Here is a 72,089-nt window from a genome sequence, read left to right on the forward strand (position 1 = left end):
TCGGGACTGGTTCAGGGTATTTCTATGACTTTGACACTCGAGGCCTAGGGAAGGCTCTTTCTCTTCCCTCCAAAGGTGAACCTTTTGTTACCACTCGTCAGCTTTTCTCTAATGAAGAGATTTTGAAGCTGTTACAAAAACAGACAAGGGAAATGCTGGATGTTAAGAAGGTGATCAACTCTTCAGGAGTTTCCTTTTCCATAATCACTGATCCTGTGTGGAAGATGGTCTGTCAGATTCTCCAGGACAGGTTTATGCTTGCCAAAACGCCATTCCAGTACTTGTCCAAAGAGCTTTTTACAGCTTCAAGGATGGTGTTGAAAGGAGTCGCTATTGATTGGAGCACTTACCTCCTCACTAAAATGGATCAACATTTCATCAAAGTCACCAGGGTAATGTTACCAATGTCACATATGGATCGTACTTGTCTGACTTCTTGACCTATTCAGGTTTACAGAAGAGTGTGCCTCCACCTCCTCCACATCAGATCTAGTACCTCCTCCTCCACCTTTAGATGAGTCAGAACCCATTGATATAGAGGATGATGATTCTCCGCCTCCCCTGGTCATCCAGTGCAAACACTTGAAGTAGGTAGCAGATAAAGCTCCTTCAGTTCTTCCTTCAGTGCCCATTCCTGCTACCTCTGGCAGTGATCTCCCTGGGTATCTCACTTGTAATAACCTGTTCAGAGCACATCGAGAAGGTTCATTGGACATATCAGTACCCTCACTGAACAGTCTAGTCTCGGGAGATGTAATTCCTTTCCTTTGTAAAGACATTCAGAGTTCCATTGAATTGTCAGTGAGGGACAGCCTGTGTTCAACAGTTGTACGCTTCCTTTTATAAAGAGCTGATGTAGTCTAAGGATCAGTTGCATAAGGCAACATCCGAGTTAGCCTCTGCTAAGGATACCCTAGCAGATTTGTTTAAGCAGATGGAACAACAAACCCAACTAGTTGCAACCCAACGAGATGAGATCTCTTCTTTGAAGATCCAGTTACTAGAGGCTCAATCAGAGGTTACTAGTCTTTCAGAGGAGAAGGAGAGGATGTCCAGAGAAGCGCAAGAGTTCCAAACTCTCTTAGATGACAAACTTTTAGCCTTACAGACTACTAATGACACAATGGAATCACAAGCTTCCCAAATCAAGCAGTTGCAAGATCAACTGGCAAAGTCACGGTCTGTTCCTCCAAGCCCTAATGTTCCCTTCTCTTTCACAGCAGAACTTGGCTACTCTTCAGAGACAGGCTACCTTGTGTCCTCTATTCCAAGATAAAGTGGAAAGATTGCAATCTAGAATGGATTTGTTATGGTCTACATTTGAGAAGTTTCAGGAATATGTTCCACCAAACCATTCTTTCTTTGTCCACTACCAATTACAGAAGTTGGCCTTCTACATGAAGCTTTCCACGATGGATTTACCTCTTCCAGAGGATGGATGGAGTGGGGCTTGGTCTGCTGAGTTGCTGACAGAGGTGGTAAGGATGGTGTTTGAAGATTCTGTCACGACAGATACCATGTTGATGTCCTACATGTATCTACGAGGCAACTTGTTAATTCCAGATGAGGTGGATATGGCATGGTATGTGGGAGACGTGGTTCTACAAGCTGTTTTGTATGTCAACCATTTGGAGTTGCGCATAGATGACATGTTCGAGAGTTACTCCTCCAAAGTGGTTAATTGTCCTGATAATTTCTAGCATACCATGATTGATTCTGTGGTCCTGAATCAAAGACAGAACACAGCCCCTACCTATGCCCAGAGTACTAATCAACTAAGGGTGGATCTCTTAGCTTATCTTTCAAAACATAATCCATTTGATTCTACCTTTTTTTATGCCTATCATAGACGATCTCTCTTAGGACCTTCTGTTCCTACCCTCCTGTATTACCAACAAATGGCTCACCGATATCATATATATCTTTCCCTTTGTCAAACTAATTCCACAACTATTTTACCCCTTCTTTTCCAACCTTCCTCTTTCCCTCAAATTCCCATTTTTACATATTGCTCCTTTATTGAGGATCGAGTATTTTTCCCTTCTCCACCATGTCCTTATCCATCCATTCATGTACCTTCCACCTTTCCTATTTATCAGTTAACACCCTTTTTAAGTGATTCCATACAAATTTCAGCCACTCCTTCTTTAAATCATTCTTCCTTTAATGATTTTGCCTACCCCTCACTTCATCCACTTTTCCTTATTCCACTTCCCTCTCCTAATACTTCTATATCTCAACCACCTCAGTTGGTTAGTGACTATGACGGGTTTGATCATCAGATTCCTAGAAGAAGGGGATGGAGCTCGAATGATTCCCTTACAGGACCTCAGATAAATTGGCCGGTAATTCCAGGAGAATGGACAGCTGCCAGTCAAGCATATCAGAACTATATTCATTTTGCTCAGCAGTATTCACAGTCTGCAGATATCCAGATTAACTACTCACTTTGCTTGGTATTTGGCGTATATGCATAGGCACTCTCATAATGATTCCAAGCCTATTCCAAAGTTGTGCATGAATGTCAATGTGAGTATTGATTCCCAACAGCTGGATATATTGTATTTTCATGCCCTTTGTTTGCCTAGCAGATACCTTGTCCTGTTGGAAAGGATGTGCTGTCTTTAGTTTTTTCAAAATCCTCCCAAAACATTTGTAGATGAATCCTTGTCTATGGATCGTTTCTGAAATTATCAATCTTTCAAGAGGGATCATCTTTATTGATACCTTTCCAATGTATGGTGGACGCTTTTTAATGAAAATCTCTCTTTTTGGAGGAGTCATTCATATGGTTGTGTTGTGTGTAGTGTTTGTGTTGTGAGTTACTTTATGTAAAACGAACGTGGTGGTTTCCTATTGGATTGGCTTTCTGCGAGCTACATTTTGGAGAATTGTGGTAATGGGGTCGTGGTTGGAGAGTTGAAGATGCTGATGAAGAAGAAGAAGAAGACAACCTCTTATATCCTTTACAAGTTTGTTGTGATTTCTACTTTGATAAGAAGTATTAATATATAAAGGGTTTTCCTTTCATTGTATTTTTATATCAGATACACGTGATAAGTTGGGGTCGTGGTTAGCTGGATTGTTTTTGAAGAGATATTGAAGATCAAAGTTGAGCTTTTACAAGAACTTGTATTCCCTTTTTCCTAGGTCGCGAGGACGCTTCCTTATTAAGTGTGGGGATATGTTGAGTGTTGAAATGACTTGTTTTTTGACTGACTTTTGTTGTTTTTGAGAGCTAAATGGTTGATTTTATGAGATGATTGATTGGTTTGGAAGTGGTTTGAGAGTGTTTTGGATTATATTGATTGTGTTTTGGAAGTTCATGATGTTTATCAATGGTTCTGTGATGTTCTGATAGGTTCTGATTAGTTCTGATTGGTTCTGTATAGCTTCTGTTTTGTTCTGTTTTGTTCTGATTGTCTTCTGTCAGGAGGGATGGAGTATTGATTGATGAAGATTGAGATATTGAAAAAGCTTATTGAATGGTTTTTGAGAGTTTGGAATGATTTGAGTATGAGTTACGAGGTTTTGATGACCTTCTATAACCTTCTTTAGGTCTTCTGTAGAGCTTTTGTCTCTATTCTGTTCTGTACTGTAGCTGTTCTGGTACTGTTCTGTAGACTGTTTTGTATGCTTCTGTATGTGTTCTGTTGGATGAGAGTGTAGCTTGGGAAAGTTTTCTAGCCTTGGAAAGAGGTGAATACAAGTGCAAAAGAGCTAAAAGAAGAGGAAGAAGTAGCTGCTGAAGACTCAAGTGAAGACTGAAGTGAAGTGATAGTAGTGAGCTATGAAAAGACACTGTAGTGGCTCTGGTGACTCTTCATATCAGACATACCTCTTGGGAGGGGTATCCACGACCTAAGAAGGATTATTGAGAGTGATTATGAGAGATTGTAGTGAGGATATGATGTATTATTGATAGAGAGAGAGAGAGAGAGAGTCAGAGATAGCCAATTCTACTCAAACAGAGTGATTGTATATGAGAGATTGAGAGAGAAGCCCAAGCACACCTAAAGGATGCGGAACCCATTATCAAAGACAAGATTGATGAGCTCTCTAGCATGAGCAAACCAGTCTCACCTACTCAGTTAAGATCAAGAGACAAATCTATAACCCATGTAGCACTACATAGACAAAGCCTAGACGCCACATGTAGTCAGCAAACAGCCCAAGATCATTGGAAAAAGAGTATAGAGCCTAACAAAAAGAAGTTGATTGGAAACTTGTTCACGATGTTGATAATAGCCCCTATGACCCTACCTTTGGGAAAGCTGCTTAGGCAAAACCCAATGCTATGGCAAGGGTTGAAGCAGTCGGTAGAAAGACATGACAAGCTTGGAGTGATTGACTTACTCTAGGACTTCTTTCAAGATGTAGCAAAGAATGTAGTATGAGCCAACTTAGGCACAAAGATTGAGCAAGTTAAGAAAGTCCATGTTTAAGCTCATTAAGCTTTGGTACTTCCATGACTTTTCAAGTACTAACCTTTGAGGGCTATCCATGTGCACTACAAAAAATCAAGGAAAGAAATCAATTCACTTCATACCCAAAGAGCATGAATATATCTTTGAGGTAGTGGTTTTGAGGTAGTGGGTAAGATATACACGAATACAAAAAGCAAAGATGGAGTAACATCAATGGTGCCAATCATCATTGTTAAAGAGGAGACACCCATCAAATGTTGCATAATGTAAGTTTACATAGATCTAACGTCCTGTAGATTACATCATTTTTTACTTTCCATCATGTAGAGGAAATGTACATAGTAGAAGAGATAAAAAGTTAAAAGATGATTTCTATTTATGCAAGTGGAATGCGAAGGATGACACTGTTATTAGGCTTTTTGGAAGTAAGGAAACCATTGCCACTACTCTTTAAATGACACAATTGTTGTGGGAGAAGGATCATAAGTTTATGACAAGATATTGGATGCCTTCTAGAACCATGTGGTGGATAATTATGTAAATTTTTTAATAAATCCTCTTCATGAGATTCTTCTACAACTAGCTTTGGTGTTGCAAGTCACATTTAATCACTTTAATAGTGTTTTGATGTAGAGAGTGTTTTGCTTACTCATGAGGAAGCAAATAGGAAGAATATTGATGCAGCCCATACTTCTCAAGCACTGATAGTGAGAGGTAGACAAGGTGGTAATGGGAATAATAACTATGGTAGAGACTCACAACCCAATAGAGGCAAGTCTAAGTCTCATGGGCAATTACACAATAAGTCACATGGCCCTAAGTCCTCTCTTACTTGTCATTATTATGGGTAGTAGGGTCACATAAGGCTATAGTGCCATAAGATGCACAATGACATGTGCAAAAAAGCAAAGGGAAAGCACATATAATGCCTAATATTTTGATGATTGCAGCATTATTTCTAAGTTCAGTATTAAGATAGAAGATATTAATGACTTGGAATGTAGCTCCCATGATTGCATACTTACTACTTCATTGTTTGGTGCTAGTTAGTTCATCGATACTCTATCTTCATACTTACTCTCATTACAACAACACATAGCACATGAGTATAGGCATGTCACCATTTGAGGCTTTATATGGCTACAAGGTCCAAGTACCTTCAACATTATTTCATGATGAAGTAAATCCCCGTGCTAAGGAAGAACTACGAAACATGGAGGCTTTAATGAAGCAATGCAAGGAAAATATTAGAAAGACTCAAGAGACTATGAAATCTTATACTAATGACAAACTAAATCATGTGGATTTTGAAGAGGAAGAATGGGTATTCATGAGGGTACCTTAGTCTTTTTATGCTTATCTTAAAGGTGGACATAATAAGCTTGCTCATCGCTATTGCATAGGATTATTTTGATCATAAAACTTCTTCATCCATCGTGGCAATGGCTATTTCAATGGCATTATTGAAGATTGGTGAACCTTAGCTTCAATAGCAGTCTTATCAAAGACAATATAACTTCACCATCTAACCTTTCCATTCATATATTAGCACTCTATGTTTGTGGTGCACATTGTTCTACACCACCTTTGATTGAAGTATTAAGGGATTGTCACTTATATTGGAAGAAAGAAAATGTTAACAAGTTTCAAAAATGGTGAAAATGGTAATTACTAAAAATAAAAATTGTTAAAAGTGGTAGCTTTCAAGAAGATTTTAAAAAAAGTTAAAATTTTTGAGGAACCTTTAGAGTAAGAAAATGCAAATATAAAGTTCTGGTTCCAAAATAATAGTTAATAAAAATAGTAATTACTAAAAGTGGAAACTCTCAAAAATGGCAAGATGAATGTCTAACTATTTTAAATAGCAAGAGGGGTAGGAGATTCAAAATTTTAGAATAACTTTTGAAAATGTTGAAGGCTTCAATACAAGTTAAAGTTATATTATTTGTATTGTAATTGTCTGAGAACATTTTATAGTTCATTTTGATAGACTTGTAACATGTGGAGATTATTTATTGAAATTTTTGAGTGCTATGCACATTATATAGATCCCTAGATAATTGAAGGCAAAAATGCTAACCAATGGATAAGAGAAGGGACCAAAGGGCTTAAGATGCATACACAAAAAAAAACCCATGTGTATATAAAGTCTAAAAATGAATAGATATCTCATTCTTCTGTGTGTGTGTGTGTGTGTGTGTGTGTGTGTGTGTGTGTGTGTGTGTGTGTGTGTGTGTGTGTGTGTGTGTGTGTGTGTGTGTGTGTGTGTGTGTGTGTGTGTGTGTGTGTGTGTGTGTGTGTGTGTGTGTGTGTGTGTGTGTGTGTGTGTGTGTGTGTGTGTGTGTGTGTGTGTGTGTGTGTGTGTGTGTGTGTGTGTGTGTGTGTGTGTGTGTGTGTGTGTGTGTGTGTGTGTGTGTGTGTGTGTGGGAGAGGCTTCCACATAGCTTCACTTGTTCCCCTTCTTTTTCTTATTTCCCCTTTCTCTTTCTTGCCACAATTGAAGAGAATAAGTGACAATTTGGAGCACTCTAAAGCACATGGAAGGATCATGATGCTATTTGAGTGTCTTCTTGGCATCCTATGCATAGATAGAATTTCTCAAAAGTTAAATAAATAGTGAAATTTGGTTGCAATGGGACCCTCCTCAGATGCACCAAGGAGGATTATGCTAGGGGGGACCTATGCAAGGAAATGCACTCCTTGACTAGTTCTCCCTTATATGCATTATTGAAGCAATAAGTGAATTAAATGGTTCTCCTTCATTGCAAGGCATGTTCTCAAGGAGACATGGTTCTTTTCTTGGGCAAAGAGTTGATGGTGATGACTCTCATTGTTAAGGTTTGTTGATGTGCACATGGATAAAACCACAAGTGAGTGATCCTACAAAATAGATAATCAATTTATTGAGATATTTATGTGATTTGAGTATAGATGCACCCCGTCAAAGTGCTTTTTAGTACTCTTGATTATTAGTTTTTGTGGCTAAGTTGTTTATTTCAAGTTTATAATGTAAAGAGTGGAATTAGGGGCATATAAAAGGGCAAAGGACATATGTACAGGATATCAATTTTGTACACAAGAATACAACTTTGTCATTCTTCTTCTCTCTAACTCCTCCTATCCTTTCATGGCTTCCAACCATCTCTCTTCTTCTTCCCTGTCTTTCTCTCACATTTCTAGTATTTCTCTCTCCTTGCTTAGAATTTCTCTCTCCTTCGCTCTTCTTCTCTCTTTCTTGCAATCTTCTCTCTCCTCTTTCTCTCTCCTCTCAAGTTTCTTCATGAGAAGTGGTACCAAAGCATTGTTCTTTGATCCATTTTTCTCCTCTTTTTCTTCATATTCAGTCTCAATTTTCATCATAAAAACCAATTTCAAACAAGTAGTACAGGTACAAGACATGGATATGGACTAGCAGTGACTTGCACGACACCTATAATTGGAAGTAGACAAATCTATATATCTTTGAAGATAGAAGTGACAATATGGCAGTGGATGGACAAAATAGCATGTCATCATCAAATTTCTACCATTTTTGGAGGTGTCTTGAGGTAAAGTAGGGTTGCAGGCTTTAATGAAGACTAAAGGCCTAGTTACTTTTTCAAACAGTTGGGTTTTTTCTTTTCTTCTCAAGCTTCTCTTCAAGTTTTCATAGAGCTCTTTTCAAAAATCCCTTCATTCCTCTTTTTCCTATGAGGATCTTGCATTTAAGGTTTCACCATGGGAGCTTATATGCATCAAGAGCTTGAAGATGAACACCATATTGGAGGGAAGAATGGCCATGTGAGCTACTGGATAGCCAACACAATATGTGTTAGACCTTCAAGACTGATTTCTCCATCACAACTTCATTGATTCTATATTCAAAGCTTTGAGATGTTACATATCGCTTGCTATTACCTCTTGCTTCAATATGGAAGTTGAATAAGCCATGATAGCAAGGTAGAGATGGCCATTTTAAAGGAGAGTTCTAATTGACCTCTTCCATACTCACCTTGATTGGTCAAGTGAACTACATATGGAGAGTGTGCATTGTGTTGGTGACTACAGTGGTGAAAATGCCTTACCTACTCTCTAGGAGGCTCTTCCTTCAATCATTGTTGTAAAAGGACAAAGTTTAGGCAAGAGTTCTAGCAAATCCTTAGTGTTGGAAAGCATAGTTGGATGGGAATTTTGCACAAAATAGACAAAGGAACAAAATATGTAGAATTTATTTATCTTCCTAAGAGAATACTATCTAAATTTGGTCTTGTGAGAAAAGAGACCTAGAATGGCACTATCATTTGGGCTATAAAGATGACCTTGATCAAGCATAAAGCAGCTCATTATTAATCATCATATTTAAAGCTCTAGAAAGCTCACCAATTGATTCATTCCTCACAAAATAGGATTCACCTTGCATATGGTAAGCCAAGCAAGGAGGGTGAACACTTCATGGAGTCTATCAGTCACATACCCGACATATAAACATGCCACTGTACCAAGTGCATACGCATGAATGGAGCAATCATTGTCAACAATATTGTGACCAATAGGAAGAAGGAGAAGAGTACTAGCTGCAAGAGTCGATGACCATTCGAATTGAAATCAAGAAATATTGAAACAGTTGGAGATCTACCATTTTGAAGAAGATGATGGACGGGAATGAATGAATTTTTCTAGTCTTATGATCAACCTATGATCTTTATTAAATAGTGCAATTTCTGAGCCTTCAATTGTGCAATTACACCTTGGAGATTGGAAGCAGAATATCCAAGAGACACAAAGAAAGGATCAATCCTCTTCCTTGGCTTGGCCAAAAGCAAGTAGGAAACTCGACCAACAGTGTCAAACCTACTCCAAATCAGTTGTTGTGGATTTTCCATCCCAAAAGGACTCCAAGGAACATCTAAGCCAATAGAAGATGTATAAGAATACCTAGACATGTGTATAAACCAAGCTTTAGAGAATCATAAAAAATTGATACGCTAAGTTGAGCACCCATTAAATGGAGCAATGGTGACTATGGATCTTTGGAAATCTACAAATCTGAACTTCCACAAGAGAAATGGCATGCTGTTGAGAATTGGGTAGAATCTCTAAGCTTTTATTGTAGCAGAGACTATGGCAGTTCTATAGCAAACTGTTTTATCACTTTGTTATGAATCATCGTCATTCACAAGAACACGTAGGCCACTGAGGTCCATTCAGGTTTGAATGGTTTGTGGAAGTCAATTTCACTTTGTAGATTGTAATTGAAAGCAATTTTATGAGAAAATGGTGTTGTTTGTTGACTCAAATTTCAGACATGGAGGCCTTGCTATCCATCTTAGAAATCTAGTAGACATTTGACATAATTTTATCTTACATCTTTGGGAAGGCCAACAAGCTACTAAGTAATAATTGATTGATTAACTTCAATTTCCCTAAACATGTTATGAAGGATTGAACTCAAGTTTCTATTGTGGCTTATCATTATATCACAAGGAACAGAACCTAGTTCATCATTCAAAATTGCTAGACAACCACCTGTATTGTCAAGAAATTGAGGACAGCTTCCTGAATTACAGGACAACCACCTGTATTGTCAAGAATTTGAGGACAATTTCCTGAATTGCAGGACAACAACCTATCTTGTCAAGTTTTTTAGGACTGTACTCCTGAATTGCAAGACAACCACCTATATTGTCAGGAATTTCAAGACTGCACTCTATTTTTGTCAAGAAATTGGTATGTTTACTATCATTGAATGCTTTTGAGGCATTTTGGGCAATGAACTTATGTATATTCTTACTCTACATACTTGGGGATATTCCTAGCATACTACTGAGTGGATTTTGGAGCTTTCATTGTTTGGCATTAGCTGTCATTTATTGTCATATAGTTATTTGGCTATGAATCATGGCGAGTAACAATGACAATCATCCAATCTTGTGTATTGACAGTGACATGACACTTTACTGGAAAGAAAAGAGTACTATCATTGCATTGGAAAAAGAGTGCAAGTACAATGCTTTATAGGAATTGAGTGGTGGTACTTTCTCCTACTGTGCATATGGGATTCTGGTCCTGAGCCCTCACTGCTTCTCACAAAGGAACTGAAGTAGATGTGATTGCAAATATCTCAACAGAATGGGATGTCACTTAACGTGTTGCCTTTTTAAAAAAAAGAAAAGAAGTAAAAGCAAGCGAAAAATAAAAGAAAAGAAAAATGAAATCCCTCCATTTATACTCTATGTGCAAAAACTTTTGTCATTATGGATTCTTAACTCAGGTTAGAGAATGCATTGTTTTCAATGAATTGACATCTCAAAATATTGTCTTTCATGATTTAGTGAAGGCCATGTTCTTGTTAGTCACCTTACATAAGAGTTCAAATACTTTCAGGACTACCAATGGTAACTACACCTACAAGTGGTCTTATGAGTGCTAATGTTGAGAGTGGTTTCCTCATTGAGGAGGTAAATAGAAACAACAATACATGGTCAAAGATTTAGTGGGCTTATGGTGAAATCAAGGCCAAATGTCAAAGGAAACTCTCATAACATAGGCAAGTCAAGAAGCAAGTCGTGTAGTAAAAGAGTGTAGAATGCTTCTTTTATAACAAGAAGTGACACATAAAAAAAGGGTTGCTATGAGTGGAAGAACAAGCAAAAGGGAAAAAAGGAAAATGAGAATGAGGGAAAAAAAGGAAGAGAAAAGAAAGGCAAAGATAAATTAGGTAAATGCATGCAGCATTGATGATGGTGATGCTTGAAACATATCCTCTTTGGTTGATGTATTTTTGCTTGCCATGGATAATGGCATGTCTCATAACTAGATATTGGATTTAGGAGCCTATTTTGATGTTATCCCACATAGGGAGTGGTTCTCTATTTATGTTGTTGGAAAGAGAAGATGTGTTCGTCGTCTTAGAAATAACTATGCATGCAACATTGTTGGTATTGGAAATATACACTTGTCATTGCCAAATGGTTCTTCTTTTGTCTTGCAGAATGTATAGCATGTCCTAGACTTAATTTAAAAAATTATCAATACAAGATAGCTTGATGAGTATGATTATAGAGTGATCTTTGGTGACATATACGAAAGATTTACAAGGGATCTCTTGTTATGGCCAAAGGTCCAAAATCTAGAACTTTGTATCCTTTGCATGTTTCTAGTGTTAAAAACCATGTTGTAGCTACTATCGAACATCCATTTTGTTTCTTTTATGGCATCACAATTTGGTGCATATGTCAATCATTGGAACAAAAGCTTTGCACCGTTTGAATTATATTCCTTGTCTAAATTTCTCTTATCTTGGTTTTGTGAGCATTGTCTCTTTGGAAAGTAGACTAAAATGTCACAATAGAGAGGTAGTAGTAGGAGTAGTAGATCAAAATGTCTTTATTTTGTTCATAGTGATTTGTATGAGCTAATGCCCATAGTCTCATTATTGGGAGCATTTTACTTTGTCACTTTTATAGATGATGCCACAACAAAGTTTCGTGATTATCCTCTTCGCAAGAAGAGTGATATGTTGGATGCATTTCAATAGTCCTTAGCATTTACAAAGAATCAATTAGATAAGAAGCTTAAGTACTTGAGGTCCGATATACTGGTAGAGAGTACATCTCGCATGCCTTTAAAAACTTTTGTGCAAGTTGTGGTATCAAGAGAGAGTTGATAGCTCTTGAGAATGCTACTCAAAATGGTGTGGTTGAGAAGATGAGTAGGACTATTTAAGAAAGGGTCCATGGTATGTTCTCTAATGCTAGTTTGACTAATGGATTTAGAACTGAAGCTATAGAAATTGTAGTGCATTTGATCAACATGTCTCTTACCAAGCCATTGGATTGCAAGATACCACACACACAAATGCACATGTGTAGGCGTGCATGCATGCAACATTAATCGTCGATATATTATTCATATTGATACAGCTATAGCAACCCCAACGCTTATAGCCATTATATATTATCATCTCACTCTTGCTTCATCGTTGAGTTATATGCGCAATCAACTAAACTTTCTTTATTTAAGGTAGATTCACACACACACACACACACACACACACACACACACACACACACACACATGGTTAAGATGATGCAATATAAAACACAACTAACATTACTATTAAAGGATAGATCTAGAGCATGGTAGCTATGGAGGTTGGAATATGTAAACTAGATTCATAGTGACATGAACTAACTATTACACAAGTGAATTAGGTTCGAAGATGGAATCTTGGACTCATAAACACAATCTTGTGTAAGATATTGACAATGACAATGACACTAACTGAAAGTACAAAGCATCATAATATTGCATTACTCATCTTAAAAGTGATAGTCAAGTACAATGTTTTATAGTAGTTAGGTTGTTCCATTCTCCTCACTATGCATATGGGATTCAGGGCATCTCTTCTTGGAGCATACATCATTTTTCATATCTTTCAACACCCCCCTCAAATGATGAGTTCCTACACTTGCTGGCTTTTTCCTCCCCTACATGATGATATGGCCCAAGAGACTAGCTCATAGGCAACCTAGTCAAGTTAAAGCTTGAAACTTTACATCTTTGGCAAGGGTTTTGTTTTACAAAGAAAATCCACTAAGGGAAACAAAATCCACTATGGGAAAACATAAGATCCACTATGGGAAAGATAATTTCTTCAAAACAATCTATCAGAGTTGTTGTTGATAGCAGAAGCATCTTCTTCTTCTTCTTCTTCTTTGTGCAGCCTTTGTTTTTCTTGATCTTCTTGGTTTTCTTTGTCTTCATGCTCTTTTCCTTTGTTGTGCTCTTTATCCTGTTTGTTGATGTGTGGTACGTGCCTTTTGCTCCAGACTTCTTGACATAGTCTTTTTGCTCAATGCTTTTGTGATGCATATAAACATGTACATTGCTTTGACTTGATAGGACTTGTTGAACACTACATAGATCTTGGGATACATAGATTTTGGAGTTCCATTTTGCTTTGTGAGGTCATCACATTTCTTTGGGCATACAAGATGGATACATTTTTCTTTTGGCTTCATGACTTGATAGCATGTCACTACATTAGCTTTGGATACATAGAATTTCGGGATTTCATATGGCTCTAACTCATGGCTTGAAATTGCATTGGATTTTCTCCTGAGATCATATAACATCTTGTCCTTCATTTTGCTTACTTTGTTGCTCTTCACTTTTCTTGCAGCTTTTTTGACTTTGACTTTGCTTTTCTTGTCCCCCTCAAGCAAAGGTACCACTAACTTTGAGTTTTGTATGATGACCAAGGTAGCTGGAATGTCTTCAAAATTCTTCATGAAAGGTATCCACATAAAAATCTTCTTGTTTGTCATTGACATAACCAAGAATCAATATCCAAAAATTAGGAATTACTAGTAATGAGTTAATTCTTGAATGTGCTAAAAACCACAGGTGATGGCAATGTCCAATCCCACTATGCAGTATCAAAAAATACTAGCTTGATTCTTGATGTTGTTGTTCCTTGATGTTTGATTCCTCTTGCTGATTTGGAGTGATGCTTTGTTGTGAACTGAGTGACTTAGTGAATCAAAGTAGCATGGACTTCTTTGAGCTAAGAGAGGTGAGAAAGTGAATAGATTTTTAAGCTTAACATGAGGAAGCTATGGCTTCCCAATTAGGGTTTATAGGTAGCATGGTTTTCCTTCTAGAGCATCTTGTAGGAAAAGAATTTCTTTGAGATATTTTATGGGGAGAGAGCTTGGATATGGAGATTTAAAAGCCCTATGGTTGAAGGAAGGATTACATCACGTGCAAGGAGAATAGCTATATAGACTAAAAACGGCACAGAACAAACAACAATCTCCAATTTTTGTAATGCTGGTGCATAGAGTAGCCATGTTGGACTCTGACATGCCAAGTAGTTGCGCCCTAAGCAAGAGAAAAATTTTCTAGAAGAGAGCTACCTGAGATCGGCTCTAGTTGAGGAGATCCAAGATCTCCAAGTGCTATAGGTCCAATCTAGCTATGGCTGCCAAACAGTGAGTGTGAGTTCAAGTGAGATTCAAGTGAGAAACTGAGGTCATGCATACAAACTGAGATGACTTGAGGATGAGCAAAACTGAGAGGAGTGAGAGGAAAGCTGAGCCATGCTCGGCTGAGCTCTGATACCATGTTAGAATATGGATCTAGAGCGTGGCAACTATGGAGGTTGGAATATGTAAACTAGATTCATAATGACATGAACTAACTATTACACAAGTGAATTAGGTTCCAAGATGGAAGCTTGGACTTGCAAACACAATCTTGTGTAAAATACTGACAATGACAATGACACTAACTGAAAGTACAAAGTATCACGATATTGCATTACTCATCTTGAAAGTGATAGTTAAGTACACTGCTTTATAGTAGTTGGGTTGTTCAATTCTCCTCACTGTGCATATGGGATTCAGGACATCTCTTCCTGGACCATACATCATTTTTCATATCTTTCAACAATTACTGCATCGCATGCTAACATAGCAAGGATCAGTTCACATATATCTTTCTTTTTCTCCATGTCATAATGTACTATCAAAGTCTATTGGTTTGAGAAAAAAATGCATCCTTTAAGTAAATCCACATCATCCTCATATGAGTCCTCTAGTGGCTATCCCTCTTTCAAACCATTATTCAATTAGGATGATACATTTTTCCTAAACTAATGGTTGCAAGAGCTTATTCGCACTAGCTTTTAATTTAACATTTTGACCGTGATTGCTAATGCATCAACTTTGACCTATGAACTATCTCATTAGCATTAAATTATTAGTTTTTAAGGTGCTTCAAGATTTTATTATACTAATAAAATATAGAGTAATGAATACACCAAGCTTGCTATTGTTGGGGTAAAGGCCAATGGCCTATAGTCTATTGAACACCCCTTGTAAGATAGGCATTGTACAATCATATATAAGTGAAGATAACAAAGAATAAGGGTACCATTCATTTTGAGCCCATGTAACTCTCTTGTGTTCCTTTCTCACAACCCTATTGCACTCCATAGCTTCTACCTCTCTCTCTTGTGTTCCTCTCTCTCTCTCTCTCAACTCTATTGCACTTCATAGCTTCTACCTCACATCCCACCATTCCTTCCCTCTCATTGTGTATCAGAGCAGCATTCATTATTCGTAGAAGCTTGTGTTTGGAGCAAAGATCATGATGAGTGAAGCTTTGTCGCGAATGTTGAGGATTCAAGGTTTTGCTTCAACATTGATACTTGTTTCTCATACATTGATAGAGGTACCACTCTCATCATTGGGATGTAGATCTAATTCAAGCAATGCTTGTGCCAATCAGGCTCAATATGGAGTTGTAATTGCACATTTAAGTATCAACTTGGGCAGCCATTAGTGGTTGGGATTGAAGCAAAAAATGACTTGTCTTTGGATGCTCTAGAAGAGATATTGGTACAAAGTTTTGATGCATACAAGCACAAGGCTTGCTTAAGGACAAGTGTGGCTTACTTTCAAGAAGCAGGGGGGTCAACTTAAGTGGAAAAGTAGGGAGCCTGCTTGTTGGAAGATCATAGCTTAAGCGGGGGGGTTTATGTTTGTTCAATAGCGAAAGAGAGATATTGACATCTTGGTGTTGGTGGCTTCTTATGAGCCTTTTATGTCTCAGAATCCCATCCAACTAAAGAAGACCGTGTCCTAGAGCAAAAAGACCTAAAAAATAGCTTATTCAAGAGCAAAACAATCTAATTGAGACCTTCACATTAAAAATTTACACCTCACTAATCTGTCGGATTTTTTTCTTAATAAAAACTTTATGTAAGGTTCAAATATTAATGGGCAATGACTAGCTTACACTTGGTAGCTCTAAGACTACTCCCACATTCAAATTTCACATAGATCTTGATATAGTTTTTAATTTGAAGGATTTTTCACATTGATCTAAGCTCATTTTGCAAATATTATGTAGATTGAAATTGATTTGTGAAGGCAATTCGCATGCAATTGGCCTCCATGGTTATTTTATGCTTAAAAGATAGTCGCAATACTTAGAAAAGCTTGCAAAAAAAAATCATATTCTATAGGAGTATTAAATTATTATTATTGCATCATTTTTATACCAGTTTGGTTATTGGATAATTGTTTCTTAGCTTTGGGGGGCACTCCATTTGCAGCCCATTGGTCTATTTTGAGCTTGCAGTTGGGTATGTCTTGTCCTTTTTGGTGTGCAAACATGTTTTTGTCATTATGTCTTATACATTGAGTTCAGAGAATGCCTTGTTCAATATTGAAAAGCTTGATGAAACAAACTTTTCATATTGAAAAGTAAAAATATACAATGTATTTGTCCAAAAGAAGCAGGTGAAATTGATTAGATGTAGTGAAATTAAGCTTGAGGACATGGATCCAAAGGCATGTAAGGAATTGGATAGCTGGCACAATGCACTATTATGCTAACTCTCAAAGTTTGTGTATTTAAACATGAAAAACATTAAAGATACATATAGTATATGAAAAAAAGCTTGGTGACCTATATGAAAAGGAAAGTGCAACTTTACAAGTTTATTAGCTTAAAAAATTCATTGATCTCCACATGGAGAAGGTGGACTTCAATTTTAATCATCTCAATTAGTTGGACACTATTTTAGCCTACTAAAATCTCAAAATATGGTATTGCATGATTTAGTGAGGGCCATTAGTAATTATATACTTGTAGATTGTCTTATGAGTAATAATATTGAGAGCAATTTGCTCACAAAGAATGTAAATAGAAAGAATAATACAAGATTAAAGAGTTACTATACACTTATAGTGAGATGAATATCAAATGCCAAGGAGAACTCTCATGAGAGAGACAAGTTAAGAAGCAACTCATGCAACAAAAAGGATTTCGAATGATTCTTTCATAAGAAAAAGGGACGCATAAAGAAGGACTACTAAAAGTGTAAGAAAAAGTAAAAGAGTAAAAAGGTAAATCAAAATGTTAGCAAAAAGGAAGACAAAAGAAAGGCTAAGATTAAAAAAAACAATGCGTACAGGAGTGATGATGGTGATGTTCTGTATGTATCCTCATTGGGTGATGTGTTTTTGTTTTTACCGTGGATAATATCATATCTCAATAATTGGCCTCTGGATTTTGGAGCATCCTTTCATGTTACCCCATATAGAAAGTGGTTCTCTACTTATGATGTTGGAATGAGGGGCCATATAACTATGCATGCAAGATTATTATCATTGGGAATATACATTTGTCACTACCAAATGGTTCTTCTTTTGTCTTGTGAAATGTATCGCATGTTTGAGATTTGACAAAAAGTTTGATCGATATAGGATAGCTAGGTGATTGTCGTTATAAAGTAATATTTGGTGTGGAAGATTTACAAGGGATGTCTTATTATGGCCGAAGAACTAAAATCCAATACTTTGTGAGCTTTGTATATTTCCAATGTTAAAGACCATGTTATGGCTATCACTGAATAGGTACTTGTTTATTTATGGCATCGCCATTTGGGACATATCTCAATCACTAGAATGAAAGATTTGTTCCATTTGAACTATTTTCCTTATCTAATTTTTTTTTATATTGTTTTTTTTAGCATTGTCTCTTTGGAAAGCAAACTAAAATGACACATAAGATAGGTAGTGGGAATAGAGGATTGGATTATCTAGATTTGGCTCAAGTGATTTATGTGGGCCAATGCCCACGACTTCTTTGGGTGGAGCATCATACTTTGTCACTTTTATAGATTATGCCACAATAAAGATTTAGGATTATTCTCTTTGTAGAAGGGCAAGATACCAGAGGAGTTACGGTCTAGTAGGAGACCTTGTTATGATTACTTGCATGTCTTTGGCTATAATACATTTATGGATATACTTAAGGACAAGCAGTGTAAGCTTCATCCTAAGTCCAAGAAATGTATATATCTTAGCTATAGAGAAGTGAAATGGGCTATCACTAGTCGAATTCTAAATCAAAAAAGGTAGTACATGGACATTATGTAATTTTCAATGAGAATAAAATACACAAGTAACCCATTAAAACATATGAGACCCATAGAGTAACATTTCAAGAGGATGGGCAACCAACATATGAGCATAATGTGCAGCATGTTCCACATGATGCAAGGCTTGGATTGATAGCGAATATTGATGTGAAAGCACCATGCAATGGTAGATAACCTCATGTCTTATAGGATAAACAAGCGGGATAGCCAAAGACTCTTATTGAGCCAATTTTACATAGGTCTACGAGGATTTCTAGACCACTAAATAGATATACTTTGTCTCTAGACTATGTCATCAACCTTATTATTATATAGATGCTACGACTAGGAATGAGAGTCATAAGTAGAAGAGGGCTATGTAGTTAGAGATAGATTTTTTGGAAAAGAATACAACTTGGAAGTTAGTTCCTTTTCTTAAGGACAAACATGCATTGCCATGTAAGTCGGTCTACAAGTTGTAAAGATATCTCCATCTAATGCATTGCCTAAGTATAAGGCAAGGTTTGTGGCCAAAGGATTTTAAGCAGGAAAGGGAGATTGACTTTGATGAGATCTTCTCACTAGTAGTCAAGATAACTACCCTTTGTACAGTCCTTGCTTTGGTTGCTAGAGAGAATATAGAGTTGGCTCAAATAAATGTGTAAAGATTGCTTTTTTGCATGAGGATATTTACATGCAATGCCCTGAGTGATTTGTTGTGGTGGAAGGCAAGGAGCATTTGGTGTGTAAGTTGCATAGGAGTTTATACGGTTTAAAATAGACTCCCAACAAATGGTATCATAAGTTGCCTTTATACGGTCTCAAGGGTACACTAGAAGCGAAACCAATTACTACCTATATACTAGAAAGTCTAAGAATGGTAGCCTTATGATCTTAATTCTTTATGAGTGACATATTGATTGCTAGAAAGTCCATTATATATATGGACGCTTTAAAGAAAAGTTTGCATGAAATATTTAGCATATAAGGACTTTTGAAATAATGGTCACATTCTTGGTATGCACATTGTGGGAGATAGAGACAAAAAGATATTCTATTAGTCTTAAAAGGAATACATTGAAAATATATTGGAGCATTTCAATATGGAGAGAAGGAACACTATTAGTGTTCCATTGTCTCCATGTTTAGAACTTGGCCAAGACAATAGCTCCAAGACAAATGTGCAAAAGGCTGAAATAGCTAAGATTCCCTATGCATCTATAGTTGATAGCTTGATGTATGCCATGGTTGTTACACATCCAAACATTGCCTATGCAATGGAAGTAGTTAGTAGGTACATAACAAACCCTACAAGAAGCATTGGAAGTCAATAAACAATATCATGCAATACTTAAAACAACACTAAAGTACATGCATATACTTGGGAAGAAATGATGATTCTATTTTTGGTTATGTAGATATTGATTTTACAGGGAGTGTAGACTTTAGGAGATTTATAAAGGTTTGTCTTCACCTTTATATGTGGTGCAATCTCTTGGGTCTCTCAATTACAACCATAAATGACTTTATCTACTATTGAGCTAGAATATATTACAACCCCTAAGGTATACAAGGAAGTTATATATTATACTCATCTAATGGGAGACTTGGACATTATAGAAAATATACCTACCTTGCACTTTGATAGTCAAAGTGCCATCAGTTGGCACAAAACCCTGACTTTCGTGCAAAGACAAAGCATATTAAGATGAAGTATTACTTCAAGGACGTGCTTGAGAACAAGCTCATTGATCTTGTCAAGATCCATATAAATAATAACCCTACAAATCTTCCCGCAAAGGGTTTACCTTCTGAGCACTTTACACACTATAGAGTGCTAATGGGCATTAGATAGTGTCTTCACTTTCTTCTTGTACTCCTAGGAAGCTGCATTGACATTTAAGTGAGTGGTTATTAGGGTAGAGACAAAGGGCCTAACCCCTTGTATAAGTACACATTATACACTAGTTTTTTACCAACAATGAAGATGACCTTGACTTCCACCATATATTGACAAACCATTCCAAATCAACAACAATATCAATAAGCAATTAACACATTAGGCAAGCCAAGAATACTTAGGTTATTTGCTTGGGTCACTTTGTTGCCCATTAAATCATGTCAACTTGTTAGATACAAAAAATGCTTCCAATTGTGCAAGTTTCTTGAGAAGTTGATACTCTATTGTTTTCTTTGGAAACCCTATTAAAGTTGTACATAGCTTAGATGAGAATCTTGCATGGAGGAGGTTCTAAGGAGTGCATGCAACAACATGAACACCACATGTATATTAAACAAGTAATAGAATTCTCCCTAAGATTTTGTAAAGCTAGACGATTGGCTTATCTCAAGGCTTCTTTCCACATGACATACTAGTGTACAAAGCTAACTATTTGTATGGCAATGCTTACAAGTAACCCTCGATACATATATGCATAAAATTCCAAACCATTCCAAATCAACAATGATATAAAAAAGCAATATAAACATTAGGCAAGCCAAGAATGCTTACCTAAAGTTAGGATATTTGCTCGGGTCACTTTGTTACACATTAAATCATGTCAACTTGTTAGATACAAGAAATACTTTCAAATTGTGCAAGTTTACATCAAAAGATAATACACTATTTAGTTCGGTCACCCTACAGAAGTTGTGTATTGCTTAGATGAAATAATATTAGATGGAGGTTAGAGTGAATGCAATATAAGTACCATACATGTATAATAAAGAGGTAATACAAAGGTGACTGCTTATCTTAAGGATATTGGTGTACAAAGCTAACCGTGTGTGGTGACAATGCTTACAAGCAGCCCTCGATCCATTTATACATAAAATTATGCTTGATCTTGTATAAATATTCAATATGGTTAGTGAGAGTATATGTGGAACAATTCTTTGAGAAAAAAAAAGCATGTGCAAGCACAAACTATAACTATAAAATTGAAGTTTGTCTAACCACACACAATACTTAATATATGACTGAGAGGTGGCATAATTCTCTCCGATTAATAGGCACGAGACATGCCTACCTTGATATCTTAAGTATGTAATTGTCTTAAATTAATAAACACAAGAGACGTGCCTTAAATTAATAAATGTACTTAATGCATTGAAATACGCAGCTAACCCTTTGTGCCCCTCGTTGAATACATGTTGCATTGGTTGCCCATAGGTCAAGGAGTAGTCATAGATGGGCTATGAAGGGGGCATTGTGGTGGCTACAAGCCCTTACGATGCTGCAATGAATGCTAATATTGACCCTTGAAGTTTGTGAATTCTTTTAATATCGTGTCTTCAGCAAGGTCACTACTCCGTGGAAAATGAGTGAAGCCTTGTATGGAACATCCTAGTCTATGCTGTCTTCAAGGTCCACCTAAGTGAGTCTTAACCAGTTTGCATTATTGTTACAACAAATATACTGTCTTCCCAACTGATGTCCACACATGCCTCGAGTGTGAACTAACTGAACAAGACTTGGAGACATGCCGCTCTGATCATGTCTTTTGGCTTGTCTCTGGCAATCCCACATATTCAGTTGCAAAAAAAATTGACTTCATCTTAAATTGTTAAAAAATGTTGTATTTCCTTTCTGGATTTCCACAACTGGAGCATGTTAAGGGAAGTCTCTATTAGGTTCTTTCCTCTACACTTAATATTCAAACTAGATGTGTGAGTACTAAAGGTGAGCCACAGTTTGTCAAATAAATGTTGGGCTAGAAAGAAAGAAAGAAAGAACATAATTGTGAGGCTTAAAATCATCAACACATGCAACAAAGCACTTATGAAATTTTCAAAGGAGCAGCAGCTTGACTTCAACAGGAATCATCCTCCACATCTCTTTCTACTCTTTTCTCCTATTGTTCATAGAGCAAAACAAAGGACAGACCTTTGTCAATTCAACTAGACTTTAAGATTTCGTCTTTAAAGCAACCCCATCGATGTCTTAGGTCACTTGGACTATGATAGTCACATGAGCATGTGACATAATAGGCTCAGTCACTTCAACAGCACATGGGTAGATTTTTAGACCAATCTTTTCACTGTTTTCATTCAAGAGTCTTAATAAATAAATGGCCAGAGGCAATTCGTCAACAAGTAAGAGTCTCAGTAAGTAAATGGCCAAAAAGTATGTGTTAAGGAGGAAGCTTCCATACAGCCTTCTGTAGTTTTGGCAAGCCTGTATTGATACGAGTGAGACCTTGCATACACATTGGCTTCTAACAATGAAGCCTTTAATATTTGCCTCACTCTAGGACATAGATTGTTGAAATTAATAAAGCATATGAAATCTTTGATGCAGATAATATATTCCATATGTACTTTTTTGAATCCCTTGCTCTAAAGAAAGAGTGCAAAGTCATAAGGGAGGTCAAACCTGTAAAACCATTTGAATGCCTCCTATACCAAGCAGCTCACAGCATTATTTGATCTCATGGTGAGGGTTATTGCATGAAAGAGCATGTCATTTTCTATGCTTGATCATATGGGTGAGTGGGCAAAGTATACATACTATCTCAAAGCTGATTCAGTACTGCATGCTAAGAGTAACCAAATCTTCCTATTCTCCATCTAGTATACTCACAGCCAGCTCAGGTAGTGCCTGGTGCTTCCAAATCATCATTATATTGATGTACCAGTTGGAGCTGCTTCGTCTGGTATGTTTCTACCAGAGGTTTCCACAGTTTCTAGTTCAAGTCCTGCAGGTGGCCCAATACTGCCCCTTTCAGTGCTATGAACAGATATAGCATCCTTCAACTTTTGCAGCTGTTTTCAACATCCAACATCACAATTGTGTAAACACTCTCTCTCTCTCTCTCTCTCTCTCTCTCTCTCTCTCTCTCTCTCTTTTTTTGGTTTTTTGCGTGTCTTATGATGTGTATGTGTTTTCACTCGCTTTTTTTAGTGCATCCCGTTTTCTTGCTTGCCATTTTGACTGCCTTGCTTTACAGGCTACAAACTTAGTTAAAAAGTCAACTAGGTCATCACATGTGTTTAAAACAAAATGCGCATGTTCACACACACATATATATATACATATGTGTGCACATATATGTACATATAGGTATATGACAATGAGGTCGGAGATGTGAAGTTTATACACATATATTTAGTGGGGTTCAGTGACACCAAGTCTAGCATATGCTGAAGAGATAGATACCATGGATAGGTTGTAAACTAACTAAATAGCTAGACCCAACCCCCAAAAACGTTTTCTTAGTTTGCATGGGCATTTTTACGAAGTTGCAGCTTTTTAAACTCATTTTTCAGCATTATAATTTTCAAAATTAAATAGTCCTGAAAATTCATTTCAGCCCTTGTGCCCCTACCTAAACTTAAATGTATCCATCCATGGCCATTTGTAACCTAGAGTGGTCCCCAACCTCTGTTGACCCTTAGACTGACATTAATTAATTAATCAATGCTAGTCCCTAGTGTCACCACTGACACTCATTGACCAAACAACAATCCTAGGGTCAAAACTAACACCAACTGACCACCAAGACCCAGTGGTTATACCTTATCACAACTTTTACCTTTGACATCTATTGCATCCTTGAGGTCTTTGGCCTATTATCATGAAATAACTACCATGTGCATCACATGTGCTAAGCAACCTTGCACATTTGATTTATATCTTAATCAAATGTTATTGGCAAGATTAGAGCATCTCAAAATTTCACATCCCCGTGGCAAGCCTCCCCCTTAAAATCCTTGCAGCCATCCTCAATTGCATTGCATTGTGCCAAAGGAAAAGCACACTATACTGGAATTTCTACAAGGCATCACAATCACAACATTGGCCATTGTTGTCTAACCATACCACATGCCCCAAACTTGCTAAAAATTTCTAGCAAGCATAAACATGATATAAATCTGAAAAACAATCCAAAATTGTCACTAGAAACCCATTGGATGCATTCAGAACTCATGTTTCTCAATTGTTCTAACTTCACAACCATAGTAAAGTATATTCTCAGCATAAATCATGGCTGAAACTATTAATGGCATTCACTAACATGCTGCTGCCCATGGAACCAATTGTAAACCATTGAAAACTAAGCATAATCTGATCATAAACCGATCCCGTTATTATCTAAGAACTGATCACAAACTGCTACAAATGTGACCCTAAACTGATCACAAACTAATTGCAAAACTGATCAACAATCGATGCAAAAACTTATGCGTAAAACTTATCCCAATGTGACCATAAACGATTCTCAAACTAATCAAAAACTAAGCTGAAACTGGTCAGAATTGAATCTCAAAACTAAGGTAAAAGCTCATGCCCACCAACTAATGATGAACTAATCCCAAACTGATGCAAAAGCATAGTCTCAAAGCTGCCGTAACAACCATACTCATCTGCATACATCTCACAGTGACCAACACATTGAGTAGTGACTCCATGGCAAACATGATGTCGCCACAGTACCCTGGATGCATGCTAAAAATACCCGAGATATACTATATACAAGAGTTGTCCTAAATTGAAGTGGGAGTGCTATCTTCCCCTTAAGCATTAGGCAATTCTTCGAACCCCTCCTCTACTAACCCTAACTGAGTCTGAACTGAAGTCAGCTCTAACTGAAAGGCATCTAGATAAAATCGCAACAACAAAGAATGATCTGTCAATTTATCCTCTTCCATCCATTTTGCATCCATTGGTGAATAATTCTAAAACTTCACCACATATATTCTGGAAACTTTACTTCTAACCTATCTTTCCTTATATGCCAAAATCTGCTTGGGTACCAATATCTCATCCAGCCCCTCAACCTTAGGCTGAATTTCAACAAATTTATCCTCTAGCACATCCCCGCAAAAAGACCTCAACAAACTAACATGAAAGGCATTGTGTATCCACCAATGTGAAAATAATTTCAACCGATATAACACATTGTTCATCTTCTCCAACACTTGGAAGGGCCCATAGTATCTCATACTCAACTTGAGATACAACCTCTCTCTTTTGTTTGTCTTTTTTAGCCCTGCCTTTTCAAAACACAACAATACATAATCATCCTCTACAAACTGCAAAGCATATCTATGGCAATCAAATGTCTTCTTTTTCTTTTCGTGTGATCTCTGAAGTGTATATTTTATATTTGCATAGGCTGCATCCAAGTTTTCCACATAATGATCAACCTCAAAGACCTTATCCTTAGTTTGCAAGATAGGTGGTTCCTTCTTGCCACCATCAACCACCTTAAATGGAGCTTTGCCAAAGGAACTATACATTGTATTATAATATGCAAACTCAGCTAATGGCAAGTTCTGCTCCCACTATATCTTGTGGTCTAAAACATAGCACCTCAAAAGATCCAATACTATAGAATAGGCTTCCTCAGAGTGACCATCTAACTGCAAATGGAAGGATGATGAGAATTCCAACGTGTTATCCATCTTCTCAAACAACCCCTTCCAAAATAAACTGGTCATCCAAGGGTCTCAATTAATAACGATCAAATTTGGCATACCATGATACTTAAAGATATGTTGCAAAAACAATCGTGTCATATGATCAGCCTTTATTTTCTTTCTCAATGAAATTGGCTTGTTTGCTAAACCTACAAATGATAGTCAATATCCCATCATTCCCTATAGGTGTCCTAGAAAGCTCAAAAATAAAGTTCATTGCAATGTTGTGCCAAGGCCTGTCTAGAATAGATAAGGGTTGCAACAAGCCCAACATCTTTTGCCTATCATGCTTTACCTTCTAACATACGATGCATGTCCTGACAAACTACTCTATATCATGCCTCAAACCTGGGCAATTAAAAAAATGCTTCACTGCCTTTACTATGGCATCAATACCTTTGTGTCCTGCATATGGAGGAGCATGACTTTCAATGGTAACTCTAGGCCTCAACTACTTTATGACAAACAACCATCCATACATCATCGAAAATCCATCTCTAAGCACAAAGTGCTCGTGCCTCTGGCCATTTGCAAAGTTGATCATAAACATTAGTAAAGTCCGAATCAACAGTATATTGCTCTTGTTGAGATGGCAAGCTCAACACGTGCGGACATTGATGATGAACCACCTGGCTAGATAGATCCGCACGTCTACACTTACCACGTTGGTGGTCATTATGATACTCACATGGCCACTGACTTATCACTTATTATATTTAGTTTGTTACACCTACCTACAGCTGGCAAAGATATAGCGTCACTTGATTAGTGGAGTCTGTTATGCACTGTTTGACTTAGTAGGACACTTTCATTTATGTTGTATCTTATCTATTATACTTTGTGTGATGGTGAAATTTTATGGCTGGTTGGTGTATATGCCCCGAATAATGTTTCTCACAATCATGAATTATCACAACAATCATGTCTTTCACTTGGAAGCCCAGGCCTTATAATAGGAGATTTTAATGTGTGTGGATCCTTCCCATTCCACCTCTAGATATGGTTGGATGGACGCACCTGAATATCAAGACTAGAATTTTTTTGCATCAATGGTATTGAAGTAGGACCTTGAGTCTTGGCTGTCCCCATTTGATCATGGTTATAAGTTTCATTCTATGTAACACTTCGAAACTTGGAGTCGTTTGGATCACATATATGTCATGCATGATGATTTGTACTTGCCAAAGGTTTTGGCAAGATTTTGCAACATTATGTGCTTTCAAAATATTTCCCATTGGTACTCGAGATGCTTAAACAACCTATTTATAATTTTAGGCATTATTTGAGTCAACTGCCATTGTGTTTTAATTCTTTCTTCCTCCAACATGAAGGATCTAATGGTTCCATGACACAGTTGTTGCATCAATTTACACTGGTTCTTCCACGTGAAGGGACTACCCCTTTTGATTTGTTAGTCTCTAATGTGCCAAGAGTTGCCCAACAGCACAAAATCCATCATGCTACAGTTCATAGACAAAGATTGAATACTGCAAAATAGCTTGTTGATTGGTGTGTTCTCTTTTGGCGGATTCACCAAATAATCACCTCTTGTTTTCTAATTCTATGCGATTGTCAGGGCTCAATAATAGTTTTCAGCTTTTAGTGCTATCAGCAAGCTAAGATTGATGCATTATTGGAGGACTTACAAAGATAATACATGCCAAACTCATAGATCTTATCATAGTTTGCATGCCTCTTTTGCAAGGGAGAATATAGTGAGGCTGCAAAACACTAGTTGTCAAATGGTTACTGATCCGCCAGCTATCATACACATGTAGCAATTATTTTATGGATTTGCTTGTATCATAGTCGCCCGCTTCAAACAGATTCACAACAGCTTGCTCTATGTTTTATGGGTTGGTCAAAGACAAGGTTTTGCTTGATATAGTTGGATCGTAGTCACCTACTTCGAACAAAATCACAACTTGCTCTATCTTTTATGAGTTGGTCAAGGACAAGGTTCTGCCTGATATAGCGGAAAAGTTAGATGTTGACATATCTGAGGATGAGGTAATGGAAGCATTATTGCATTTACCCAAAGATGAAAGCCCTTGTTGGGATGGCCTCACCCATAAGATTTTTGAGACATGCAGATCAATTGGCAGCATATTTGACCATTATGTGTCACAAAGTTTGAGAGATAGGAAATATGTCTGCCTCTTGGAAAGAGGGTGTCATAAAATCGATTCCAAAAGTGTTGTCACTTTCAATTCTCAAGCATTGAAGACCTATTTCTTTGATAGGCAACATGCATAAGATTTTACAAAAGTGTTGGCTAATACATTGGATGAGCACCTTCTTGATATTGTGCATCCTACTCAATATGGATTTATCAAAGGGAGAAATATTATGCATAAAATCCTGAATGTGAAAATGGGGATTGATTATCTACATCATACAAATCAAGAATTGGTATTGATTCAGCCAGACCTTGAAAAAGCATTCAATTATCTAGATTGGTCTTTTTTAGCTCAATTCATGTGAAAGATGGGATTTGGTCCTAGAACATCTCACTTGATTTACACTATTAACACAGATTCTTCCTCCAGAGTTAGATCTATTAGAAAAGGCTGCCCTCTGAGCCCTTTGTTCTTTGCTCCGGCCACCTATCCTATGTTGACAATGTCGTCACATTTGGCTGCAAATGGTAATGTGGTGGGCTTGTCCCTTCCTTCAATGCAACATGTGATTGGACAAGCTTTGGCTAATGATGTGTTCATATTCCAAAAGCCTGACAAAGATAATCTTCATAAAGCAATGGAGATATGGGACTTGTTTGCACTTGTTTTAGGGCTTCATATTATCTACTCTTATTAGTCACACAAAATGAGACATACAAATATTGGGTTGGCAAGGAGAGGTGGTAATTAAGGGCACTACTTTGATACATTTGATCTATCCCTCTTGGGGTAGAATGTTGCTTGAATGGATCTTCACACGTATTGTTGATAAGTTTGTATATTGGAAATCACAAGCATGGCCTTTTCATATACACCTTAAAGTAGCCTAGACATCATGGTGGCAATCATTTCCTCTTATTTGCCACTACTTTCTTAGTCAAAATCTAGTTTGTTGGAGATCACTCAATCTATTTACTTCATGCTCTAGAAGGACTCTACACAATTGGGCATCTCTTGGATCTCTTGGAATCATATATGTACCTTGAAAAGAATGGGGAATGGACCTATTTTAGGTGTGGAGACACACACGCGTTGAACAGCAGCCTTGGGTTTCTATTGCAAGATTCTATCTTGAAGATCAAAGCATCTTGCATGGAAATACCCAAATCCAAGCTCCATGGTTGCATGTTATTAATGCTGATCAGCTTGCTCATCTCAAATCCTCAATACTATTGACTCATTTGTTCCATTCTTGGAAAATGGTGCTTGCAAAGTCTTCTTGGCATCCTCCTAATAAGCACTTACAAGCTAATTCTTCACAAGGTGAATTGTTGGCTGCTTCAAGGCTTGTTTCATGGGAAGGCAAATAGCAAGTGAGAGCCATGTTGAATACAATGGCAAGGCTTGGGCTGATTATTGTTGCTGATCTGCTTTTGTCTACACATCCCATTGTCATGTCTTTTTGATCACTTCAAAGCTTTTTTCATGTTCCCAAAGGCTATCATCACTTATGAGAAACCATTTCAGCTTCCTTGCATGTTTTACAGCCCTTCCCCCCTTAAATCGAGATAGCCCTTGGCATGATTGGATAATTAACTGTTGTTAGACAATAAATCAAATATATCATTTGCTTATTAGAGATCAAAATTGGCAGGCTCACTGAAGGGTAATCACACTAGGGATTTTCACAAGGGCAAAGCTTGGTGGAAATCTCTGGTAATGGTGGGCTGGCTTAATAAAACAACTTTCCGATACAGAGTATTTATTTGGAGAATGTTGGTGAGTGGTCTTCCCCTTGCTTCTACACTATCAAGTTGTAGTATTTCAATTGTTGTTGCTTTTTTTACACAACAAGTGAAAAGACCTCTCATCATCAATTTCTTTCTTGCCCAATCACGAGAAAGGTTTGGTTTCTCGTCTGTATTTGGTGCCATGGGTCAGCCCTCCATGCATCCATGGGACTAGACGTATGGAGGACTAGGTTTTTGGAAAACTAAAATTAACAAACTCTTTGCTGCCACATATGAAGGTTTTTTTCACTTTCTGTGTTACTAGGGCTACTGGCATATCTGGACTACCCCAGATGCATTCATTTTTTATTCTCCTTCTAGAGTGCACAGTTACATTGCCCAATTGAGAGGTCTTCTTCATTGGCAGCTTGACATCATTCAACTTGCAAACATTATTCCTAGGGCTTATTTGCTTTCTTGGCATACTATGGTTTCCTCGCTCCCCTTGTTAGCAATACTTCATTTGTAGCTATTGTCATATTGTCCGCTTGTATTTTGTGTTTTTTGGTAATCAATACAATTACTCTTTGAGAGAGAGAGAGAAGGTAAAAACCAACAGAGGCACACAAGTACAAGAGCACAAACATTTCAAAGTCATTCAACCACTCAGTTGATAAAGACTCAATCAATCAGATCTCAAGTAGCCATTGAGATACCTAGGACTCTTGAACCTTTGACATTAGAATCATTTTCACATTGGTCCTCCAAGCATACAAGAGTACATGTAAAATAGTGCTCTTTAATCACATTGTAGTAGACTAATCAACTGCAGATTCATATGCTTTCCTTCAAGTAAACTATTCAACACTCAACTGCAATGAAGCTTAAATACTGCACCAATTACACCATAGGCTCATGCCAATAACTCTCCAACACAAACATGGACCATGAAGATCCTGTTCAAAGAGAACATCACAGGCTCCTAAGAAAGAAAATTCAGGCACTCAACAGCAAATCACTGATGGAATACATCCACAGAAAGATTCATTAATGCATTACCTTACTGATAGAACAAGAAAAAGCATCCAACAGCCCCTCAGCACCTCGGTAAAAATGAAAGTAAGGTAAGACCTTGATATTTAGGCTCTTGCACAATGGCTTGTTTTCATCAAAGTTAACCTTCAAGAACAGCATGTCTGCATGTTCAGCTGCAATCCTGCAGAGCTGCACTAAAGCCACATAAATTAATTTCAATTGATTAATTAAGGCACTCAAAATCTTTTCAAAGGACTTGTTAATATCACATTCATAATATGGCTCTACAAGCCAATGTCAAGCCGTTTCTATGACATTAATAGAACTTATCATAGCTATAAACACTTCTGTATGGCTTTCCTGGCAATGCTTTTACCTTTGGATATAAAGCCCTGCAAGAGCCACACCATGTTGCATAAAACTCTACAATTACAAGCTTGTCACCAGCTGAAGCAATTGCATCTGTGAGTTCTGTGGCTGAATGTACATCCATCATGTTTGGTCCTCCATCCTTCTTCCACCAGTTTGCCCCATTACTGTTGGTCATTGCAGAGAAAACCTGTAATCATTGTGCAGAGCAATACAAATGCCAAAAGACTAAGAAAGTATGTCCTCAAGGAGCAGGAAAACAAATCATGACTGTGATGCTGGCAACGCAAGTTCTTTCACTTCTACTTGACAAAAGCAGAGGGCTAAATAGGCTTTCTTTTACATGCATGGAACCCACAAAGGCTTCAAATAAGAAGGCTTTTTTTGGTAACCATTTCGATCGAATGAAATGACCTCAATACAACTGCACTCATAAAGACTGGTTTCACAAAGTACTTCAAAATTCTTACTAAAAGAGAAGGAAACTCCATCAACATCATTTTAAATTGAGTTGATGACAGCATGCACACATAACAATCAACTGCAATCAGCTCTAGCAAAACTCAAAACTCTAACAATCAAAGATCGATAATGCAAACTGGCGTGGCTTCAGATCCAGTAAATTCCAAAATTTTTGGATGTATGTAGTATCTTTAGGTATTTTATGTATTTATCTGACATTTTAGTGTAATAATCAGGTCCACTGGATATTTTGTCAGTGTTCAGAAGATAGTCTTCGAGTCCTTTTTATCAGACAAAATGCCAATGTGGCACACATACAATGAGCCAGTTTAGTCTTCAATCCTCAAAGATGATGTCATTTCAGATTCAGTTCAGCAAACTAGGCATCTTCTGAGCAAGTAAGATTAAAGGCCTCAATCAATGTAAAATTACTATGCATTTTGACCTAATTTGTAATATTTCCACACAATAAAAGTTAGTTGGTTAGTTCGAAAGTTAGTTAGTTAGATTACTAACTAAAGACTAACTAAGGTAAAAACTGACTAGCATTAATAGCTAATAATTTTCATTCAATTAAAAATATATTTTTAAACAAAATCAAGAGTCATAAATCTAACAATTTTCTCAGATTGATAAGGACCGTAGCCACCCTTCACGAAAAGTACAATGTGAACGGGACTTATAAGCCATATTAATCACTAGTATTAATGTGTATAGTTTGAATGCTCCAAAAATATTAGATTCTTGGGAGGGAAAAAAAACTATTATATTTTAGATATTATCCTAAAAAGATAGAACTAAAAGTCATTTAAAAGAAAAGACAAGTGATGTTTTAGTTAGTTTTGGAGATTTTATAAAAAGAGAAATAAAGAAAAGTGACAAGCAAAATCGCACGCGCCGCAATCGCAGTCTACAGGCAGTAGATAGCACTTGGAACAGAGAAAAGGAGGAGTGAACTAAGAGCTTTCTAACCAAGACGAAGCGTCTTGGGGTTTTAGCCCCTTTTGGAACCAATGCAACCATCAGATTTATGATCTGAGCATCAGAGATACATTAGGCCCCGTACCTTGTGGTGCTAGAATAGGTCATTAAAAATGATAAATTGCATCTCAAATATTCAAAGATGAAGTTTGTGAAGTGCTTGTATCAAAGGGAGTTAAATTGCACCTAGTTGCTATGTGATGAATCCATGCATAGCATAAGCAACATATAGGACACTAAAGTATTGAGCATCGATGAGTCTTTGATTAATCTTTATCGAGGATAATATTGTTTAAAGTTTGCAAATGCATATACACGGTACATACATGGGAGAGATTATGTAAACTTTACATCGATGACATGTGACTCCTTGCCTTAGGAGAAAGGAAGATAAAGCCAAGAAAAAATGTTGCATAGTAGGAAAATGCTAAAAGATAATTGTCACTTAGAGAAGAGGCATAAATGCTCTTGCTAGATTGATTAATTTGCATTGGAATGATAGGACTTACGTCATGTATAGTATTGGAACCTTTAGCATATGCCTTAGGATAAAGGAGGGAATATTAAGTAAATTCTACTCTTTGGCCCCAAGAGGGAGAGCGAATATGCGATGGAATTATTGTCGCATCTATTATTTTATTGTTTGGGAAAAATACAATAAGTTTTGTTGGTTGATTGAACAACACCCAAAATGTTTTTCTTTCAATCAAGGGATTCTTGCATTGTGATTTGGATAAATATTCCAAGGCTTGTGTTGATGGCAAATGCATGGCAAGGGTCTATAATGACAAGTTGCCATGGGAATAAATGAATGTTTTTCTAGAATATGATATTAGGGTTGATTGCTTTGATTGTGCTTGAATTTTAATTGGATTAATTAAAGAATGATATTTTGCACGCGTGGATCATCTCCAAGATCACATCGCGGATTATCCCAAGAGGGCACTGCTCGATTCACAGGCCGATGGTCGAGTGGTAAAAAGGCCAACCATGGAAATGGCATCTCACTCCTAGACCGCTTGTGAGTCAAGTGGAGCTCTGGACACCCCTTACCTGTCCAGAATGGAGTTGAAGATCCCCGTGAGCCCAATATCTAGGACGTTGGAAGATCCTATTCTAGATAAAGGATGGAAATTTCGGTGCCATGTGATTTGGACCGGGTACTTCTGTTGGACAGAAGAAATACATAATTCTCCTGTATGGGCAGGAGACAAAGATTAACTTAAAGATAAGTTAAGGAACTTGTTTGATAAAAGGACTGCTTGTTTTGTTTTTGTGTATGTGTTGTAAATTACGTAAACGAACTCTGTGCCCTAAAAGACTTAATTAATGAAGCTGATTTTAAATGTCACACATAAATGTGGTAGAACCTAATTAGACAACTAAAGCTATCAAGGTAAGTGGGTGGACGGAATCCCCCGACGGGTCCATCCTACGGCTGGGTGGTCCCAGAGAACTGGGAGGCTTCTCACAAGGATTTACCGTCGGATGACTTTAGATATTGTTAAGTTAGAACCCGATTCATGTCGTTTTAGGGGACCGGAATGGGACTATGCCCTACGGGCAGAGAGGTTGAGCGGTGCATCCCTCTTATTTCCCATTCTCTTTGAACCAAGTGCAGCATAGATCTGCTTCGACTCTGTTGTTCCTACTCAAAGTGGGTCATCTGAAGCTCGACACTAGGTAATTCCTAGAGACCTGGCTGATAGGAAAGAAACCCTCACTTCAGGTCGGTCCTAAGTGGGAACGGCCGGATACCTCCGCTTCGGGGCAGACTCCGGAAGACCTAGATCGCAAACCCTGTGACGTTCCTTGCGAGTGCCAAGTGGCGCTTTCTAGACTCCCCTCCCGATGGGCTACTAAGACATGTTCCACAAGTGGTCAAGCGAACACGTTACATAATTTGACTCCATAAAAACAACCCAAAAAAAAGTTACTGATGAAAAAAGTCATTATTTTTTACAGTGTAAAAGAACATGTTATGAGCATTCCCATTTTCATCCCTCATTTCCACATTTTGTGCCAGCTCTCCTTTTTGCTGTCACCTAGCTAGACTGGTGCTGCCGCCCATCCTCAAGAGCTACCACCCATCTAGCAAAGACTGCTACTCACCTTCAACTACTGCCACCTAACCCGAAATGCTCGACTACAGAATATAAACACAATCATACAGCAATGTAAGTGTAGGGAAGAATGTGAGAATGACAATACTTTGAACTTAACCAACTTAATCAATTATCACCATGAAAATTAGAATATATATATATATATATATATATATATAGAGAGAGAGAGAGAGAGAGAAAGAGGGAGAGAAAAGAGTCAACACCATGTTGAGAGGAGAATTGACCCCTCCCTCTTTTTTGGAATTTACTGAAACAAAACCACGGGCATCAATTGCCTGAACCATATATAAAAGGGCTGATTTTCTGCAATTCCGAAAATTAGGGTTTTGAAACCCTAATTTCTACAAAACTCCGGGCAGCAAGTTGATTTTCTTCTTTAGTGCTTGGATTAGATCAAGCTAAGAAGAAAGTGTTTCTTAGATGAGAGATAGATAGAAGAGGACAAGGCATGTGGCAAAAATTTTAGCATGAGAGCTTGTTCCAAATGAAAAGAGAGACCTCGATATATAGATATGGGGCTTGAGTGCTCAAAAGTGAAAAGTAGAGATTGCAAATGACGAGTATCTGCTGAAAATGGCAAGTGTAGAGACACTGTCTCTTCAAAATGACTTATGTCCTCTTTAAGATGCCATGTGTCACTTTTCTAGAGAAAGAAGCTTCCAAACCTTCTACTCTAAAATCTCTCAAATGGTTAGGAATTTGAGATAGCTGCTGAAAACAAAAATAGTAACCTCCTAAATTTTAGGAGTTACCAACTTTAGATTTTGGAGAGCTTCATTATATAGGTTCACCGGTCCATGGTTTGTTTATTCGATCATAAGCATCTGGCTTCACTTTCTAAAACCATTCATTATATAGGCTTCTAGTCAATGTGACTATCTGAGTATAAAAGTCTTAGTCATTGAGCTTTCTCGTCAATCAGACCGCCCAACCAAAACTTTTAATTTCTCTTGGGCATCTCGTCAATGACAACCCAAGTATAATTATAGAGTGGCCATTGGCCACCCTTAAATAGAAAGATGAACATTCAATCATATTTTGAAAAACTTAAATAACAAATCGCCTTTCAAAGTACATGACCATCAAATTAATTTGGAATCATTAAGCCAATATGTATTGGTAATAATTGGTATACAAAAGGTTTGTTACAATAAACTCACAAATTAATAAGGAACACAATTAGGATTAGGGTAATACAAAGACAATGAACACAGAAGATGAAATAAATCTGAATAGTGAATTAATACAATGCCTAACACAGCAAACACATGCTAGGTGAAATATCAACTCCCAAACTCCTGACTCTAGAGTCGGGGCAAAGAGTATGAGCAAAAGAGTGTGTTGTACTCTGATGGATCCCAAAGCATAACAAGCAACCTCTGAAGGTGTCTAGCAGCAGCAAACATAGCCCTGTACATGCAGATAGCAGCTGTCACCATCATTATCATGGACAACAAAAGGTCGTGTTTGCAATTTGCAGCAGCTACCCACACCATCTTCGTCATCCTCTGGTTGCTGCCCACTATTTCAAAGCTGTCTACGTAGCATTTTTTCTCCTTGCAAGCCGCCCTCCTACCACTACCTCCTATTAGCCTAATGCAGACAGATTCTTCATCCTAATCTGCGTTTGCAGCTATGGTTGCATACAAAGTCTTTACCTGCAGTGTTTCAAGATTTGTTTAGAGTATGATACACTCTCCAATTCATCTCTATCTCAGTCCATTCTGAGAGACTGAGGTTCAAGGTTTTGTATTTACCCTTGCAAAGTGTGTTTACAACATTCAGCATTCATTCATTCATTCTTCTTTTATCTAACTTTGTGTTCTCTCATACACTTGCATTTATCTTCTATACTCGAGTATTTCTTTCCTTTGTGTTTTATCATATACTTGCATTTATCTTCTATGCTTGAGTCTTTCTTTACACAAGACATTATACAAGTTTACCTTCACACATGGTTAAGCTTTCACAAGGTAAAGCTAGTTCTAGAGAATACCAAATGAACCTGAAGAATTAGGATCTTGTTGATGATTATCGATGGCCAAGGTTAAGGATGAACAAAATGCAACCTTAAGTATCCAAATGTTCAAGATTGTGTGTCATTTTAAACACGGCCCCAAAATTGACATCCCTTGTGGTATTTCTTTAAAGTATATTGTTAAAGGTTGATACACTAAGATCTAGCTTGATCTCCTTCAATACTTCTAGCAGTCCATAGCAACTAGCAAGCCTTCAAATCAAGTTTTGCCCTTGATTTGCTTGGCGATTGGGCTTCAATCTACTGCCTAGATTACAAATTCTTCCCCCAACTTAATGTTGGCTGGCTAGCCTCTTGAAATTCTTTGAGATCCCTATATTTCAAGTGCTGAATTTCAAGTACTAGGCTCTAAAATTTGAGCACTCTTTCCAAGGTGATTAGTAAACCCTAATTTTTGTTGTAAATTAGGTTCAGCAATAGAAATTCTTCAATTCCACCCTCTTGGGACTGAATTTTGCTAAGATCTTTTGAGAGAAGCTATGAATTGGCTCAAAGAATAGAAAGGAAGCTTGAGAGAGAGAAATTTCAAAGTTACGTCACCAAAATTGGCTGAAATTTAATGCTATCTTGCTGTGAATGGTTAATTAACTATGACCCACCATCAACAAGAACCCCACACGCAGTCACCTTCCCTTGTGGGCCCCAAACTTGCTGTAACCTCCCTGTAGACAGCCTACAGGGACTGTCACCTACCTCTAATGGCTTCCTGATCGATTGGAGGCAACCCTTTTACAGCCTCTAGTGGCTGGGCTGATCTCCAATAGCTGGGAAATCGCAAGAGCAGATCTCCCCTTCCTCTCCCGACCTCCACAATGCTAGAATGAGACTCCAATAGCCTCTAATAGCCTTTCCCTCACTTGCATAGGCAAGTTTTGCCAAGTGGCAATCTTCTAATTGCATTTTTCAGCAATTTTCAAGCTACTTAAATTAATTTTTAGAATATTAATACTGAAAATTATTTAATTATTATTTTTTTCTCGAAATTTTTATTTTAATAGCCAATAATTAAATAGCCTAGGACAATTTGTAATCCAAGAAATCCTAAGCATTTATTAGCTCTAAACTGACATTAACTAATTAATTAATGCCTAGTCCCTAATGTCACCACTAACATGGCTAATAAAATCTTCTAAGCCAAAATCTGACACCAAGTACCATCTAGTACCTATCGAGTATCACTTAATACAACGTTGGCCTTTGAGACCCGTAGTCTTCTCAAGGTCCTTGGCCCATGATTCTGAAATATCTAACTTGCACATCACATGTGCATCTCACATTTGCACATTTGATTAACACTTAGGGTAGACGGGCCAATACTGAAACAGTTAAGTTGATGGACAACACTCTAATCAATCTGTTGGTATTTTCCTCTAGACTTGTTCACGATGTCAAGGCAAATCAACAAAATAAATCGTTGCATTTGTGATGGGCATTAGCAATGTCCCAAATTTTAAAAATGGTATCACGTTTGAAAAAACCTAAAAGCACGGACCTCCAAATATTGACGAATGGTAGCCACACATTTAACAAGGTTGGTCCCATGGTAAAACGAGGGTTTGAACCACTATCTTGCACAGAGAGAGTAGCCACATTCATGTAATCCAATCACACCCTGCATGCTTTTGTGTTGTAAATACATACAAAGTGTTTAATAACTAGGCCCTGCTAGTGTCTAGAATGTGTTTCATTACTGGCACTTGTTTCGTAATTAGCCCCTTTACCCTAATCAAATGCTAAGCAAAGCATCAAAATTTCACATCCTCATGACACTTCAGCCTTGTCTCTAGTTCAATCTTTCTATCCCAAAACATTGACCCATGCGGCGCAATTTGCCTAGCCAACACTAATATAATCTCAAGTCAAACCTAAGAATACAATAAATGGTAGAAGCAGCAGCCATAGCCACATTACTCTTCGAGCAAGTCGGCCCCTCATCCCACTAGGGTGAGTTTCCCACTCTTTAGCACCCTGACTAATGTGCTCGCTCATTTATGTCAGCTTTTGCCAACTATTCAAGTGAGCTTCTTACTCATCACCTTCTACCTAGTATCTAGAAATCCATTCTACTGCTTCTGCACACAATTCTAACATGGGAGTGGTCCATTGCTGTGCATTTCTGACATCATATCAAAGCCCCAAGTTCTTCCAGACTGGTGGAGCAATTCTGTCACAAAAAAGTGGAGGGTTGCTTCTGCCTTGTAATTAGTAACCTCTGCCTTTCCATCCCTGACAGCATCCCTAACTTGGCAAGGTGCAAAACAGAGGTCCTGATCAGCATCAAGTGCAGTTCTTGATTACATTTCGAGCTGCTGCTACCTGGGTAACATCAGTCCAAACTCTTGCTGCCACCTGTATTTGACCAGGACAACATCAATCCAAACTCATCTGAACCAATTGAGGCCTTCCAGGGAAGTTCCTGCCAGTTGGCAACTGTTTGCAGCCCTACTGTTCTTAACAGACAGTCATCCAAGAAAGTCCATGGTGAGCGATTCTGACAGCTTGTGGAGTGGGCACAATGAGGACTTGCCATACACATAAATGTTGGAATGACCAAGTTACCATGTGAGAAGTGGTGGAGAAGTTAAGGTGAAGATGCAATTCTACTGACATAAGCAAACCTAGTGTCGGTCCGAGTGGAGCAAGGCATTGTACAAATTAACCTTCAAGCAAGGTTAAGCTCTCATAAGGTGGAGCATAAACCTTGAAGAATGCAAAATGAGCCTGAAGAATTCGGATTTTGTTGATGTCCTCTCCGTGGCCAAGGTGTAGGATGAACAAGATGCAAGTGTATGCAAATGTTCAATGCAAAGGAGAATCGCATGAAATCAAAGCATCTGCCTTCTTTGAGTTTTTGCAAATGCAGCCATCAAAGATTGGGGGCTACTTTCAAGCTTGTTGTATTCGAGCCATGGCAGCACATAGATTTACAGGCCCAGGGGTCTTGCAGAGCCATAAATCTAGAAAGTGTATTAACACTTAGACATATAGAATCATCACATGACCAAATCGCACCGCTCTTGATTGTAGCACTTAACCGAGTGGCAATGGTACATGTAACCATTTTTCTGAAGGACTGGTTAAGAAGCCCCACCTTCCACTGATACTAAATATTGAGAGATGTTCTGTTTAAGCGACAGATGCTTCCTAACAATCATCTTGCGAACAATTACAGACTCAAAGGCAACAACAGAATGTAAGGGAGAGTATCATTCAAATTAACAGACTCAAAGCTGACTACAAAATGCAAGGGGAAGATCGTGCAGCATGCAAAACTGCGAAAAATGGCCATCCACATACGATCATTGAGGCGACACGGCAACAGCGCGGTGTCCTTTGCAGCCGATCATCGCACAGAGGAGCCGCCGTTATCTTGTTGTTGAAGGGAAGAGAGAAGCGCGTGCGCGTTCTGGAGCTGAGGAGGTGAGGGCTGGCGCAGGAGCAGGAGCCATGGAGAGGACTCGCCATGACAAGATGGTGGAAGAAGAAGTGCAGTCCAAGCTATGGTGAAAATTGTCTGTCAGGACGTCCGGCGGCATTGAGCCTGGAGCATGATCTGCATAATGATGATCGCATTGTGTGCAAGTATTCCTCGGTGGTTGCCGGATCACGGACCAGACTCTCTCTCTCTCTCTCTGGACTCTCTCTCTCCCTTTCACTTGCGTATGTCACTATTGTCCACTTAAGCATTCGGTCGAATCATCAGTCCGAGAATTTTCACGTTAGGACACGCCTGGAAAATCTTTTTTCCAAGAGGTAAAATGATTATGTACTAATTAAATATCCGGGTTTAGGTTGATTATTATAGCTAGCTGGTCACACCCGCTATGGCGCTTCGCGCAGTGTGAATCAATGCATAGCCTCGCGAGCTTCACATTTTTGCTGATCAAAAGTTTTTCCTTAACAAAATTACTTTTCAAAGGAAAGTTGTGCTAATAAGAACATAAACTTCAACATTCATTATTTCCAAATAAAATCTAGGCGCAAAATTGCAAGGATCTCTCAAAGCACGATGCAAAGAGTAAAAGGATGTCCAAATAAAAGCTAGGCGCAAAATTGCAAGGATCTCACAAAGCATGATGCAAAGAGTAAATTATAAACCAACGAAAGGCAAGCTCATTGCCAAATATAGATAAAGGGATCAACGTAAAGCCCAAAGTGCAGTTGTATAATGCCACCACAAGTGGAATGTAGCGAGGCCTCAAAAAAAGGATAACTAATTGTGTTCAAAAAAATAGCTTGCTATTCAAAGTAGTCCTTTTTCCACAAAACAGTAGTCAATGAGCAGAGGAGCTTCTGTGACATTGTGTAGTGGCAATGCTTGCACCTTTATTTTACACAAATGGTTGCAATCATTGATCTTTCCAAACTTTTGTTTCCCTAAACCAAACACACAAATCACTTGTTAGCAAGAGAGTTGTATGAAGAAACGAATGAAAAGTAACAAAAGATATAATTTCAATCATTTGAAGTAAATGCAAGTGCGTGAATCTTTGTTCCATTGGACACGATAACCCCAAGGTGCAATTGATACACCCTAACCAAGCATAAAAGATTCGTGAACTCATGATGCTCCCAAAGTTGTGAGATGTGTAAAGAATGGGTTTTATGAATCAAGAATGCTTCCAATGAGGCTAACACGTAGTGCACTCTATTGTTGAAGTTCAAGTTTTCATCAATGTGAGGACACTAAGGTGTCCTTGTGAATCTTGTGAGATCCGTGTATATCTTCTTACAATACCTTCCTACCTAGAGCATCCTATCTTACCCTTGGTTGTATCCTTCTTCCACGAGCATCCTATCTTAGCCTTGGTTGTATCCTTCTTCCACTATGTTTAGCTCCACCACGTGCAACATCCCTTCCTTGTCCACCTTAGATATATAGTCTACATGGATTATCCATGTAGGGATTGTATACTATATATAGCTCCCTCCATGATGCTACCTCCCCATTGATCCTCTCCTACACCTCATACACTATTTCTACCATACTCCTTATCCAAGCTTGCAAATCCTTATCATGTGTATAATCAAAAATACCCTTTAAATCTAGTACAACTCCAAACATTCACACCATTACCAAAAGTAGAAGAAGAATGGTGCAATAGTGTACGTTTCTTAATGCACCCATTGCCACGTAATAACTTTCTCAATCACCACACATCTCTCTCTCTCTACATATATTTATTTATTTATTTATTTATTTTCATGTCAACCTAGGGGTGGTGATTAGTAGGACCATAGCCTTTGCTACCTAGGTTGACTATTGTCCTACTAATCACCACCTTGTAAAGTATGAGTAACAAGCATCATACACACTCTCTCTCTCTCTCTCTCTCTCTCTCTCTCTCTCTCTCTCTCTCTCTCTCAATTTAACTCAAATTTTGCTATACTATATTTAACTCAAAATTTGCTACATAGTATATTTGTAAAAATGCATAATCTATGTAAGACATTTGCATCAACTTGCAACAATTGACTTTCTCTTCACATATTTGATACAATGGCAACCCCACTAATATTGATCTATGGGGCGCCTTAAACCATGTTAAAGGGGCAACTAAGTCAATGAGACAAGCATTGATCAAAGAAGAAATCAAACAAGGGGCCTGATCATCATAAGCATAGCATTCATGTCGATAGAGTTTATAATTAAGTAGGTAATCTAATAATATTAGGTTTCAGATCTAATTACAATATGCAATCGATTGCTAAGTCATTAATGAGAAAGGCTACAAGAGTAGCACCTACTTCAAGAGGAAAGCCTAGCATACATGAAGGCAACCTGCATAGGAAGTTGCAAAATGGTCATCATGAGGGGCATAGGGGAATGATGAGGTTCACATGGCCATGAATGGAATAGGGAGATTGAAGGAGAGGGAGAGGTGGCAGATGCTTGCAACAATTAGGTGTGTGTGGCCATGTTGAGTGAGTTGGAGGATCCTAAGAGAGGCTTATTGGAGGCCTTGCTATCGTTGTGTTTGCTCTTCTTTATCATCAAGGTCTTTTGGTGGTAGTCTTGTTGGACTATGGGTGCTAATGGTGGTGCATTGTTGAGATATCGAGCTCCACTCGTGATAGCCAGGGTGACCGTTGTGTATTTATGTCACCGACTTGTCAGTTGACGTGGTTGGTACACCGCCCATGAATAATAGCTACATGATAGCTATCCTTATCTACTCTAGTTCGTGGCTCAGTTAGTATGCCACCTTAGTTAGTTGAGTTTGGTTTGAGACCCATATATAGGGTTCTTCTATTTCTTTGTACTTGAGTTCTTTTTGGCTTACACAACTAAGAAGAGGAAAACTGTTTTCAGCCTCCACCTTTGTGTGTATTCCCCCATTGTGCAAGCAAGAAAGCTACAAGTGAGACTCCTTCCTTCTCTCCCACAATCTTGACATGGTATCAGAGCCTTGTTCGTGGTAAGGAGCTCAAGAAAGCAAGCCAAGCTCGCGGTGTTCTAGTAAGAGGAGCAGTGTTGCTTTCATTTTCTGTTTTGGGAGCAGATCTCTGGAAGTAGCACAGTCAGAAAGTGTAGGAGTGCATTGTCTCAGGTTGAGACGCCCTTCGCGGTGAAGCAAGAGGGCAGTATATGCTACGGGTAAGGGCTTTAGCCCTTGGGCGACCTTGTTTTTTTTATTTGAGGCCATTTCAGGGCCTGTTTTGGAGGCGGAAGTTTTCTGCACGCACTCAGAAAAATGCCCAGTTTTATGCTGTGCAGCCACTGTTCTATAGGTCGGTGAAAAGTTACTGTAGAAATTGTATCATATGCTTATGCGCAGAGACATTGGGAGTTACAGAATCATCCCTGTTGCCTGTTGATGCAAAATCGTCACTAGGAAGTGACTGTGTGGTCAAATACCACTTTTGTTAGTTTTGCAGATTTGCCTTTGTGAGGCTGAAGCTGTGTTCTTTGCAGTGACAGAATTTTTTGCAGTGTTCTATAATGGCGTCTGATTCTCTCTCACAGATTGTCACTGAAAAGCTTGACAAGAACAACTTCCAAGCATGGAAGTTTAGAATGACGAATTTCCTTATGGGAAAAGGATATTGGGAATTTGTTGCAGGAAATGAAGAAGAACCAGTTCTTCCTGATGTTCCCAATCAACAGCAAATGCAGGCATTTAAAGCATGGCATGAGAGAGCCAGGAAAGTTATGTACTGGCTGTCTATCAGCATTTCAGACTCTATGATTGTGCATATTCAAGATGCAAGTACGCCAAAGGAGGCATGGGATACTTTGTCAAAAATGTATAGCACAAATACGCAAGCCAGGAAAATGCAGCTCAAGCAAGAGTTGCATAATGTGCAAAGAGAAAATATGAGCATCAATGACTACCACATGAAGGTGAAGAAGATTGCAGATGCACTTGCTTCCATTGGGTTGCCAGTGGAAGATGATGATTTAGTTTATGTGACCTTGAATGGTCTAGGAAAGGATTATGCACAGTTTCGGACATCCATTTCAGTTCGTGAAAGATTTCCTGATTTTGAGGAGCTGATTGCTCTTCTAATTTCTGAGGAGCAAAGAAATGGTGGTGCATCTTCTTTAGGAGGAACTTCAAAAGAAGCTGTCTTCTACTCAAATGCTGGAAGAGGTAGAGGCAGAGGTAGAGGAGGCCGATTTGGAGGCCGTGGTAGAAATCAGAATATGTAGCAAACTCAAGAAAACCAGTCCTATGGAGGAGGACCTGGTAACTCTAGAGGTAGGGGGAGCCAAAGAGGTCGTGGTGGATGGCAAAGAGGCCAAAATGCAAACAGTAATGTTGAATGCTACTATTGTGGTAAAATGGGTCATATAGCTAAAGACTGCTATAAAAAGCAGAATGACATCATGAATGGAAAACTGCAACAAGGAAATTATGCATCCTCTAGTAGACAGGGTGATGACAGAAATGAGCATCTGTTTATGGTGCAGCACATGAATAATTCTGTGACAAGTGCAGAAGAAAGCAACGATGTATGGTATGTTGACTCAGGTGCATCAAACCACATGACAGGTCATGCAGAATGGATGGAGGATGCAAGGAAAATGGAAAAACCAGGATTTGTGGAGACTGGTGATAATGCTGCACATCCTATTGTGCAAATTGGAAAAATTCCTTTGTCTATGCAGGATGGGAAAAAGAAATACCTGTCCAATGTATTTCATGTCCTGAATATCACCAAGAATCTGGTTTCTGTTGGTCAAATGGTTGAGCAGGGCTTGCAGGTCAGATTTAATCCTCATGGATGCTTTGTTGAGGATATGAAAAATAAAGGTCGCTTGATAGTAAAAGGAAAAAAGAAGGGCAAAATGTTTTCATTGGATGCAGACATGTCTGAATTGAGTGCAGCAATGTTTGCACATGGGACCGATGTAGTTGCAGATATTGATATCTGGCATAAATGCATTGGTCATGTTAATGTACAGTGACTTAAATCAATGCAGGCCCAAAATATTGTTGCAGGTTTGCCTAAATTCAAGGTTGCAGAAATGCATAAGGTATGTGAAGCCTGTCAGTTTGGAAAACAGGCAAGGAAACCATTTCCTAGACATGTTCAAGAGAGTGAGAAGCCATTGGAATTAATCCACTCTGATGTGTGGACTACTAAAGCTGCATCTCTTGGAGGCTGTCGTTATTTTGTCACTTTTATTGATGACTAAAGCAGAAAAGTTTGGGTGTATTTTATAAAAAAGAAAAGTGAAGTATTTGGGTATTTCAAAACTCTTAAAGCTATGGTTGAAAAAGAAACAGGCCTGTAGATAAGATGCCTAAGGTCAGATGGAGGGGGAGAGTACCTCTCAAATGAGTTTGCAAGGTTCCTGCAGGAGCATGGCATAAAGCAGCAATATTCATGCAGTCATACCCCACAACAAAATGGAATTGCAGAAAGGAAAAACAGGCATATTGGAGAGGTATCTTGTGCCATGCTCAATGAAAAAGACTTGCCAGTTTTTTATTGGGCTGAAGCAGTTGCTACAGCAGTCTACATAATGAACAGGACTCCCACTGCAGCAATACATGGAATGACTCCAAAGGAGAGGTATACTGGTAGGAAACCAGATATTTCTCATTTGAAATTTTTTTGTTGCATTGCCTATGTACATGTGCCAGATGAGTTGAGATCCAAGTTGGATCCAAAAGCTGAGAAGTGCATCTTTATTGGTTACTCTCTGCAGCAAAAAGGGTATAGATGCTATACCCTTCTACTCGTAAGTTTACAGTGAGCAGAGATGTTGTTTTTGATGAGATGAGTAGCTGGTATAAACCAATAAATGTGATTGATGATGTAGATGCACAAAATGGTAATGTTGCACAGAATTCACAGCAGCAGTCACAAAATATTAGTGGAGCTGGAGCGTCCTCTAGCAGTGGTTCACATTCTTCGCCATGGACAGGCAGATTGAGATCAAGAGAATCTTCTCAAAGTAATGCAGATAGTGGTATGCAGGTATCACGAAAAGGAAAAGAGAAGGTTGATCAGCCTATGTTTGATGTGAATGCATGTCACTCTTATGTGGATGGTGAATCCAGTGGCTCAGAACAGAGCATTGATGATGAGTTGGGTATTCATTCTATTGTTACACCTGGAGTAAGGAAGACCAGGGATGTTTTGAGAGCACCTGGGAGTGAACCTACTTTGCGCAGGTCTACGAGAGCTAGGTATCCTGTGGATAGGCTGAAATATGATGGATTTACAGCCATTCACTATGCATATATGGTCAAAGTGATACATGAACCAGAACCCACTTCTTTTGAGTAAGCCATGGGAAAAGAAAAATGGGAGAAAGCCATGGATGCCTTGGAAGCAAATGCTACATGGGAATTGGTACCTTTGCCTAAAGGTAAAAATGCAATTGGCTATAAGTGGGTTTATAAGGTGAAGCACAATGTAGATGGTTCAGTGAATAGATACAAGGCAAGATTAGTAGTCAAGCGGTATGCACAAACATATGGCATTAACTATGAAGAAACATTCAGTCCGATTGTTGCAAGGATGGCAACCGTAAGAGCAGTCATTGCTATGGCTGCATCAAAGGGATGGTCTTTACATCAGATGGATGTAAAGAATGCCTTCTTGCATGGTGATTTGCAAGAAGAGGTCTATATGGAGCAGCCACCAGGTTATGTGCATGATGTTCATACTGAGTTTGTTTGCAGGTTGAAGAAAGCCTTGTATGGCTTGAAGCAAGCACCTAGAGCATGGTTTGACAAGATAGGACAATATCTTGTCACTATTGGCTTTCAGATTTCCAAGGCAGATTTCTCACTTTATGTGAGAAAAACAAAGAAAGGTATTATATACTTGTCATTTATGTTGATGATTTGATTATGACAGGTGACAGTGATGAAGATATCCTTCATGTGAAAATGCTATTGAAGCAGAAGTTTGAGATGAAGGATTTGGGAGAGCTGCGTTATTTCTTGGGCATTGAGGCGATTAGATCACCAAGTGGGATACAGTTCTTGCAGAGGCAGTATGGATTGGACATGCTGTCCAAATATGGGATGACAGGTTGTAAGCCTATTTCAGTTCCTTTGGAGCTGAATGTGAAGCTGAGCACAGATGCAGGTGGGCTTCTAGAAGACCCTACTATGTACAGACGCATAGTAGGAAGTTTGATTTATATGACTATTACCGGGCTAGATTTGAGCTATGATGTTGGATTGGTAAGTCAGTTTATGCAGACTCCAAGGAAACCACATTTGGATGCGGCTAAACGCATACTCAGGTATGTGAAGTCCACATTGCAGTATGGACTATTTTATGAGACTGGGGTTCAGATTCAGTTGCATGGATACATTGATGCTGATTGGGCTGGAAGTATTTCTGATAGACGATCTACCAGTGGATATGTGTTCTCTTTTGGGAGTGCTGCAGTCACTTAGAGCAGCAAGAAACAGCCTACAGTTGCCTTGTCGAGCACAGAGGCTGAGTACAGGGGTGCAATAATGGCTGCATGTGAGGTAGCTTGGTTGCATAAGCTACTTTATGATATGCATCAGTCTACAAATGGGCCAGTTGTCATTTATTGTGACAACATGAGTAGTATACACTTGGCAAATAACCCAGTCTATCATGCTAGAACAAAGCACATTGAAGTGCATTATCACTATGTGCGAGAGAGGGTTTTACTAGGTCTTATTGATCTAGTTTATGTCAGCACAGAGGATCAGGTAGCTGATATATTCACGAAGGTATTGGGCGTAGAGAAGCTGCGCAAGTTCAGAGACCTGCTTGGTGTGTAGGAATTGGGATTGAGCTCGAGGGGGAGTGTTGAGATATCGAGCTCCACTCGTGATAGCCAAGCTGACCGTTGTGTATTTATGTCACCGACTTGTCAGTTGCAGATACGGTTGGTACACCACCCATGAATAATAGTTACATGATAGCTATCCTTATCTACTCTAGTTTGTGGCTCAGTTAGTATGCCACCTTAGTTAGTTGAGTTTGGTTTGAGACCCATATATAGGGTTCTTCTATTTCTTTGTACTTGAGTTCTTTTTGGCTTACACAACTAAGAAGAGGAAAACTGTTTTCAGCCTCCACCTCTGTGTGTATTCCCCCATTGTGCAAGCAAGAAAGCTGCAAGTGAGACTCCTTCCTTCTCTCCCACAATCTTGACAGGTGGTGCATTACAACTAATGTGGGCTGGTGGTTTTGATTGTTGAGATGACAAGCTCAACACATGTGGACATTGATAATGGACCACCTGGTTAGATGGGTCTACACGTCTACACTTAGCACGTCAGTGGTCATTATGACTCTCACATGGCCACTGACTCATTACTTATTATATTCAAGTTGTTACACCTATTTACAACTGGCATAGTTATAGCGCCAGTCGACTAGTGTAGTCGGTTATGCATTGTTTGACTTAGTAGGTCACTTTCATTTATGTTGTATCTTATCTATACTTTGTGTACATTGTAAAGTATGTGGAAGAAGAAGAAGAAACCAGCAAGAAAACGTTTTGGCCTCTATCTCTCTTCTTGTCTCTTGAGTAAGCTTCTCCTTGTGCAGTTTGTGTGTATTCGGCGCAGCATCTTGAGCAAGTCCCCCCACTACGCGATTCTTGACATGGTATCAGAGCCGCGCCACTAAGAGAGGCTGATTTTGAAGGCTGAAGTGAAGGAGAAGAAGCAAGGTTCGAGCAAGCAAGCCACGGGTAAGAAGATCTCCCATTCTTCCACTCTCTCTCTCAGCTAGTGCCTGTGGAGGCACCGGAAGCAGGATCGAGCAAAACTCTCAGATTGCAGTGAGATTTGGTGTGCGCGAAGAGCGCTGTGTATTCTGCAAACTAACCCTTCAGGGCATTCCCGCAGTTATTTTGGGCATCTGAGGCCATTTCAGGCCCCGTTTTAGAGCCACAAGGTTGTGGACAGCAGTTTCAGGTACACTGTGATTTCGGTTGTTTTGACCGAAAGTGGGTGCGCACATTACAGATTGTGAATCTGTAATTCTTGAGATGTTTGCAGGAAGCAAACATAAGGTTTATTTGCAAAAACAGGTTGTAGATTGCATGTATTGTTGAGCAGATAGTGAAAAAGGCTGTCTGGTGTATTGCTGTGCACTACAGGTCGAGGGTTGCAAAAGAATTGCTTGTTATTTTGTATTATTTTTGTGATAATAGCAAAGAACAATGGAAGCCCCATCATTGAGAAGCTTGACAAGAACAACTACCCTTCATGGAAGTTCCGTGTCATGAACTTTCTTATTGGAAAAGGCCTCTACGAGTTTGTTTCAGGTGAAGAAAAGGAGCCGGAGGTGAGTGATCCTCCAACTGCAGAAGAGACAAAGGCAGGGAAGGAATGGAATGCAAAAGATAAAAAGGTCATGTATTGGTTGTCTGCATTAATTGACAATAATATGCTAGGACATATTAGAAATGCAGAGAATTCATATGTAGCTTGGACCATACTTGAAAGTATGTTTTCTATAAATACAAAGGCACGAAAGATTCAACTCAAGCAAGAGTTGAATACATTGAAGAAAGGGAAGATGTCTATCAATGAGGATGCACTCAAGGTAAGGAGTATTGCAGATGCCTTGGCAGTGATTGATGCAATGCCCAATGATGATGATTTGGTGTCATCTACCTTGGGTGGACTTAACAATGAAAAGGCTTGGAAGTCTTTTGTAACTTCCGTATATGTTAGAAAGCCATTTCCAGATTTCGATGAGTTGGTCTCCCTTATGATCACTGAAGAGATCAACATGCAGAGTGAGACATCTGAAAAAAGTGGTGAACAAGTCCAAGCTTTCTACTCCAGTTCAGGAAGGGGACGTGGCAGGTTCTCTTCAAGAGGCCGTGGTACAGGACATCGTAGTGACAACCAGCAAAACAGATTGAATTAGCAATTTGGCGATATGCAGGTTTCAGGAGGTCGTGGTAACTTTAGAGGCAGGGGGAGCTTTGGAGGAAGAGGTGGATGGCAGAACAGAGCTTCTAACAACTCTGGTATTGTGTGTCACTACTGTGGCAAAACAGGTCATATTGCAGCCCAATGTTATGCTAAGAAAGATGATATCCGTAGTGGTAAGTTGCAGCAAGGAAACTATACATTGTCTTCACGACAAAATGAATACAAAAATAAACGTATGTTTGTTATGCAGCATATGCTGAATGCTGTTACAGGAAAGAAAACACATGATGATGTTTGGTATGTTGATTCAAGTATATCCAATCATATGACCAGCCATGCAGAATGGTTTGGAGAGATACAGGATTTGCAAAATGCAGGTTATGTGCAGACGAGTGATGATTCATGCCACCCAATTTCACACATTGGAAAAGTTCCCTTGTCCTTGCATGATGGTAAGACAAAGAGTCTTTTAGATGTATCACATGTGCCATCTATTACAAAGAACTTAGTTGCAAAGGGAAGTAGAGTTGGACGTATGTTTACTCTAGATGCTGGAATTCCTACTATGAACACTGCTATGTATGCTAAAGGAAAAGGTGTTGTTGCAGACATTGAAATTTGGTACAAACGCATTGGACATGCAAATGTACAAAGGCTGAAATTAATGTAGTACAAAGGGTTGGTTATAGGTTTGCCTACATTTAGAGTTGCAGAATTTCATAAGGTATGCGAAGCATGTCAATTTGGTAAACAGGCAAGACAACCCTTTTCAAATGACAGAGATGTAAGCAGAAATATCCTTGATGTTGTGCATACAAACATTTGGGGGCCTACACAAAATGTATCTCTTGGAGGCAGTTCATACTTTGTCACAATCATTGATGATTGTTTTAGAAAGCTGTGGGTATATTTTATGAAGGAAAAGAGTGAAGCATTTGAGCACTTTAGAACTTTCAAGGCTGCAGTTGAAAGATAAACAGGCTTGAAGGTAAAGTGCTTGACGTCAAATGGAGGGGGAGAGTACCTCTTAAATGAGTTCAGTGATTTTCTGAGATCTCATGGGATAAAGAGACAGTTCACATGCAGGTATATCCCACAGCAAAATGGGGTTGCAGAAAGGAAAAACAGGCATATTGCAGAAGTTGCACGTGCCTTGATGGGCTGAAAAGAATATGCCTAAGCATTTTTGGTCTGAGGCTGTTCATACTGCTGTTTATATTATGAATAGAACTTCCACAGCTATAGTTCATGGTATGACCTCCGAAGAATGTTTTATAGGTAAGAAGCCTGATGTCTCACACTTGAAAGTGTTTGGCTGCATTGCGTATGTTTATGTGCCAGATGAGTTGCGGAAGAAACTGGATCTAAAGGCTGAAAAGTGTGTCTTTATTGGATACTCTTTAGAGTAGAAAGGGTATCGTTGTTATAACCCTGTCACATGTAAGTTCAGAGTGAGCAGGGATGTCATCTTTGATGAAATGAGCAGTTGGTATGCATCTAGTGGTGATGCATTGGATGATCATGATGATCATGACACTCATGTGTAGGCTGAAAAGCAAGAATCACGGACTCTTAGTGGACCAGAAACATCATCTGGTAGTCCTTGGTCTGGGAGACTAAGGAGTAGCTCCACATCTTCAGGTGCATCTAGTAGCACTACAAGTAAAGACAAAGGAAAGAATAAAGTGTCAGATGGCATTGGTGCAGTTCTTGATGGAGACTCCAGTGGCTCAGAGAGATTGGATAATGAGCTTGGTATTCCTTTTGTCAGGACCCCAGGTGTACAGAGAGCTCATAGTAATGTAAAGGCTCCATTGAGTGATCCGGTGGTACACAGATCTAGCAGGGTCAGATACCCTGTTAAAAGATTCGGTTTTGAAGGTTATGCAGCTCACCATTATGCTTATATGGTGAAAATAGTTGAGGATGTTGAGCCCACTTGCTTTGAGGATGCAGTTGGTCATACTCATTGGGATGCAGCAATGGATGAGGAGATGGCTACATTAGGGGCCAATAAGACTTGGGATCTAGTATCATTGCCGAAGGGCAAGAAAGATATTGGATGTAAGTGGGTTTATAAGATTAAGCACAATGTAGATGGTTCTATTAGTAGGTACAAAGCTAGTCTAGTTGCAAAAGGCTATGCCCAGACATATGGCATAGATTATGAAGAAACCTTCAGTCCAGTTGCTAGGATGGCAACTGTCAGATGTGTGATTTCTTTGGCAGCAACCAAAGGTTGGAGATTGCAACAAATGGATGTAAAGAATGCCTTCTTACATGGTGATTTGTAGGAAGAAGTGTATATGGATCAACCAGCAGGTTATGAAGATTTAGAGCATCGCCCATATGTGTGCAAGTTGAAGAAGGCGCTTTATGGGCTCAAGCAAGTACCTAGAGCATGGTCTGACAAGATTAGAAAGTATCTTGTCAATATTGGCTTTTATGTTTCTGATGCTGATCACTCACTTTATGTGAGAAAGGGAGATGCAGGTTTGGTCATCATAGTCATCTATGTGGATGACTTGATTATTACAGGTGATAGTGATAGTGGGATTGCTGAAGTCAAGGATTTTTTGAAGAAGAAGTTTGAGATGAAGGATTTAGGTGAGCTAAGGTACTTCCTTGGCATTGAGGTGATCAAATGTGATGATGGTATATGGCTGTCCCAAAGACAGTATGGCTTGAATATGTTGTCCAAGTATGGTATGACAGCATGCAAACCACTTTTAGTCCCATTGGAGCAGAATGTAAAGTTGAGTGCTGATGTTGGGGATGAGATAGAAGACCCTACTATGTTCAGGAGGATAGTGGGGAGTTTGATCTACATGACCATTATAAGGCTAGACTTGAGCTACGCTATTGGTCTTATGAGTCAGTTTATGCAAGTACCTAGAAAGCCACATTTGGATGCAGTCAGACGCATATTGAGATATGTGAAGTCCACATTACATTATGGACTTGAATATGAGGCAGGTACAGATGTACAGGTATTTGGATACACAGATGCAGATTGGGTTGGTAGTATGTTTGATAGAAGATCTACCAGCGGATACATGTTCTCTCTTGGTAGTGCAGTAGTTACTTGGAGCAGCAAAAAGCAACCTACAGTTGCTTTGTTGAGTACAGAGGTTGAGTATAGAGGTGCTGCTATAGCAGCATGTGAGGTAGTATGGCTACAAAAGTTATTGGCTGATTTAGATGTGCATGTGGAAGGTCCAATTGTCATTTATTGTGACAACATGAGCAGTATACAGTTGGCTAGGAACCCTGTGTTCCATGCCAAGACAAAACATATTGAGGTACACTACCACTTTGTGAGAGAGAAGGTACTAGCAGGTGAGATTGACTTGGTGTATGTCAGCACACAGGATCAGATAGCTGACATCTTCACGAAGGCATTGGGTACAGAGAAGCTTCAAAAGTTTCGAAGCTTACTTGGAGTTGCAGAGATGCAGTTGAGCTTGAGGGGGAGTGTTGAGATGACAAGCTCAACACATGCGGACATTGATGATGGATCACCTGGTTAGATGGGCCCACACATCTACACTTAGTACGTTAGTGGTCCTTATGACTCTCACATGGCCACTGACTCATTACTTATTATATTCAGGTTGTTACACCTATTTACAGCTGGCATAGTTATAGCGCCAGTCGACTAGTGTAGTCGGTTATGTATTGTTTGACTTAGTAGGCCACTTTCATTTATGTTGTATCTTATCTATACTTTGTGTACATTGTAAAGTGTAAGGAAAAAGAAGAAGAAACCAGCACGAAAACGTTTTGGCCTCCATCTCTCTTCTTGTCTCTTGAGTGAGCGTCTCCTTGTGCAGTCTGTGTGTGTTTGGTGCAGCATCTTGAGCAAGTCCCCCCACCATGCGATTCTTAACATTGATGTGACTATTGGTGGTCTCACCTAATTGTTAGGACTCATTTCCAAATCTTTGCTATAATTAATCAAGCCCACTATCATTTTTGATTCAATACTTAGGGCCACAATAGCTGTGCCTATGACTGTGTGGTGAGATGTGGACAATGTTGGCGGCTTGGTGGTCAAAGCTGATCAGTTGAACATGAATGACTTGGTGGAAAGCATGTGCTTAAAAACCTACTATGGTATGCCATGTTGAACCACCATGGCTTAAAGTACTCAAATGAGGAAGAGCTGTAAGAAGTGAAGGAGATGAAGTCGAAAGAAGATGATGATAGAAGCCACTAATCCAGTTGCCTGCCTAATCATCATTGTTGAAACCCGGAAGTCATGAGCTTGTGCTTGAAAAGTCTACTCTAGTATGCCACGTTGAACCACCATGGCTTGAAGTACTTGAATGAGGAGGAGCTATAGGAGGTGAAGGATATGAAGTCGAAGGTGATGATAGGACTCCAACTAAGATTCTAGTAGGAGGTCTTGTACTTGTGTTGTGATTGTATAAGGAGCCACTAATATGGCTACATTCCTAATCATCACCATCAAAGCTCATAGAGAAGTCACATTCTTGGAGAGTTGCACTACTTGAAGAACTTTTAATGTCAAAATTCGCTACACTCATTCCCTACATAGGCACCACCACATTCAAAGGGGAAGGTTGCACATGCAAAACATGCATGGGCTGAAGATAGAGGAGAGAACATAGTCAACGTGTGAATCAAGGAGGAGAAAGAATAGAGGCCTCATAGAAATTTGCCAAAATCTAAGGAAGGAAGCTTTGACCCTCCTCTAGTGTTTGTGTTTCCATTTTTAGGGCTTGTGTTCTTGTCTATAGGGCTCACTTCTTTGCAGATCTGTGCACTTTGCGCATGGGCTCCATTGCTAAGGAAGGAAGCTTTGACCCTCATCTGGCATATGTGTTCCCATCTATAAGTCTCACTTCTCCACAGATTTGTGCACCCTACACATGGGATCCATTATCTTTTACATTCAAATGGAGGCCTTTGTGTGGTGCGTATTCGGGTTTTTTTAAAAAAAGGGAATAGAGGGTAGCATGCAAAGTGTTATGGTGTGGAGCTTGAGCCACCTAGAGAGAGAGAGGATGCATGAGAGATGTAGTAGCAAAGTGAGAAAGAGAAGAGGGGGAGAACACATGCTAGAGATGTAGCAACAAAGTGAGAAAGAGAAATGGGGAAGGGAGGGTGGTTGGGCAATAGAGATAGATCTTACCATGTGAGGGTATCATGTGGACCTTCTCTCTCCCTCTCTCTCTCTCTCTATAAGGAGCCATGGCATATGAATCTGTGGTCTTCGTTTTCACATCACTTCTCTAGTTGCTCTCGTCGAGGGATGAAATGATGGAGGGAGGAGATGGGAGGTGAAGAAGAAGAAGGCAACGGATAAAGAGAAGAGGAAGGGGGATCCATGGCCACTGTGTGTGCGTGTGTGTGGCAAGTGCACAAAGAGAGAGAGAGAGAGAGAGAGAGAGAGAGAGAGAGAGAGAGAGAGAGAGAGAGAGAGAGAGAGAGAGAGAGAGAGAGAGAGAGAGAGAGAGAGAGAGAGAGAGAGAGAGAGAGAGAGAGAGCACATTAAAGGCTACATACATGGTTGCATGTGATCGGGCTATTTTTATTGAAAAGGAAAACTAGCCTTGGGGAGCATTGTGCAGATGACATGCATGCTTGGTGTGAGGCTTGGAAGATCCCTAACTATATTGTATATAGGTTATAGATTTTTACAAGCACTCTCATTGCAATGTTTATCTTTGTGACCAGCCAAGCGGAACCATAATTAAACTTCTTACATCAATACATCATGTAAGGTGCCACCCCACTACAAGAATGGAACCTTGTGGCCTTGGAATATTACATTGTTTCGCTACCACTTGAGCTAGCAATTCTTAGTAATAACTTTTTTTCTTATTTCATGTGTTTCCATGTAGCTTTTTTATTGGGACATTAACCCAAGGCCCACAACATTCAAAAGGATGGCGAGTTTTGTAGAGTCCCACAATAGTTGAGAGGTATCAATTCATAGACCGGTTCAAACGCATACACCCACCTATACCAACTAAGCTATGACTCTGTGATGAAAACTTTTTTAAACATAAAAGGTCATGAAAATTTTAAGAGGTCAAGTATGTTTATTCATTTGGAGGGTTTTATGGGTAAATCCTTCAAATTTTGAAGGTCTCCTCATCTCAATTTCAAAACTCAAAGGTGGTATTACACTAAAGCTAGGTTTTTTGTCAATACTATTTGCATGGCATTAAAGAGGTAAGTCCATCTACTAGCAAGTTACTTTTCCTCACATCAATTACTTGTATAAATTATTACACAAATCGTGTGCATGTATTTGTAATAAAATATAAATATGTATATTAAATTATAACATTATTAAAAATATCAAATGTGTTTACATGAGTTTTATTGATTGTAACTTTGTAGCAATAAGAACACACATCTTGAACAACATTGTCACAAATTAATATTGCTCTATGCAACCAAGGCCAAAACCAAGTGAAGTATTATCATCTTAATAATAGGGGAGAATATCTCATGAAAATCAATCCCCTTTTCATGTTTAGTAAAACATACATTGTATGTTAGCTTAGGGCAACACCAATTTGAAGACATAAAGCTTTGAAGAAAAGAAAGAAGATGGAAACCTCAAAAGTTTTGAAATAATTATACCTTGAGAAAAGAGGTGCAATCGAATTGATATTGTTCATGGTAGCTCATAAGTATTAATTGTTATCTTGAGAAAAACAAAACTCAAAGAAAGGCAATGTTTAAATGTAAAAGGCACCCCCAATGAAAACCACATCGAATCTAATAGCTAGAAATAAGCAAGGCAAGGATCGCTTACTTCAAAGTGAATAGTTTATTGAAAGTGAATCAATATTAACACATGATCTTTCAAGCTCGAGCACTACTACAAACTTGGACCTCTACTTCTATCTATATAATTAATGAAAGGTTTTGTGAGGGTGCCATATGGCAACCTCTTGCATTCCCTGCAAAATGTGGTATTCACATCACTTGTGTTAAGGCCCATATGCCGACTGGTATTGGCCACCTTCCCACGATCATTGTGTTGCTTGTGCCATTTGTGTGTGTGTGTGTGTGTAAGCAATGCAGTAATCGATGAGGGTGCAATATAGCCATCAATAGAGCTCTCTCTCTCTCTCTCTCTCTCTCTCTCTCTCTCTCTCTCTCTCTCTCTCTCTCTCTCTCTCTCTCTCTCTCTCTCTCTCTCTCTCTCTCTCTCTTATATCAACATGCAGACTCACATGGCAAGTGGTGCGATAGCCCTCGATGGTAGGTGAATGTGATATAGTAGGTGATGTGGCTATCAATACAGTAGTCAAAATGGGTAACCAATGCGACACTTGGCAGCTTGGGCATGGCAATAGAGTGACGAAGATATTAATTATCAAATATATTAGCACTAATTAATATCCATATTATTTTTATTACTAATATACAAGTATATATATATATATATATATAACATTAATGTATCTTCACATGAGTTACATATATTAGCATTTATGTATATAATTAATAACATTAATATAATTATAAATTTTTGATTTATTAATATTATATATGACATAATGTTAACTATAGCATTATAAAGTGTTAGTTATTATCTAATATTAATAGATCTAATTAATATTAATGTTTATTATAATGTTGCCCATGCACCCATGTTTATTGCCCACATGAGAGAGAGAGAGAGAGAGAGAGAGAGAGAGAGAGAGAGAGAGAGAGAGAGAGAGAGAGAGAGAGAGAGAGAGAGAGAGAGAGAGAGAGAGAGAGAGAGAGAGAGAGAGAGAGAGAGAGAGAGAGAGAGAGAGAGAGAGAGAGAGAGAGAGAGAGAGAGAGAGGGGGAGAAAGAAAGAAAGAAAGTTATATTAACGTCTTCTAAAGACCAAAACTGGCCTATGAGACAAACTGTGATACAATTGATGAGGTCCAGCTATCCAAAATAAAAGTGCTGAATGAAAAGCTAAAAACTGGAAACTGAAAATACGGTGTTGTGAGTATGATAAGTGTCGTGTATGTGTATGTGCGTATGTAGCTCTGGTACTCCAGTTAATGGCTACAAAAGGGGAACAAATGTCGGCTGTGATAGGGGAACAACTGTTGGCTGTGATAAAGTGGTGCGATGTGTATATGTAATAGATGCAGGGAGATATACTATCCTGGGATGTAGTAGTAGTCGTCGAAGTCGCTAATAGCAGGTGATCCCTCCTGGATGCAGGATGTGGTACATCGGCGGTGGAGAAAGAGCAATCTGGAGATCTGAGATCCAATGTGTCGAGTGTCGTCGAATCTCAGTCTGGTGTCGATGTAGATCAAGAATCCTCCGGATCTCTTGTCGGTGTGGCTGTGGGGTCTGAAACCCACGGATCCTCGTGCGGCGTCGGGTACGCTGGTCCTCAGCCTGCTGTAGTGTGAGCCCGGAGGTCTGGCTGGAGGCTGGTACAGTAGTTCTCACTCTGTCTGTCTGAAAGAAATAGTCGTCTGGATGGGCCCCTCTCTGACTGGGACCCGCTGTGTGCTCTGCTCTCTGATGTGCCATGCCTCTCCCAGAAAACGGCCAAATGATCTCTGATCCATATCAGTCATACATCCATATGAGAGAGAGAGAGAGAGAGAGAGAGAGAGAGAGAGAGAGAGAGAGAGAGAGAGAGAAGAGGAGGTCGAGGCAGCTCAAGCTATGCACATTGACAATGGAGGGCATGAGATGGGGCTGTCAAGAGATGCATAAGAGAGGAGGGAGGTGAGATTTAATGGCTACTATGAGATTACTAGTTGAAATACAAACACCTTATTATAGCAAATTCCATGTAATCTTCACCTATGATGGGTAAATCCCCTTGAAACAAAGTGTTAAGTCTTGTGAGATATCAAAGTGTGAGAAAAGGTCAATATGTGTATGCACGTCTTTAAGGATACAAGTTGAGTTTTAAAAATATAAATGAACTTGCTCTCTTTCTAGTTATGTTCATGTGTTATATGAAGAGTTTGGAAAGATGAACAGTAGAGGAAGGTTGGGGAAGAGAGGAGCTTATGTATGAAATCATGCAAAGATTGATAACCTTTTTTTTTTGTAAAAATATGTTTTCAAACATGGACTTCAATTGGATAAAATTTAATTCTTTCTCTAGGGTTCAATATTATGATGGTCTTTCTATTGCATGAGTATATATGCATGTGTGCATATGTGGATGTATGTGTGCATCTTTTAATTGAGAGGACTCTAACATGTATGGCAACAATGTCATCTTAGTCTCTTACAAAGTAGAGAAGGTTACATCTATACAAGAGAGTGTGTGTGAGTCTGAGAGAGATGAATAGTGCAAAGCAAGTGGGACAAGTGCAAAGTGGGCAAGCTAAATTTAGCAAAATGATACAAAAATACTATACAGGAATGTCATTTTTCCCCATTAGATACTAAGGTCCTCTACCTTCATATATGGAAATGGGTGGCGGGGAGAGCAAGGGAGGGGGAAGGGGAGTTATAATCACAACAAAAGTATCGGCCTAGGCATGAAGTCCTAATGATGACTTCTAGATCTTACTTGGTTTATTTCATGCTTTCTGTTGCTTTTGAGTGCTTGGAATAACATGCTAGAAGTAGATCTAATTATAGGACCAAAGTGCCTCAAATTGCTATTGCACCAATGATATATTATTGCATTATCCACACTCTATTTTTATTAGAGACATGCGAAGTATGGCTGAATGCTTGCATGCTATCCACATAAAGTGATACAAATATTTTGTAGAAGCATTGATTAAGATGATCCAAATATGTGTGATGTGAATCAATGGCCATCAATTAAGATCATTGGATTGTTGAAGAATCATGAGAGAGAGAGACAGGGGAGAGAGAGAGGTATATAATATGAAAATTTAAGATAATAATACATAAACATGCATAAGACTTTTGCACCAAGGGTAAACTTTAGTGCATAAAGTATAAAGAGGGATGAGGGGATAGAGATATGAAGTCCGAGTAATTAAGAGGGAGAAGAAGGAAAAAATAAAAGCGTCCTAATAATTTTCTTGGCATTGGAGCTTTGAGCTTTAGTGCCAAGCATTGAGAGAACATCGACTAGAAGCACTAGGAGAACATTGGTCATTATAAGGGAACAAGGCAATAGCAACATCCATTTGCAACATAAAATAGCAACATCACTAAAAGCATTGCAATTTATCAAGAAATTGCAATGCTAATAGCTATGCTTTTAGTGATACATATAGCAATGTATAGCAACACTGCTCAGAGAAAAAAAAGGGTTGAAAACCTAAGTGCCACATTTGTCGAGAGCATTTGTGAGAGAGCACGAAAGAGAGAGCAATAGAGCACAAAGATTTGAGAGGGAGAGAAAGAGGAAGAGGAAGAGAGAGAGAGAGAGAGGGAGAGCTCATCATTGCCATATTATCGCCATCGTACGTGAAGAAGGGGAAGTGTGTTAGGAAAGGGAGGAATGCCACAAAGAGGAGGCATAAAGGGTTTCATCTTCGGGCCTTTGAGGTAGGTACATTGCTTCTTCTTACTTTGTTTTTCTGTTTTCTTCTTTTCTTTTTTTGTTTTTCTTTGTGAAGAGATGCATTGAAAGAGAGGGAGAGAGAAGAAGGAAGGGAGAGGAAGCGAGAAAGAGGGAGAGAAAGGGGAGTTTCTTGTGACAACTCAAGAACTAGTAACCTTTTGAAGTTCATTGTGATGCTTCTGGGGATTGCATTGGAGTTGCGCTTAACCAAGAGCATCATGCAATAGCATTTGAGATCCAACACCTCAAGGATCAAGACCTACATGCTCCAGTACATGATAAAGAGCTTATGGTGGTGGTAGGAAACAAAGAGGAAGAGGAAGAGAAAAATGAGAGATGAAAGGAGGGAGAGAGGAGGATTAGTGAGAGAAAGAATGAGGGAGAGAGGGGGGAGAAACAAAGCGAGAGGAAAGAGAGAGAGAGAGAGAGAGAGAGAGAGAGAGAGAGAGAGAGAGAGAGAGAGAGAGAGAGAGAGAAAGGGGGAGAAATAGAGTGGGAGAGAGAAGGAAGGAAGAGAGAAGGCCTCACTTTTTGTCAAATAGGCCGTCTACCTTCCTTTAGGGGAATAGTATGCACATCTAGACTAGGAGGAATACCCCTTAGCTCATTACAGCTCTAGGTAAAAATATAGTATTTTCTCTAGGTTAAAATATAGTTATGTCTTCGTTCCAGAATTAGTATAGATTCTAATTTGATTGGCGGTGGATCATCCAATATATCAAGATCTAGCTCACATCTGATTCTATCTTGAGTTTCTATCAGTTCATAAAGAGTCACCTGGTAGATCTCTTTTGTAGTGGACCCCTCTCTTGATTCCTCGCTTTTGCTGAAGTCTCATGGCTAGAGAGATCCTCTAATGCATCTAATATTGTCAAATATAAAGGTACTCTCTTGCTTTGAGGAGATTCAAGGTATACATCCACTATTATGCATTTGGTACCTTTATCAAACATTAAATGACTAGTAGGTATATTAAATCAGAGGAAAATATAAGAATAGAGAGTGAGAAAGATAAGTAAATACTAAAATGGAGGAAGAGAAAGAATGATAAAAACAAAAACATATTGTTTGCCATAACATAGACCAAATGGACAATGATGATGATCGTGATATCCACGATTATGCGGCATATCTTAATCAGTGTGTCGTCCCATGTCCTTGCACTCAAATGCAAGTTGGCAATTAGATGAAAGCGTCGCTTGTCTATATACGATGTGTGATGTTTCATTGAGTTTCAATCGAAGATTATTGACCAAGCACTCTCAAATTTTGAGGGAACGGTAAGAAAAGTATGTATCAATCATGCTTTACATTTGCAAAGTAATTGAATATCACATACAATAATATTAGACGTGTCTTGGAAATGTCTAGAGAGAGGTGACACTCCATTCCAAAAAATGCACTTAATTTGGCCTGTCTCAGAAGAGTTCGTGGGTGTGTGATGAATGGAGTGCCTGAGCCAATAAAACCATTGGAGGAAACGCTACTAACTACACCCTCAATACTAGAAGAGACAATGGACCTTTCAAACCTTTCTCTAATCTTGGAGCCTGAGATAGAGGCAATGATCGATGCATTACTACCCATGGATGCTGAGTCATTTGATCCACTTAGAGAGGAATCATCCATACCATTGTATGATGGGTGCTGAGTATCTCACTTAAAGACATTTCTTATGCTCTTAAGTGTGTAGGCAAAGTACAGCTGGAGCGATGCGAGTGTGACCGAGTTGTCCAAGTACATACTATGCTCCCTTATTTTTGACTCCATTATAAAAATGCCTTTCATGCTCTTCAAATATGCTTGGTTTTTTTTAAAGGCTACTAAAATATCACATATTGCCACTTGGAAACATGATGCTTAAGTCCCATGATGAAAGCTTGGCATAGACTGCAATAGCATCCATGAATGTGTCAACGACTGTGTGCTGTTTTGAGGAGACTATGGCACTATGGAGACACGTTCGAAGTGTGGTGCTTATAGATATTGACAGGACTTGGAAGGGCAAATAGTCCCTCAAAAGGTTCTCAAATACTTTCCACTTATATCGTGTATATGTCACATGTTTCTTCATACATCAGGCATGGTGAGCTTAATAACGTGGCATGTGCAAAATAGATCCACAAATGGAGGCCAACAAATATCAAAATATTCATGTGCATGGAGCCCCATTGACTTCGCCTTTCCAAACTTTGCACAAGAGTCAAGGAATCTTCGACTCAGTCTTGCTATAGATGGCATGAATCCATTCGGCCTTGGCTCAACTTCTTATAGTGTGTGGCATGTAGTCCTTGTGAACTATAACATCCCACCATGGATTTCTACAAATAAAGACTGCTTGATCCTTAGCTTGCTTGTTCCTAGGCACTACAAAGTTAAGAACATGGACATCTACCTTCCTTGAACTCAAGATTTTGTGGGAGGACGGGATTGCTGTGGAAGACATGAGCAAGCATTGGTCAGTGGTCTCTTAATATGCGAGCCATTCTCATGTGGACCATATATGACTTTCTAGGATTCGGGGAGTGCTCATGTAAGTGGGCTTATGTTCTTGTTGTTGATATCTAATCTGGCTCGTTCAAGTTTGTGTTAACTAGATAGGGATATTGTGATAGGTTTGGTTACCTCAGGTAATCATGTATGTCCATTGTATGGGCCATAGACTCCTGAAGGTCATGGACCATGAAGAAGATGGTATATTAGGGACATGCCACTTTCTTGCTAGAGAGTCATGAACCGAGGAAAGGTTTTCTTGGATGACCTCTAGTATGATTGAATGCCCAAAGCTAGTACGAGTTGAAAACGATCCACGAGGAGTCACATCCAAGAGAAATGTGATAGTTCTCGATATTTTGTGAGTTGCTATATTGGATCCACTTACAAATCAACCATTTTTTTGGATCCCATGCATGTTTTCAAGAATATGGGCACCTTATTGTGGGGCCATATCACACAAGAAAGAGAGACATTGTAGGGGCATAAATGGATTTGAAGGAGGTAGACAAAATGGAGGTGCTTTGACCACAATCAAGCTCTGATGACGATCACTTGCAACTACCTCATGCTCCTTGGGTCATGTCCACTAACAAAGAGCACACGATGAAGCAAATTATCATGTCTATCTGCACCTCGATGAGTATGATGCATTTCCTCACACCACAATGGCTACTTTATCAAAAGATGACCAAGTATCAGGACTGAAATCCCATGATTTACACAAGATATGACAAGTTTGTCCTAGCCTTGATAGCAAGTAGCTCAATATTTCACTATTTTATGTCGATTTGATGCTCATAATACTTTAAATTTATGGCTTTTTATACTATCGATCACGATTGCAAGGTGTCTTATGTTGCCAAAAATATGCTCGATGATTTATAAGTTATTGAACTTAGTGCAATGGATCTCATAAAAGGAGATCAAGACATCCTCTATTGAATCCGCAAGGTAGAGAGTAGTGGAGAAGGTCTGTCTCTTTGAGAAGGACTTGCCCACAAGCATGCTCACGATACAAACTCACATCATGGTAAATCTCATGGATGAAGTACAGATTGATTGCGGGACCCATTCATATGTGATGGATGTTCTTCTTAGAGTGCTTCATGAAAACCCTGAAGAAGGACTTTGTGTGACAACGAGCTCGGCCATAAGGTAGCATGGGTGAAGGTTGGCTAGTGTTGGAGGCATTAGTGCATATTTCGGAGTAGCTGTGACGATGGATTCAAACAATAGTTGCTATGGATGCTCAAGAATGATGATAGACTGATCAGAGATGTGGTGGTTGGAAATGAGATAGAAAAAAGTATGGATGGTGCCATGGAGGAGAAAGTAAATTGATTTTGTATGTCACATTATGCATCCATGGAGAAGTGGCTCGGTAGGTATAAGTAGGCTTGAAGAGATTTTCATAAGTATGGCTTTGGATCAGATGCCCCACTTTAGAGATATGGTGGACCAGAAATTATCACAGACATCGTCAGGCCATTTTGCAAGGTCTACTTCAACACGCTTTGATGCTTCAATCTCTATTAGGTGGGGTCGATGCTCTAGGCTAGCCCCAAATGGATGGAGTGGTTTTGGAAGGTGCTGCAGAGATGAAAACGCTGTGAGCCCACAGTCGGTTGCTACTCCTCACTCCTGTACTAGTTCCAGAGAGGGTGGCTGAGGTAGGCATTGTGGAGGCAATGATGCAGTGTCTCTGTCTTGTCAGTCTAGTGGGCACTTGTTACCTCCAGGGTTTGTCACACCCATAGAGATATCTACTCCCTTGACTCCAGGTTTTGCTCAGCCATCCACAGGTGGCACCCCTATGGGTGCTACTTCGAGAGATACCATCCCTACAGGTACATCAGATGCATGTGTGGGAGAGGAAGCATCTTAGACATACCCCCATAGGGTACTATGGATACCTAATAGAGGAGAAAAAATGTGTTTTGATCATGAATGATGAGGGGAGGAGGGTGACGGCTCACATGAGAGAGTTATGTAGAGGAGGGTGATGCAAGGCAATCAAGAGTGACACCTTAAAGCTTGAGTGGTTGGATGTAGAGGAATTGTGGAGACTCAAGGAGGAGGCCATGGACTCTTTGGGGTGATGGCAGCACATCAGCAGTAGTGGGAGACAGTGAGGGCACAATTGGGGATAAGGGTCATGCATCATCTAGGAAGTGACAACCATATGGCTTACTTAGAGAACTTTGTAAGTTTCTTTTGGTTCTTCTTGCTTTCTTATTTGGAATATCACTTTTATTAACAACCTTATTTCTAACAATGCTATTGTGTTTTCTTTGCAATATTCCATCACAAATCACAATCCTATAGGTTTGGAGACTTGATATGCAGAGAGACACAATCTCACTGTATTTATCGGTAGATTTTATGCACGTAGTGACCTGGTAAGTCAATCCTCCTTCTTGTTTGGAATCATTAGTTGTTTTGTGATGCATTATGTTATGGTGGACTAATGCTTGATTGTTTATTTTATAAAGTCTGTTTAATGCTCCATTGCATCCAGATGGGCTTTCAGAAGGCAAGGAGTTGTAGCATGCACTTGGATTCATGGAGTGCAAATCATTTTCTTTTTTGGTCATGTGATCCTTGCAGGCCTCTTTCATGTAGCATTCCTTAGATATATTTATCAGTCTTTGTATAAAATTGCATTTTGTGATATTCATAGACACATTTCCACGTTTGCTTTGGATTCTCCTCTCCATGGGTCCATGTAAAATTTTGAGTTGTCATCATCAATCTTGTACTTATTTTATGAGTTATCAATCTTATAGTTTTATGTAGTTTTTGCATCTATCTTGATGACAATTTTATATTCAATATGTTTTTTTTTTTGCAAAAAATCTTATAGCACATGGTGCTTGCACTATTTTTTTTTCTTTGTAACCATAGCTATTTGTGTCACTAATTTACTGCACGTGTCACTATTTGCGATGCAAATAACAACACAAATTGCAATAGATTTGTAGAGACATCTATATTGATGCTTTTAACGAGACAACGGAGGCAAAATTTTTAATGAATATTTGTGTCGCTTTAACTATCTTGTAGTGGTGCAAAATGCCAAGAGAATTTACACGTGGAGGCCTAGTACTAATTTATACACATGTTGCATCATAATGTGATTTGAGTGTGATTCCAAGTGATCACTTAATCATTTGTCAATTACCCTTGATTTTATGTATGTGCATGAAGATATAAGAAGAGATTAAGAGGGAGTTAGCTCGAGAAACACAGTCACTAACTCACTCGCTCTCTCTCTCTCTCTCTCTAGAAATAGACTAATTTAGACTTTAGACAAAATGGAAAGTTGGGCATTGATAACCAGGAAATCAATGCAAATAAAGGCACTAAAATGTGGTCAACGTGGGAACATTTTTTGCAAAAATACATTTTGCTTTTGTACTCTCTTGTAAAAAAATTCAAACATGAAGCAATGTAATAATGTGGGTCCTTAGGCTCACATCTTAAAATATGGAAAGGAAAAGGATGGTCAGCACCTTTTTTCCCATTTCAAAAATTGAAGGGTCTTTAGACCTTAGCCAAAATGTATGCAACCCAATTTTTATAATATCAAGAAAAGAAAAGGAGGAGGCTTGTCGGCTGATTTGAGGAGGTGGGAGGTTGAGGTGGTTACACCCTCTCTCTTCCTTTATCTTCTCCTCTCACGCTTCATTTCATTCTCTCCCATTTTGGCACAACACTTGCCTTCTTGTTCTTGCTTCTTTCTCTTGTGATTCATTGCCAAATCTAATGGAGAGTGAGGAAGAGGAAGAGGGTGAGGATGGAAGAATTTCTCTCAATTTCTTGTGTGTTTTTGGAGCAATGGTTTCTTGGTGAAGAAGAAGGTTTCTTGTAGGTTTTTGTAGCCAACAAGCCATTTGTAGCCTCTACTTAGCCGGTCCGTGGTTCGATTTGTGCCATGGCAGGGTGCTCTTCAAGCATCCTTCCCCCCATGCATAGAAAGGGCTCTAATCTATGCATATATTAAAAGGGAAAGTTGGACATCCTTCCCCCCATGCATAGAAAGGGCTCTAACCTATGCATATATTAAGGGAAAGTTAGCCATCCTTCCCCCCCATGCATAGAAAGGGCTCTAACCTATGAATATATTAGAAATAAACTAATTTAGATGTTAGAAAAAAGGAAAATTGGACATCCTTCCCCCTATGTATAGAAAGGGATCTAATCTATGCATATATTAAAATTATATTCATATTTTGTCCAAAAAAATAATCTTTTTACAATCATCTTTTGTACATATTAAGAATATTCATGCAACAACCCTCACGTTTTCTATTTTTTCAAGTGTTTAATGCTTGAAAATAGGCACAAATATCTAAGTTTGATAAATAGTGAAGCACTTTATTAAATTCAATGTGGGCAACACTAACTAACCTTTGGGAAAATAATAATTTTAGAGTCACTTATCAAATGAAACTCACTAAATAAATAGCTCACCTAGGTGACAAGATTCACCATGCATCTACATATTAACCAAGCCTTCACAATGCAAGTTAGGGTGAGAATCAATGAATGAGTCAAATCGTTTTTCATCAACTAGAATTATAATTGTGAATTAAATAGCATAGCCATAAAAACCAAAAATTGAGAATACGAAAAAGGGCTTATCTTGGTAGTCAAGTGACTCATTGGTTGTCACTTACCCTTTTACAATGGCTTATTATCCACTTGGGATTAATCCAATATACACATGATCAGATAAGTGTTAGTGTCAACAAGAACAAATGATGGAGAGTTAACATTATGCATTGGAAGGAAAATGGGAGCAAGTAGATTACTGAGTTCATGTGGGTAGCATGCGTACAATCAAGGAATCAACTAAGAGGCAATATCAATCTTTAATCTTTCCAACAAAAGAGATTAACCTCACCAAGTGGGTTAAAATAAGAGATTAAGATGGAATTAACATATCTCTTCTCAGTGTTTGAAGTTAGTGGATGAAGGACGATCCCATCACAATGCCAAGTTCTCCATCAAGTTAGCCCGGGTGAGTAGAGCACTCCAATGGATGAAATATTTAAGGATTTGATGCTTCTCTCATGGTGGGTGCTCTCATGCTTATTCCTAAGCTTGATCTTCAGGAATAGAAAGCTTCAAGTGGAGCTTTCATGACTACCCACAAAAAATCCATGCATACTGAGCTCCGTATCTTCAATCTGGGGGAGTAAAGTCAAGAATGTTGAAGGAGCTCCTAAGGGCTAAGATTTCAAAGGTGGGGGAGCTTGAGTTGAGCTTTAATGACTATGATAGCTTTAGATGAAAAATCCATGGTTGCCTAAATTGCCCAGTTGTTGTCCCCAACAGTTGTCCACCTTCCAAGGTTTGTTCTAGGGGTAGGAGTGTCAAAAGGGGGAAGGGGAGGTACTGAATGAGTGCCCAAAGTTGGGCCAATGAGCTACAGGAGAATTGCTAATGGAGCTGGAGAAGCAAGAACAACCACCATAAGTTGTGATGCAATTTGTGGGGACTATCTTGGAGGTCACACAGGGTAGCTAGTAGTCAAGATACTACTTAATCTTTAGCTCAAGGTGCAAGGAATGAATTCTTGGTGTTGGTTGATGTCTTGGAGAAGGATAGAGCCTCTTGAGGTTTCTTAGGGCTAGTAGCCATGGCAACTTGCAGAAGAGAGAGAGAGAGAGAGAGAGAGAGAGAGAGAGAGAGAGGGGGGGGTTGGAACAAAAAGTAATTGGAAAATTTTACCCTCTTCTAACTCTTGAGCCTCCAACTTTGGTCATGGAATCCCTAGAAGTTGCAGGAAAAAGAGTGATGACCTACTAAGTTAACCATTTTACCTCCAGATATGTTGGAAGCTCTAGCCATAGCTCTTGCTTGCTCTCCTAGAAAAGATGTAACTAAATGTAGTTTTTCTTGCTATACTTGTATCTGTACCTATGACGTGAGTAACTAGGAGGTTGCTACCCTAATCTATATAGAATGCATAGTAGGATAGGTAGTGCCTCGTACGGAAAATACCTAATCCTATATCAGGCAGCTCACTGGAAACTCAAATATAATCACACAAACATGTGAGAACACATACTTCAACACTAATACTTAGAGAATAAAAAATAGAACATAAAGAACATGCTAGAAATAGAACAGAGACATAATGAATAATGGTGCCAACTGCCAAATTTGATATATCATAATAATAAACCACCATACACAAGTTGTCGTGAACATTAGAGATGATCCAAAAATGAGAATGTGAGAGCGGAGTTTTGAGCCCGGGATGTGCCTAAAATTTTCCAAAAAATCCAAAATTCAGGGGAAAAATATTTAACATCGAAGGCGGCGGCTGCAGCTAGGATGATTTTAAGCACTAAGTGAAAGACGCCTTTTAAAAGGCGCCTAAGCGACACTTGTGGATTTTTGATCATTTTTTCGACTGCTGTGCAAGATGCCAGGAGCTTCCAGTCAGTGCGGGATGTCGAGATGGACGCGCCGGATTTTTAGAGGCTGAAACGGAGATCGGACGCAAAAGAGGCCAAAAATTGGCCAAGATTTGAAAAGGTGGACAAATTTAAGATCAAAGGGGGGGTGCCCTTTGGGACTTTTAACCCCCGTTCCTCATTTTGAAGAAAAAACGTGGATATGGTGTGATCAGAGATGGTGTTGAAAAATGCGCCCCTGTAACAGAGATTGGCCATCAACTTCTCCCTCTTGGCTGATTCTATCGCCGGTCTTTGCGCGAGATATGGCTATCTAGATGAAGAGATCATAATCTAGTATTTCTCTCTCCTCCCTCTCTCTCCCCTCTATGGGCTGTGGTGATGGAGATTGATGGAGATGTTGAAGATTGAGGTGCAACATTGGATTGAGAGCAATGGAGGATCCGTCTGCTGGTTATGCGATCATTCAAGGCGTCTCGGGTCATGTAAAAACACGGTATGACCATTTTTATGAAGAAAATGAATGATATTTTATAGTTTATGATGATAACGATGTTCTTATTGGATGAAAATTTGTTTTTGCCTAAAATTTTGATTTTGCAATGATTTACATGCTCTATTTAATTCCTGTAAATCCGAAATGTGATTTTTAAGCGGTAAAATGGTAGTTTTTCTATTTCGGGTGGGTGAAAGGTGTTCCCATGGGGGGAAAATGGAAGACAAATTGAATAATAGTATGCTGAAGTGTTTGGAAGAAGAAAAATCAGAAAATATCATTTTTTATTATCAAATAAATCAAGAAAATGAGAAAAATAAGGGAAAAAATAGAAATACGTCTTGGAAAAATAAAGAAAAATATAATGATTGGTTGTAGATGTATGGTAGTGGCAAAGCATGAGGTTTAGGCTGAGTTTTTCCTATCTCCTTGTCAAAGTTTATGATTTACCGCTTTTCATACATCAAACCATGACAAAATGAACCTTTATACCTATGCAACGAGAGCAATACATAAACGTAGGGGGTTGAGGTGTTTGAATATTGTGATTTGCATGCTGATTGTTTTTGATTTTGTGATGCACATCATGACATAGATTTCGTGGTATTTTGATTAAGAGGATAGTAGCACGAGTGTTGTCTTGGTGCTATCCTTGTATCACCGCAACGAGTTAGTGAATGAGCATTGGAAAGCCTAGTTGTGCACAGCACGTTTCTGATTGGAAATTATGTTTGAGCACTCTAGGATCATTCACTTTGCATGTGCATGTAAACCATGGTATCATAATAAAAAGGATTGGATGCATAGCACCTGTTTTCGAGTATGATGACCCATGCTTGAGTGTGGAAAGGCATCCTAAGTTGTAGGATAGACGTTCATTTCTTGGGGGATTATTTGGTAAGGACACATGGTATCTCCTGGAATACTTTCGAAATGAATGAGTGGAGTTTGTTCGTTTGTTTTATATGTTGAGCAGTGCATCAAGGGGCTAATTCCTGCGATGTAGGAGAGTTGCAATGGGGCCGCGGTGTTTCCACCGAGAGGTTGCCTCCCATATACCTGCTAGTAGCATAGATTATAAAACTATAAATGTTAGACTATAAAACTTTAAACGCATGGATTAGGCTGTAGGACAGTTTGTCCTTTAGCAGCAGATAGACGCTCTTGGCCTGCGAGGCCCTGAGGGTGTGTTTGTCTGTTATGAGCATGAGGTCCAGCTAGCGCCATAGCTAGTGCTGGTCCATTTGAGGTCCCATCAGTGGTGCGTCTGCCGGGAGTTGCCAACAAGTGGTGGTTCTCAAATCTAGGGTTTTAGTGACCAAAAAGTTGGTTTATGTCCTTTGACAAGGACCGTCAAGCCGAAATACAAAAAGCAGAACGTGCTGAGATGGCTAAACGGTGGTTGGAGATTGTAAGTCGCTATTCTTCTCAAAGGAGTAGCCCGATATGCATAAGAGGCTATGGTCTTAGTAACCCAACTGCTGCACATAGTCCTTTAGGTGCAGGAGGAAGCATAAGTTCTTCCTCTCTTCCACCAAGTCAATCCACTTCAAGTGGGGGTGTGATCCCATTAGTCCAAACTCCTATTGTTAAACCGATTGTCGTCATGGCACAACCCATTGCAATTCCTCCAGGGATGCCGGATTTGCCAGCTTTAGGAGTTCCTTTGCCCATTTTTAATGGGTTAGCTGAAGAAGATGCAGAGTTTCACATTTGTGAATTCCAAAGATTAATGTTTAATTACCGCATCCAAGATGAGGGACATCTTATGATGTTCTTTAACATGACATTAAAAGGAAGGGCTGCAGTATGGTATCATAGCATAGAGATTGGAACCATAACTACAATCGACCAATTTTATGCAGCTTTCCGAGGAGAATATGCCCCTGAAAGAGGTGGCCAATACTAGTTGCGTGTTTTGAACGTAATACGCCAAGACCCCCATGAGAATGTGAAAGCCTATGCCAAGAAGCTTAAGGAAGTATTTCGTAAGTTACAAACTTACATTCCCATTTCGCCGACTGCCCAATTGCAATACTTCTTGCATGGATTGGATTTCAATATTTAGGTACAATTGAGCAGCGTGGCTTTGGCTAATATAGACATCGCCATCACGCGGGCAAAAGGAGTAGAGTCACGATTACAAACGGCCTACTCCTCTCGAATAAATCTTAATGCGGATCTAGTACCTGGAGGCAA

General features: G+C 39.0%; 1 protein-coding gene across 2 annotated transcripts; it reads right to left on the reverse strand.

Annotated features, from left to right (window-relative positions):
- Nucleotides 1–22,172: 22,172 nt before the first annotated feature.
- LOC148019367 (thioredoxin-like 2, chloroplastic) lies at nt 22,173–40,307 on the reverse strand. 2 transcript variants are annotated; one of them, XM_087661011.1, is made up of 4 exons: nt 39,923–40,307; nt 31,026–31,208; nt 30,746–30,838; nt 22,173–23,106 (listed from the first exon to the last, which is right to left on the reverse strand). In XM_087661011.1, the coding sequence occupies exons 1-4, from the start codon at nt 40,088–40,090 to the stop codon at nt 22,963–22,965; spliced, it is 588 nt and encodes a 195-aa protein (XP_087517137.1). In that variant the 5' UTR covers nt 40,091–40,307; the 3' UTR covers nt 22,173–22,962. The 2 variants fall into 2 exon arrangements, with proteins under 2 accessions (XP_087517137.1, XP_087517136.1); XM_087661010.1 differs by having other exon boundaries at nt 22,176–23,106; nt 30,674–30,838; nt 39,923–40,302.
- Between the last annotated feature and the right edge of the window lie 31,782 nt (nt 40,308–72,089).

Source organism: Lygodium microphyllum, chromosome 20 (assembly GCF_053477565.2).
Source record: "Lygodium microphyllum isolate KBCC chromosome 20, Lygodium_microphyllum_v1.1.10, whole genome shotgun sequence".
Classification (NCBI taxonomy): Eukaryota; Viridiplantae; Streptophyta; class Polypodiopsida; order Schizaeales; family Lygodiaceae; genus Lygodium; species Lygodium microphyllum.

Bases quoted from the DNA above. Each gene is read 5' to 3' on its own strand.
- LOC148019367 (XM_087661010.1), bottom strand. From the start codon at position 40,090: ATGGCGAGTCCTCTCCATGGCTCCTGCTCCTGCGCCAGCCCTCACCTC. The intron at 30,839-31,025 runs GTAAAAGCATTG...GCTTTAGTGCAG, and splicing joins GCAGGGCTTTATATCCAAAG to CTCTGCAGGATTGCAGCTGA. The intron at 23,107-30,673 runs GTAATGCATTAA...TGTTGAAAACAG, and splicing joins TTTCTTGTTCTATCAGTAAG to CTGCAAAAGTTGAAGGATGC.